At 46.2% G+C, this 59,705-nt stretch overlaps 1 long non-coding RNA gene across 1 annotated transcript; it reads right to left on the bottom strand.

Moving 5' to 3' along the window:
* Positions 1-24,181: 24,181 nt before the first annotated feature.
* Positions 24,182-27,370, bottom strand: LOC123157114 (uncharacterized). The gene is made up of 4 exons (XR_006478704.1): positions 27,059-27,370; positions 26,889-26,964; positions 25,272-26,808; positions 24,182-24,603 (listed from the first exon to the last, which is right to left on the bottom strand). It is a non-coding gene; the product is annotated as an uncharacterized lncRNA (long non-coding RNA).
* Positions 27,371-59,705: the final 32,335 nt, after the last annotated feature.

Below are 59,705 nucleotides of genomic sequence, written 5' to 3'. Positions count from 1 at the left end.
ACCTTGTGAACTTATGCATAGGGGTTGGCACACGTTTTTGTCTTGACTCTCTGATAGAAACTTTGGGGAACTCTTTGAAATTCTTTGTGTCGGTTTGAATAGATGAATCTGAGATTGTGTGATACATATCGTATAATCATACCCGCGGATACTTGAGGTGACATTGGAGTATCTAAGTGACATTAGGGTTTTGGTTGATGTGTGTCTTAAGGTGTTATTTTTACTATGAACTCTAGAGCTGTTTGTGACACTTATAGGAATAGCCCAATGAATTGATCGGAAAGAATAACTTTGAGGTGGTTTCATACCCTACAATAATTTCTTTGTTTGTTCTCCGCTATTAGTGAATTTGGAGTGACTCTTTGTTACACGTTGAGGGATTATTATATGATCTAATTATGTTATCCTTGTTGAAAGAACTTGTACTAGTGAAAATATGAACCCTAGGCCTTGTTTCGAAGCATTGCAGTACTGTTTTCGCTCACTTTTGTTATTTGCTACCTTGCTGTTTTATAATTTCAGATTACAAAAACTTCTATCTACCATCCATATTGCACTTGTATTGGGTGTGTCGGGGACACAAGAGACTCTTTGTTATTTGGTTGCAGGGTTGTTTGAGAGAGACCATCTTCATCCTACGCCTCCCATGGATTGATAAACCTTAGGTCATCCACTTGAGGGAAATTTGCTACTGTACTACAAACCTCTACACTTGGAGGCCCAACAACGTCTACAAGAAGAAGGTTGCATAGTAGACATCAAGCTCGTTTCTGGCGCCGTTACCGGGGAGGTGAGTGCTTGAAGGTATATCTTTAGATCTTGCAATTGAATCTTTTTGTTTCTTGTTTTATCACTAGTTTAGTCTATAAAAGAAAACTAAAAATGGAATTGAGGGTGCCTCACATGCTTCATATTTTTAATATCTTTCGTGAAAACGATGAAAAGGAAAATTGTGCTCAAGTGTTAGAAGAGGAATGCAATAAAATGTTTGGCACTAGACCTTTGAATGATGAGCATGATTGCAATGTTGTTAGTATGAATTCCTTGAATATCCATGATGCTAATGATATGCAAAGCTACAAGCTTGGGGATGCTATGTTTGATGAATATGATATTTTTAGTCCCCCAAGTTTTGATGAGCAAATTTATTATGATGAAAGCATGCCTCCTATATATGATGATTATATTTATGAAAGTGGATTTGGAGAGGTCATGACTTTATTTAGTGATGAATCCACTATTTCGGAAGAGGTTCCAATTGATTATGAGAACAAAGTTGCTATCTATGATGATTATTGTGATGACATGTATGCTACAAAGAATAATGATAACCATGAAACTTTTCATCTTGATTTTAATTTTCAATTGGATTATGCCTCACATGATAGTTATTTCATTGAATTTGCTCCCACTACTATTCATGAGAAGAAATTTGCTTATGTGGAGAATAATAAAATTTATATGCTTGTAGATCATGAAAAGGGTGGTTTATGTGATAGTTATATTGTTGAATTAATTCATGATGCTACTGAAAACTATTATGAGGGAGGAATATATGCTTGTAGGAATTACAATAATATCAAGTTTCCTCTCTTTGTGTTGAAAATCTTGAAGTTGTGCTTGTTTTGCTTTCCTATGCTAGTTGATTATTGTTCCCATAAGTTGTTTGATAACAAAATCCCTATGCATAGGAAGTGGTTTAGGCTTAAATGTGTTAGTCTTATTCTTCATGATGCGTTCATTATGTGTCAATTCTTATCTTTTATGTGAGCATCATTGAAATCATCATGCCTAACTAAAAAAGCATTAAAGAAAAGCGCTTGTTGGGAGACAACCCAATATTTACCACTACTGTTTTTGTGTGTTCACATGATTAAGCTACTGTAGTAATCATGTTTTATAGATTTTGTTTCAATAAAGCGCCAAGTAAGACCTTTAGGATAGCTTACGGTGATAGTTGTGTTGATCCTGCTAAAAATCAAAAACTTTTGCACCCAGTAAATTAGTTTTGGTAATTCACAGAAATGTTATTTTGATCTGATTCTTTTTTATCTGGATTGGTACACAAATTTATCAGGTTTTTCTAATTTGGTAGGATTTTTAGAGTTACAGAAGTATTCGAGAGTTACAGATTACTACAGACTATTCTGTTTTTAACAGATTCTGTTTTCTATGTGTTGTTTTCTTATTTTGATTAATCTATGAGTAGTATCGGAGGGTATGAACCATAGAGAAGTTGGAATACATTATATATTACACCAATATGAATTTATAATGAGTTCACAACAGTACCAAAAGTGGTTATTTATTTTCTTATACTAACGGAGCTTACGAGTTTTCTGTTGAGTTTTGTGTTGTGAAGTTTTCATGTTTTGGGTAAAGATTCGATGGACTATAGAATAAGGAGTGGCAAGAGCCTAAGCTTGGGATGTCCAAGGAACCCCAAGGTAATATTCAATGACAACCAAGATCCTAAGCTTGGGGATGCCCCGGATGGCATCCCCTCTTTCGTCTTTGTTCATCGGTAACTTTACTTGGAGCTATATTTTTATTCATCACATGATATGTGTTTTTGTTGGAGCGTCATTTTCTTTTATTTTGTTTTGCTTTCTGTTTGAATAATATTCCAAGATCTAAAATTCTTAAATGTTAGAGAGTCTTCACATAGTTGCACAATTATTCGACTACTCATTGATCTTTAGTTATATCTTTTGGAGTAGTTTGTCATTTGCTCTAGTGCTTCACTTACATCTTTTAGAGCACGGCGGTGGTTTTATTTTGAAGAAATAGAGGAACTCTCATGCTTCACTTATATTATTTTGAGAGTCTTTGGAACAGCATGGTAATTTTCTTGGGTTATAAATTTAGTCCAAATATGATAGGCATCCAAGAGGGATATAATAAAAAAACTTTCATATAAAGTGCATTCAATACTATGAGAAGTTTGATTCTTTATGATTGTTTCGAGATATGAAGCTGGTGATATTAGAGTCATTCTAGTGGTGTAATTGTGAATTTAAGAAATACTTGTGTTGAGGTTTGTGAGTCCCGTAGCATGCACGTATGGTAAACATTGTGTAACAAATTTGAAGCATGAGGTATCTCTTTGATTGTCCTCCTTATGTGTGGAGGTCGGGATGGCGCGATGGTTAACTCCTATCAACCCTTTCCCTAGAAGAATGCGCGTAGTGCTTGGTTTTGACGCCTTGTAGATTTTTGCAATAAGTATGTGAGTTCTTTATGACTAATGTTGAGTCCATGGATTATACGCGCTCTCACCCTTCCACCATTGCTAGCCTCTCTTGTGTCGCGCAACTTTCACCGGTACCATACACCCACCATTTACCTTCCTCAAAACAGCCACCATACCTACCTATTATGGCATTTCCATAGCCATTCCTAGATATATTGCCATGAAATTTTCCATCGCTCCATTTATTATGACACGCTTCATCATTGTCATATTGCTTTGCATGATCATGTAGTTGACATCGTATTTGTGGCAAAGCCACCGTTCATAATATTCATACATGTCACCCTTGATTCATTGCACATCCTGGTACACCGCCGAAGGCATTCATATAGAGTCATTTTTTGTTCTAAGTATTGAGTTATAATTCTTAAGTTGTAAGTAAATAGAAGTGTGATGATCATCATCATTAGAGCATTGTCCCGTGTGAGGAAATAAAAAAGGCCAAAGAAGCCAATAAGAAAAGAGAGGCCAAAGATGCCAATCAAAAAAAAGAAACAAAAAAAGAGAGAAGGGACAATGCTACTATCCTTTTTCCACACTTGTGCTTCGAAATAGCACCATGATCTTCATGATAGAGAGTCTCTTGTTTTGTCACTTTCATATACTAGTGGGAATTCTTCATTATGAAACTTGGCTTATATATTACAACGATGGGCTTCCTTAAATGTCCTAGGTCTTCATGAGCAAGCAAGTTGGATGCACAGGATGCACACCCACTTAGTTACTTTTTGAGCTTTCATACATTTATAGCTCTAGTGCATCCATTGCATGGCAATCCCTAGTCACTCACATTGATATCTATTGATGGGCATCTCCATAGCCCATTGATATGCCTAGTTGATGTGAGACTATCTCCTTCTTTTTGTTTTCTCCACAACCACCATTCTATTCCACCTATAGTTCTATGTCCATGGCTCACGCTCATGTATTGCGTGAAAGTTTAAAAAGTTTGAGAATACTAAAGTATGAAATAATTACTTGGCTGGAACTGGGGTTGTGCATGAATTAAATATTTTGTGTGACGAAGATGGAGCATAGCCAAACTATATGATTTTGTAGGGATAAGTTTTCTTTGGCCAAGTTATTTTGAGAAGACATGATTGCTTTATTAGTATGCTTGAAGTATTATTGTTTTCATGTCAATATTAAACTTTTGTTTTGAATCTTATGGATCTGAATATTCTTGCCACAATAGAGAAGATTACATTGATAAATATGTTGGGTAACATTCCACATCAAAAAATTTATTTTTATCATTTACCTACTCGAGGACGAGCAGGAATTAGGTTTGGGGATGCTTGATACGTCTCCAACCTATCTATAATTTTTGATGTATTCATGCCATGTTTACAATATTTTTACAAGATTTTGGTATGATTTGATTAGAATTAATCTGGACTGACGTTATTTCAGCAGAACTACCGTGGTGTTATTTTTGTGCAGAAATAAAAGTTCTCAGAATGCGCTGAAAATCAACGGAGAATTTTTCTGGAAAATATAAAAAATACTGGAACAAAGAGTTACCGGAGGGGAGTCCTGTGGGCCCCTGTTGACACCGATTTCGTCCAAAGTGAAACCATTGTTCGTAGATATTATTAAAATAAAATCATTTACATAAAATGGAAAAATAATACTGAGCTGCCGAATACGCGGATAAAAATAGCATGATGAATTTCCACCGCGCCACTCAATAGAAAACTACAGACCCAAAAATAAAAGGAAAGGAGCAATATCAACGCATAAATTAGAGGAAATATGACTTTCATACACATACCCATCATCAGCGGCGAAATTCTGATGTTGACATAAATTCAAAGTTTCATATACGACGCTTTATTGCCAAAATATTATATCATATTTACGAGCATTATGTTGTCACTGCTAAAAAAATATTAGCAGAATAATGTTTGCGTAAAATAATATAACGCACGACGATGCATAAAGAAAATATCAAGCCATCATATAATTATCAGTGACAAAATGCTTTCCCGCGGCACTAGAATAAATCTGACCAAGTGCACTTATACGAAATGGATACGTGCACATTGGATGCATGTACGAGCTACGTGCATGTATGTAATTATATTATACGGCAAGGTTAAGAACCAACGAAGTAATTAGCTAGCCCATGGCCCAAATGCATAGGGCCCTCATACATTAGCTGATGATGATTAGCAGGCCAATCCAACAAACAAACAGAACTCTTGAAGCCCATTAGAGAGATCAGAGAGGAAGCTGCTCGCATAAAAGATAAGCTCAGTCGAATGGATTCCAACACGATTGAAAGAACGTGGGCAAAGCTCCCACGATCCCACGATCACAGGACGTGAGCACGCCCAGCTGTAGGCCTCCCGCTGTTGTCCCCGCCCCTATATATACCAGTCCGGTCAATGTAGTTTGGTTGCTCGCTCATCATTCACCAAGCCATCGCTCACTCAATCACCTGCCCATCACTCACACATATACATATGCTGCAACGTCGCTAGCTTCATCGCCGCCGGACGTCCGCTCGCCGTCGTTGTTGCCGCCGGCCGTCCGTCTCGTTGTTGTCGTCATCGTGCCGCTCCTCGTCGGCCACACACGTCGTCGACCGCTCGTCGTCCGCGCCACTAATCGTCGACGTTGCCGGCTGCACATCATCTGCACCGCTACACGCCGGCGTTGCTCATCCACATCACCACTTCATGCGTACGGGAGGAAAGCCAAGGCAAGGTTAGAATTCATGGCTACCTCCTTGCTTCCTTGTTGACGCGTTCCTGTTGCATCATATGTCTCAAACAATAGTGGTGTTATACGTTGCTCTACACGGGCGGTTGCTCATCCACATCACCACTTCACGCGTACGGGAGGAAAGCCAAGGCAAGGTTAGAATTCATGGCTACCTCCTTGCTTCCTTGTTGACGTGTTCCTGTTGCATCATATGTCTCAAATAATAGTGGTGTTATACGTTGCTCTACACGGGCGGCTGCTCATCTACATCACCATATCACACGCACGTGACCACATCCATCGATCGCTCATTCAGTCCATCGCTGCTCGCTTATCATTCATCAATCCATCCATCACTCACGCACATACAATGCTGCTAGCTTTGTTGCTGTCGGCCGTTCGCTCGGCGTCGTCGCCACCGGCCTTCCGCTCGCCGTCGTCGTTACTGCCGACGTCGTTGTCGCCGGCTGCTTGTCGTCATCATCGCCAGTCGCGCCACCCATCACCGACCACTTGACCTTAGTCCGCTCATCGTCGTCGTCGCCGACCATTCATCTCATCGCCGTCGGCTTCTCTTCGTCGACGTCGCCGCCGCTCTTCCGCATCACTTCCTCACACATACAGGAGGAAAAACTAAGTCAAGATGAGAATACATGGCTGCCATTTCCCACCATTATTGATCGATGATGTTTTAGTTTCACCATACACCTCATATATGTTTGGTGCTTCTCAATTGATTTTTCTTGGTTCGGTCTCATGGTGACCTCGATCCCATGTTGATACAAATCAAGAGTAAAAATAAATGCTTAGTATGGTCACATACTTATCTTCAATCCCACACTGATGCGAGCTAAGTGCGCGTGTGCAATCAAAAATATGTTCCTTCTTGTTTTTGTCTCATGGTGATCTTGCATCCCATGTTGATACAGTTCAAGATTAAAATATATCCATCGATGATGCTTTATTTCACCACATATCTCATATATATTCGGTTCTACCCACAAAATTCTTCCTATTTTGGTCTCATGGTGATCTTGCATCCCATGTTGATACAATTCAAGGATAAAATACATCCATCGATGAAGCTATCATTTCACCGTACATATCATATATGTTCGGTGCTGCCCAATTAATTATCTCTTGGTTCGGTCTCATGGTGATCTTGATCCCATGTTGATACAAATCAAGATGATAAATGGAGTGTTGGGTCTAGTCATATATTGATCTTCAATACTATACTGATGCGAACTAAAGTGCACATGTGCAAGCAAAGTTCTTCTTGCTTTGGTCTGATAGTGATCTTGCATCTCCATGTCGATACAACGCAAGAACAAATTATATCCATCTTGTCTTGCATCCTATGTTGATATGAACCAAGGATAGCAATAGAAAATAAACCTTATATTGATTTGGTTTCATAAAGCCCTATGTTGTTGGAAATTCAAACATATTTCTTCCATATAAGTTATAGCCTATCCAGATCCCTAAATGCAGTCATTGTTGATCATGAAGCAAAGACCCAAAAAATGACAATATTTGCATACCATCTGCCTAGTTAACTTCATCATGTCCATGTGAAACATAAATCGATATATACTTCTGTTTGGTTACACTACGAGCATACAGTTTGTGTTATGTTGGTGATAATACAAGCAAGAAGAAATCAACATACTTCACTTGGTTATGCTACACATGGGCACAATGTTGCTACATGATGTTAGTACTAATACAAGTGAAGTGAAACTTCATAAAAATATTCTCATGCACCGCAATCCGAAGTCATATAAACATTTGACTAGATTCACTTAGTCACATAAGATAATCTCTCGGACATATTAAAATCAAACCATGCATTCCTTTCATATAGGCGCATGCATCTACAAAATTTAACTAGGGTCATAGCCTATGGTTATTGCACTAAACATGGTATGGTGCGATTGAATATGTGATCACCAAATTTCATATAGCCCTCGCATATGATGGCTCGGTGCAACGCTATACACGTTGCTATAAAAAATCAAATATTCCGCCGTTTCAGGCATGCACATAGAAATCACATGCGTGTCAAAATTAACTCTTGAAAAGAGTTATGCCCTATATTGCACATACGCACGTTAGTGTGACGCCCGGATAATCAGGCTACAGTAATCCCACGTTAACGATGCCATTCACCCCGATTACTGTTGCTAATCTCGCGTTGATTCGAAACCGATTCAAATTCAAATTTAAAACAAAGGCTAACAACAAAAGTTTTCAAATATTAAAACTAAATTGTCCGGGTTGTGCCAAATAATGCATAGGTACTTATGATGGTGAAACCACATTTTTATAAAAGATTTAAATGCACTTAAGTAATTAAAACAATAGGTAAAACAAATAAATAAATGCCTTCTTAATTTTATAAAATACTAAACTATTTTGTTCAGGGGTAAAACTTTCTGTGTCAGTAATTGGAATTGTAACTCTATTTTAGTTGGGGTTTTCTTTTGGTAAAACTATAACTATTAAGAAATAAAAGAAAATAGAAAAGAACAAGTAAAAAAGAAAACATAATAAATAAAAGGCCAAAAGGCCCCCTCCCATCGGGCCTCGACCCAGCCATATGCCAGGCCGGCCCATCCCCACTCCCTTAACCCCTGGTGCCGAAACCCTAGGCACCGACACCCCCACTCCCCCCACTCCCACTCGCACCCCCATTCTCCCTCTCCCCCGATCCAATCGGGATCGGGCTTGAACACCGCCGAGGCCATGGAGCACCTTGCAGCCATGGCCAACCTCGACCCCACGTCGACTTAGCACGTCCAGAAGAACCTCTGCTGCTCGCTGCTTCGTCTACAAGGACCAGATCGAGCCCATCCTCGTCGCATGTTGGATCGCCGTCATCATCATCCTCGGGCACTACAACGCTCGTCTACGATTCGCCTGGCCGGAGCCTCCCCGAGCCCACCTTGTTCATCTATAGGCTCAAAGTGAGCTCCTCCTCCATCCCCAACTTGCCCCCTTCGAATTTGTAGTCGTATGTCGTTGTTCCACCATGCTCCCGGAGCTCTGCCCCGCTTGCGCTCGCGCGCCCCTGATCTCTGCCCCGTACGTGCGCCAGCACCGCGCTCACCGCACCCCGACCTCCTCTCCCTCCTGCGATGCATCCGGTCCATGCCCCGCTACCGCCGCCCGCGCCTGGCAGGCTCGCCGCTGCCGTCGCCCCGCAGCCATGCCCGCTGATGCTCCTATGTGCCACCGCACGCATCGCCGCTCCCGGCCGAAGCCTCTCTGCCTTTCCCTGCCATCCACTATGGACGCGAGCTCGACCCGTGGCCGCGTCGACCTCCCCCGCGCCCTCTTCCCCTAGCCACCTCCCCTCCGGCCCACCACCCTGATCCGGCCAGCGCCCGCGCGGCCCCTAGCTGCCAGCGCTCATGCCCGGCTTTCGTCGCCCCCGCTCGGGCGGGCAGGCGCCCGCCCACCCGGGGCTCCGCCCCGTTTCGCCAGTGCCTGATCCACTAAGGCCCCTGGGGCCTATGACAGATGGGCCCCACACCCAGAATGTTTTCATTAAAAAAGAAAAAAAATAATAAAAATACAAATAACAATTAATTAATTATAAGTTAATTAATCTAATTAATTAAACCTAATTAACCTGCTAATAAATCTAACTACTATCAATTAGATAACAACTTATGACATGCGGGACCCACCCATTAGTTGACTGGTCAACGGTCAACTTTGACCACTTGCATCACGCTGATGTCATGATGATGTCATAAATGCCTTTTCATTTAATTAATTCTGTTAATCCGAAAAATGATTTAAATCTTTTAAAATCAATATAAAATAAACCGTAGCTCGGATGGAAAAACTTTGTACATGAAAGTTGCTCAGAACAACGAGACAAATCCAGATACGCAGCCCTTTCGTCCGCCACGCATCCCTAGCATAGTGAACCTGTAACATTTCACCTCCGGTTCATCTGTCCGAAAACCCGAAACACCGGGTATACTTTCCCGGATGTTTCCCCCTTCATCGGTATCACCTACTACCGCGTTAGGGCACATCGAACACCGCATATTGCCTTGTTACGCTTTGTGATGCTTTGATTGCTCTGTTATTTATTGTGTTCCCTTTCCGTTACTTCTTTCCGATAGACCCTGAGACTGTCGGCGACCCCCAGTTCGACTACGGTGTTGACGACTTGTCCTTCTTGCCAGAGCAACCAGGCAAGCCCCCCCCCCCTTGATCACCAGATATCGCCTATTCTCCTCTATTCTGCTTGCATTAGAGTAGTGTAGCATGCTACTGCTTTCTGTTAACCCTATTCTGATGCATAGCCTGTCATTGTTACTACAGTCGTTGATACCTTACCCGCAATCCTAAATTCTTAGTATAGGATGCTAGGTTATCATCATTGGCCCTACATTCTTGTCAGTCTGCCTTGCTATACTATCGGGCCATGATCACTCGGGAGGTGATCACGGGTATATACTTTACATATGTACATACTATACAGATGGTGACTAAAGTCGGGTTGGCTCGTTGAGTACCCGCAAGTGATTCGGATAAGGGGGGTGAAAGGACAGGTGGCTCCATCTTGATAGAGGTGGACCTGGATTCCCGACGGCCCCCGACTGTTACTATGTGGCGGAGCGACAGAGTAGGTTGAGACCAACTAGGAGAGAGGTGGGCCTGGCCCTGGTCGGCGTCCGTGGTTACTTCAAAATAACACGCTTAACGAGATCTTGGTATTTGATCTGAGTCTGGCCACTGGCATATACGCACTAACCAACCATGCGGGAAAGATATGGGCACTCGACATTGTGGTATCAGCCGAAGCCTTCGTGACGTCAGCGACTGAGCGGCGCGCGCCGGGTTGGACCGCATAACGCAACTTCCTTTGTAATGGAGATTGCTAGGCCTGCTCACCGGCCGCGTTCGCAACATGTAGGTGTGCAATGGGTGATGGGCCCAGACCCCTGCGTGCATAGGATTTAGACCGGCGTGCTGACCTCTCTGTTGTGCCTAGGTGGGGCTGCGACGTGTTGATCTTCCGAGGTCGGGCATGACCCAGTAAAGTGTGTCCGACCAGATGGGATCGAGTGTGTTGGGTTATGTGGTGCACCCCTGCAGGGAAGTTGATCTATTCGAATAGCCGTGTCCCTCGGTAAAAGGACGACCCGGAGTTGTACCTTGACCTTATGACAACTAGAACCGGATACTTAATAAAACACACCCAGACAAGTTCCACAGACAACCCGGTGATCGCTTTTCCACAGGGCGACGAGGGGAGGATCGCTGGGTAGGATTATACTATGCGATGCTACTTGGAGGACTTCAATCTACTCTCTTCTACATGCTGCAAGACGGAGGCTGCCAGAAGCGTAGTCTTCGATAGGACTAGCTATCCCCCTCTTATTCTGGCATTCTGCAGTTCAATCCACTGATATTGCCTCCTTACACATATACCCATGCATAAGTAGTGTAGCTCCTTGCTTGCGAGTACTTTGGATGACTACTCACGGTTGCTTTGCTCCCTCTTTTTCCCGTTTTTCTCTTCTTCTCGGATGCCGCAACCAGACGTTGGAGCCCAGGATCCAGACGCCACCATCGATGAAGACTACTACACTGGAGGAGCCTACTACTACGTGCAGGCCGCTGACGACGACCAGGAGTAGTTAGGAGGATCCCAGGCAGGAGGCTTACGCCTCTTTCGATCTGTATCCCAGTTTGTGCTAGCCTTCTTAAGGCAAACTTGTTTAACTTATGTATGTACTCAGATATTGTTGCTTCCGCTGACTCGTCTATGATCGAGCACTTGGATTCGAGCCCTCGAGGCCCCTGGCTTGTTTTATGATGCTTGTATGACTTATTTTATTTTAAAGTTGTGTTGTGATATCTTCCCGTGACTCCCTGATCTCGATCGTACACGTTTGCGTGTATGATTAGTGTACGATTGAATCAGGGGCATCACAAGTTGGTATCAGAGCCGACTGCCTGTAGGAATCCCCCTTCCACACTTCTTGGCCGAAGTCAAGTCTAGTCATTACAAAACCTTTACTAACATGGTTGTGAGTCTTACGGGCCCACGTCGCCATTTGGGTGGTATTAGGATCTTTTACTCCTCGACCTTTACTCTGGGACTCTGATCTCTCCTCTATTCGGGTTAAATGATTTTACTAACGCCGACTCTAGGTTCTCGTTACTACTTCCCCCCGGAGAGCCCTCACTCTAGATGATTGCTTAGTGCACCAGAAGATTTCGAAGATACTCTATGATGTTCTCCCAAGACACTTGTGGCCACCGCCCTTACTAACTCCTTACCACTGTTATATCCTTATGGACAATTGTATACACGTGCCATTCTTACATTCATCCCCAATTGCTCTTGTTATTACAAGATTCCCTAAAACACTCCAATATCCCGAGAATCCATCATGCCTGCTGCCTTGCAGCTCCATTTTCTCTTTAATACATCTACGAATAATTCCTCACACTCATCGAGGATTTGTTCATTCCTACTTGATTATGTGATACACAAGATACTTTGAAATACTATCCGGTCTTCCGATAATCCATTGCCAACTATTGCTCTGCAAATACTTGTCTGCTTGCATTATGGTTACTTTCCATATGTCTAGCAATATTCATGAGCATCCTTTGTCACTGTCATTTTGAGTCTTCGATTCAATATGTTTGTGAATGCTCGCAATCATCAATCCAACACAGAATTCATCCTTCCAGCTCAGACATCATTTTAAACATGAGCTGGTTCTCGACCAATTGGATTGCCATCGGTTGTACCCCTAAGTCTACGCAACTTATCCATCATTAATCAGAGCATTTGCTTCTGATCCCTTGATCGGAAATCATAATTCTATTGCATTTGAGCTTTGAGTTAGTTAGTTGATTCTATAGTCTGGTCTCCTTGCATTGTTTCTTCCTTTGGTTGAGTACTGATGCTCACATCAGATCCCTTGAGGACCATCGGATCCTTTGTTGGATTTTATCCGATAGCATCCTTCATATTCAATCACTTTGGAAGTTCTTTCTCTATCCTCTGATTGACCAACCATGCTCTGCTTTTGAGCTTGTGTTATTTACTCCTGAAGTTTGTGGTATATGTTCCTAAGAGACCCTGATGGGTTGAACCTATGCCTTTTCCTAATCTATGTGATCCCGAAAGATTTCACGGGTCATACTCATCTGGTATTTCACCCGGTAAAACTTTCAACACTAATGCCATTATCGAAACGAGAAGTGAATGTAAGGTTATGCTTTGGAGAAGTGGGAGTCGACCTTGAACTTTGTGTTCATGCCCATGCACACGGTGTAGATCTTATCATGGAAGCTTCTCTTAAATTAATTACTCCCTGGGTATAAGTTCATCTTATATCTGGGATCTGGCCTTTGCAAGCGTGGGTACGACCATGTTCTCCTTTAAATACCTTTTCTCGTGCAAGTTTAAGTGCTTGTCTCCTGCAAATCATTTCATGTGTCCACCATCTACTCTGCTCCACCATCGAGTATTACACTCTGGTATCTCGAGAATATCATGGAACTGCATAACTTCTTATGGGTTCTTCATCAACTATTCTGATTCCAATTCTCCTGGGTTCTGGGTTGTCGTCAACCGAGAACACCGATTTGTGAATCAAATCAACACTGTGATTCAGTACTTCTAGTACTTTGTTGTTGAGAAGCTTAATACTCCATCGCGCCATTCCTAGACTGATTGACTATGTCATTATTGTGCTAATTTTTAACTGTGCTACCTGGTCCTTCCCGGAGCACAATTTCTGACGATGAGCTAAGCTTACACCGAGCTTCCTCGTCTTACCATTTCGCCTTGAACAACAAGCTTGATTTCGAGTTTGCGTTGTACCCATGGTTCCGTTAACCTTCTGCTTCGACATCCATTTCCTTGATGTCGTTGCTGATCGATCATCGATTACATCTTCATGGAATCTCTCGACAACGTGATCATCATCAACATTCTGAGCTCTTCTAGGATATTAATCAAATTCTTGATGAGAAATACCATCCTTGCCCCTCGATGATTTGTATTATCATCACCGGCATCATTGCCTTCCCTCCGACACAAACTTGATCATGTTATGGAGCTCCTTGCTATCCAGCTTATGTTATGTTCCACCTTGGATTATTATCATCTTTAATATCAAGGATGTTGTGAGAATTGCTCCACCTCTTAAGAATTCTTGATATAGTAGTACGTCTCGCCATCTCCGTTCATTCCTTGGTCCCCGTGTTATTTCTAACCGGAAAACCGACAATCGAACTATGATGTGCGACTCCTAAACTTCTAGCAACCCTATTGCTTTGAAGTTAATGGTCGATATTTCATTCTTAGACCATTGGTTATCGAACCACCATTCTAACATTGATCATGCTACTTAAGCCCATATTTTGGGTGCACCTTTCAACCAATGTTTAACTTTGTATGTTTTCCTCAAACATACATCATTATATCATTTGATCCGACAATTGTTATCTCCTTGTTCACATAATTGTGGAAATCCATCTTGTTGGAAATCTTGATGAATTGTCGTTGAGTCCATCAGCCACCTCCTCATCCCCTCCTTGTTTTAGTGATGAACCATTGTTTCCGGAACCCTCCCCTAGTTCATTTCCCGAGAATCTTGCAATGTCATTTCGTCGATTTGTGTTGCACCTTTTCTTCTCAGACATCCGGAGTCTGAGGTATCATGACACCAATCGGATCTGAATCTTGGTCAGGTATGATGGTTGGGACAACTATCCACGAGATATGATGTTGGTCCTTTGATGACCCGGTAATATGATGTCATGCCTAGCACCCCCTGGCTGGAGGACCTATCATTATAATTTATTTTGCAAGGATAACCATTCTTCCTAGAGGAAATTGTAGGACTTATTTTATAAGTTGCTCCTGATGGATAATCTGTGTATCCAAAGTCTGGCCCTTGATTGAAACACCATATCATTGCTACCTCAAAGCATGACTATGATACCCCGTTCTTCAACAAGAACTTTGGAGGCGCGATGCTAAATGTTTCTTGGTCAGTTATCCAAACATCGTTGTATGGGTAACATCTTGATTAATCCTTGCCTCTTATCTGTATGGTTGGGTACTTGCTCTCCTACCCTGTATGCCATGTCCTGCTTGTACATGGGAAGGATATACTTCTAATAATTGTGTGTAATCACAATTTTCCTTTCCATTGTTCTATTTAATCTGATAATCATGTTTTCCTTTCCATTCTCGTATGTGATTCACGAGCTAAATTCTATACCATTATTCATCCTGGAATCAAACACCATGTTATTCTCGTTGTTCAAACCCCCATTCCAGCTTCTGTCTAGTCATCGAATGACTACCTACCTGTTTGAAACTTTGGTACCATCGTATATTGCACTCAACGAATTCACTGAAATACAACTCGTGGGGTACCTCGTGTATTTCCCATTGAGTTCACCGTCAGATGCCCAGCTTTGCGGAAATGCGTTCTTCCAGAATTTTTTCCCCTTGGTCGCGTTCGTAGGATAATCAGGCTACAGTAATCCCACGTTAACGATGCCATGTCACCCCGATTACTGTTGCTAATCTCGCGTTGATTCGAAACCGATTCAAATTCAAATTTAAAACAAAGGCTAACAACAAAAGTTTTCAAATATTAAAACTAAATTGTTCGGGTTCTGCCAAATAATGCATAGTTACTTATGATGGAGAAACCACATTTTTATAAAAGATTTAAATGCACTTGAGTAATTAAAACAATAGGTAAAACAAATAAATAAATGCCTTCTTAATTTTATAAAATACTAAACTATTTTGTTCAGGGGTAAAACTTTTTGTGTCAGTAGTTGGAATTGTAACTCTATTTTAGTTGGGGTTTTCTTTTGGTAAAACTATAACTATTAAGAAATAAAAGAAAATAGAAAAGAACAAGTAAAAAAAGAAAACATATAAAATAAAAGGCCAAAAGGCCCCCTCTCCCACCGGGCCTCGACCCAGCCATATGCCAGGCCGACCCATCCCCACTCCCTTAACCCCTGGTGCCGAAACCCTAGGCACCGACACCCCCACTCCCCCCCCCCACTCGTGCCCCCATTCTCTCTCCCCCCCAATCCAATCGGGATCGGGCTTGAACGCCGCCGAGGCCATGGAGCACCTTGCAGCCATGGCCAACCTCGACCCCACGTCGACTTAGCACGTCCAGAAGAACCTCCGCTGCTTGCTGCTTCGTCTACAAGGACTAGATCGAGCCCATCCTCGTCGCACGTTGGATCGTCGTCGTCATCATCCTCGGGCACTACAACGCTCGTCTACGATTCGCCTGGCCGGAGCCTCCCCGAGCCCACCTTGTTCATCTACAGGCTCAAAGTGAGCTCCTCCTCCATCCCCCAGCTTGCCCCCTTCGAATTCGTGGCCGTACATCGTTGTTCCACCATGCGCCCGGAGCTCTGCTCCCGCTTGCGCTCGTGCGCCCCTGATCTCTGCCCCGTACGTGCGCCAGCACCGTGCTCACCGCACCCCAACCTCCTCTCCCTCCTGCGACGCGTCCGGGCCGCGCCCCGCTACCGCCGCCCGTGCCTGGCAGGCTCGCCGCTGCCGTCGCCCCGCAGCCATGCCCGCTGATCCTTCTATGCGCCACCGCATGCATCGCTGCTCCCAGCCGAAGCCTCTCTGCCTTTCCCCGCCATCCACCATGGACGCGAGCTCGGCCCGTGGCCGCGTTGACCTCCCCCATGCCCTCTTCCCCTGGCCACCTCCCCTCCGGCCCACCACCCTGATCCGGCCGGCGCTCGCGCGGCCCCTGGCTGCTGGCGCTCGTGCCCGGCTTCCGTCGCCCCCGCTCGGGCGGGCAGGCGCCCGCCCACCCGGGGCTCCGCCCCGTTTCGTCAGCGCCTGATCCACTAAGGCCTGTGGGGCCTATGACAGTAGGGCCCCACGCCCAGAATGTTTTCATTAAAAAAAGAAAAAAATAATAGAAATAAAAATAAAAATAACAATTAATTAATTAATTAATTAACATAATTAATCTAATTAATTAAACCTAATTAAAATGCTAATAAATCTAACTACTATCAATTTTTTTTTTCCACGAACTTGGGGAACTTTATTGCATAACTATCATATGATTACAATCTGCCCGCAGGCCACTAAGGAGAAAAGGAGGACAGCTCTCTAGCCAACGGTCTGAAACCAATAAGGAACAGGCCCATTTAGCACAAGAGTCTGCCAAAAGGTTTGCCTCCCTTGGGACATATCTAACTGAGAACGGTAAGAAAGATGAACATTTCTCCCCAATGTCAAGTAGAATAGGCGCAACAATTGACCTCGAACTCTCACGCGATAACCAAAGGTTGACAACCTCTAAACAATCAACTTCCATCAGCACATGTGAGAAACCACGCAGCTGAGCGAAGATGACACCTTCCCGTGGAGCCAAGGCCTCCACAACGAGAGGATCAGTCACCCCTGGGAAGGGTTTGCTCCATGCTCCCATGAACGAGAGGTGAGATCGAGCTATGCCGCCCCCTCCCGCACACCGAGCTTCATTGTTGATTGTGTTGTCCGTGTTGATCTTGATCCAACCCACATCCGGCATGCGCTACTGTGTTCCCACCACACCACGCCCAGGTTTTGTAATATCAAGCATTAAGAGATCGTCACGAACTGTCTTAACTGCCTGGACTGGGTCATAGCCGACCTTGTCATGAGTCCATCGGTTCCGATCAGACCATATCGCATGCATGACCATTATGATTTTGCATCTATCTTGGTCTTGTATGATCTCGTCCATCAACACATCCCTTGCCCAGGTGGCAGGGTGTAACCTGGGTAACTTCAAACCCAAGAAATCTCAGGCTGTTGCCCATAAAAGTTTGGCATGCGAACAGTTTATCAGTGCATGTCGCAGATCCTCCACTGAAGCCTTGCATAAATCACACACTGCCATCGTCCGGATATGCCGATGCTGAAGGGTAGCATAGTCCGGTAGAATTCCACGCAAGACCCTCCACCAAAAAACACGTACTCTAGGAATAACCTTTAGTTTCCACAAGGCAGTCCACATGGGTCTATCTGACATTGAAGACTCCGCTATCGTTCCTTCATCTAGAGCTGAGCGCTCTTTTCGAGTCACAAGAGCACGATAAGCCGTTTTAACAGAATAGACACCGGACCTTTCCAAGTCCCATGCGAGATAATCCTCACCACCAGGCACTCTCAGCGGTATATTCAGAATTACGTCCGCGTCTGGTGCAAGAAAATTCGTTCGTATTAAGTCCATATCCCACGTACCACTCTCCTGATCAAATAACTCAGAGACATGATTAATAGGATCGTTCCCAATGCGGCCCATTGGCTTGAGAGTAGCCGTGTTTGGGATCCATCGATCCGTCCAGATGGAGATAGATTCACCATCCCCAACTCTCTTGATCAATCCTTGTTCCAATGCAACTCGACCTGCGATAATAGCTTTCCACGTAGCAGACGCCGAGCGAGGTGCAGTAGCGTCCATGAAGCTGCAATTATGAAAATACTTGCCTTTCAGAACTCGAGCACACAAGGAGTCAGGGTGTGTCATTAGCCGCCACCCGTGCTTACCGAGCAGGGCTAGATTAAAAAGTTCAAAGTCCCGAAAACCTATGCCTCCTTCTGGCTTCGAAACAGAGAGATTCTTCCACGAGAGCCAATGAAGAGATCTCCTGTCGATGTCACTGCTCCTCCAATATTTAGCCATGGAAGAAGTTAGTTGTGAGCAGACTCCCTTGGTCAATTGGAAGCAAGACATGATGAACGTAGGGATGGCTTGGACCACAGATTTGAGCAGAACTTCCCTCCCTGCACATGCCAAAATCTTCTCTGACCAACCTTGCATCTTAGTCCGGCTTCTCTCACCAATGTGAGCAAAACTTCCACTAGTGATCCTGCTGACCGCTGTTGGTAAACCCAAGTAGCGTTCCATGAAGGCTTCAACATGAATCCCTAGTGCCTGCTTAATCTCAGCCCTTAAAGGTGGTAATGCATTAGGGCTGAAATAAACGGCACTCTTCTCCCGGTTTACTGACTGCCCAGAGCACGCAGCATAAATCCTGAGAATATCGTTCAAGCGATCTGCACTTTGCACCTTTGCATTCATGAAGATTAAATTGTCATCCGCAAAAAGCAAATGATTCACCCAGGGCGAGTGGACACTCACCCTAATGCCTCGATCAATATATGCACCACCATAGTAATTCATTAAGGATGTGAGGCCCTCTGCACAAATAAGAAATAGAAAGGGAGATGTTGGATCCCCTTGTCGCAACCCTCGGGAGGGTGTGAAAAACGGCAACAAAGATCCGTTTACCTTAACTGTGAATCTGACGGAGGTGACACACTTCATGATGAGACGCACGAATTTGTCACAGAACCCTAGTCTGACTAGCATCGCCTCTAGGTAATGCCACTTGACCCGATCATAGGCTTTCAACATGTCGAGTTTAACTGCACATGAGGCTTGTTTGCATCGCTTATTTTTCTTCATTGCATGCACACTTTCGTAAGCAACCAAGACATTGTCAGTGATCAACCGTCCTGGCACAAAAGCACTTTGTTCCTCCCCAATAATCTCATCCATCAGCCCGCGCAACCTATTAGTGATTGCTTTGGCTGCAATTTTATATAGGACCGGGCAAAGAGAAATTGGTCGGTACTGAGATACTTTCTGTGGATTTCTTACCTTGGGGATGAGGGTGATGGCAGTGTCATTGAGGCCCAACGGCAACTCTCCCCCGTTCAGAAAATCTAACACAGCCACCGTAACATCACTACCAAGAATCTCCCAATGACGCTGGAAGAACCCAGCGGTGAACCCATCCACTCCTGGCACCTTCGACGGTGCCATCTGGAAAAGAGCATTGCGCACCTCCTCCGTCGTGAACTCCTTTTCTAGTAAATCATTCATAGCAGCACTAACACGTTGCGGAACAAATTGCAATAGTTCAGATATGTCATTGTATCCCTGAGACTGATAGAGGTTCTGATAGAAATCCATCACCTCGGTCTCCACCTCATCAGGATCATCACAAATCGAGCCATCCGCTCTCTGCAAGGAGACAATTTTGTTACTTCGACTGCGCTGCGCTGCCTGAGACTGATAATATTTTGTGTTTCGGTCTCCTTTGCGTAGCTAGTTAACTCTTGACCTTTGCTTCATCCAAACCTCCTCTTGCCGTAAAAGTTCACGCAGTTGATCCGCTACCCTTAGTTCTTCAGTGTTCTGCCCCCTCCCAATGGAGGCTGCTCGTAGTCGTTCCAACTGTTTCTGAAGTTTTTTCACCTTCTTTGCAATGTTTCCAAACTCGCGATCACCCCAGGACCCGAGTCCACTCTGGACTGTTGTCAGTGCATGCACTACACCTTCCAGACCTGTACGGCCAGACTCTGATTGCCATATTTCTTGCACAAGAGCATCGTAATCACTATGAGTCTGCCACACATTTTCATAACGAAATTGTCGCGGACCACGCCGCCCCCCTCTCGCCTGTACTGTCCTCAACTCAGCAAGAACATAACAATGATCAGATGCTGTTGAACTAATATGCTTGACAGACGTGTATGCATACAAGGATAAAAAGTCTCCATTACCAAGAACACGATCAAGTCTAGCTTTTACATTTGCACGCCCATGCTGCTTATTATCCCATGTAAAGGGAACACCTCTCCATCCAAGATCTTGGAAGGAGCAAAAATCTACTGCTTCACGAAAGGAGCGCATCTGCCACTGCGGCCTCGCATGCTCGCTAAAATGTTCCGTTCCATACATCGTCTCGTTGAAGTCGCCCATGCATAGCCACCCGTGATGCGGAACTCCCTGCAACGTACGCATAAACTCCGAGCCGTGATGTCTATTCTCAACTCGGGGTTCACCGTAAAAACCTGTGAAACGCCAAGGTTCGGTCTGATCATTCCCCTTGACTACCACATCTATGTGAGCCTTACTGTAATTCTTTAATTCGATTTGCACGCTATCATTCCAGTACAGCCCAATGCCTCCACTAAGGCCATTGCTATCCACAGCAAAACAACCAGAAAAACCAAATAAGCTCTTAAGACTTTCAACACATTTCCCTTGAATCTTTGTTTCCATAACGAACAGAAGGGAGGAACCTTCTTGCTTCACCACCTTGCGAAGCTCCCGAACTGTCTCAGGGTTCCCAAGCCCTCGACAGTTCCAACTTAGACAATTCATTGGGACAGGCAGGGCTGCATAGCAGCCTCTGCCGAATTTTCAGGCGTTGGTTTCTTCTTCTTTGGAATGCGATCATATTCCCCTACGATCCCAATCTCCTCACCTCCCTCTTGTTCCTCAGGCCGCCCCGGCTCCGGATGCTGCGTACCATCTCTAGAAGCAGTAAGCAGAAGGGGGGTGCACTGTCGACACGGCGATAAACCTGTCTTGGTGCCTCCTTTCTCTTGTTCAGGTTGGAGTTTTTCTTCCGTGGAGAGTTCACCTCCGTACCGCCTGCCGGTACGTTGCTGGAGTTCTTTGACTCTCTCTGGCTGCCCGGATCAGCATGATGTTCCTTTCCGGCTGAATCACCGGATGCAGCCTTCTTACGCTCCTCAGCCCTCAAGCTCGAACCAAACGGGAGCTCGCCTTTAGCATCTCGTTGGCCGGGAGTAGGGCAGAACGGATCAGCATGACCCAATCGGCCGCAAGAGAAGCAAAAATGAGGAACGTTCTCGTACTGAATATCGTATGCATCTTGTTGCTTCCTTTTCGCCGAATCTATCACAATCCACCTCCTATGAGGCTTGTTTACATCAATGGCAACTCTGGCGCGCAGAAAACCACCCATGTGGTCGAACTACGCCGAGGACGCCTGTGGATCAATCTGCTTAGCGATCATCCTACCCCATGAGTCATCTCGGAGGTTGTAGGGCAGGTTCAAAACCCTAGCCCACAGATGGAGCTTGTCGAAACGAACCTCGTCCAGTCTCATGCAATCCCTAAACTCCGATAGAATCACAGCATTCTTGTTGATATGCCATGGGGATCCTGCCCACACGCGATCACGATCTCTCTGAGACTCAAAACCAGCCACAAACATGTTCTCCCCCATAGATCTGAATTGGAGCCCCCGGGGATTCCCCCACGCCGGACGGAGTGCATTAGCAATGGTGTTGATATGCAGCAGATTACAATAGAGCACCTTCCCTGCCAATAGCCACTTCTCCGGAGCATCCTCCTCTCGATCATCGATGACCAATGGAATTGCTTCTTCCTCGGTTATTCCCAGCTTTCCCAGGGCCTCCTCCAGCCGAGCCCTGGCCGTGCGCGGCGATTCTTGACCGCACGCACTCTTGCCCCGATCAGATGAGGCCATCTTCCCCGGGAAAATGCTGCGCACCGCCGATCAGACGTCAACGAGCGCCTCTTTTTCCCCCGAACCCTAGTCGCCACCGCCAGGGAGGTTTTTAGGGTTTCATGGAAAACTTGCCAGCGTGTGCGGGACCCACCCATTAGTTGACTGGTCAACGGTCAACTTTGACCGCTTGCATCATGTTGATGTCATGATGACGTCATAAATGCCTTTTGATTTAATTAATTCTGTTAATCCTAAAAAGATTTAAATCTTTTAAAATTAATATAAAATAAACCATAGCTCGGATGGAAAAACTTTGTACATGAAAGTTGCTCAGGAAGGCGAGACGAATCCAGATACGCAGCCCGTTCATCCGCCACGCGTCCCTAGCATAGTGCACATGTAACATTTCACCTCCGGTTCATCTGTCTGAAAACCCGAAACACCAGGTATACTTTCCCGGATGTTTCCCCCCTTCGTCGGTATCACCTACTACCGCGTTTGGGCACATCGAACACCGCGTATTGCCTTGTTACGCTTTGTGATGCTTTGATTGCTCTGTTATTTATTGTGTTCCCTTTCCGTTACTTCTTTCCGGTAGACCCCGAGACTGTCGGCGACCCCCAGTTTGACTACGGTGTTGACGACTCGTCCTTCTTGCTAGAGCAACCAGGCAAGCCCCCCCCTTGATCACCAGATATTGCCTATTCTCCTCTATACTGCTTGCATTAGAGTAGTGTAGCATGTTACTGCTTTCCGTTAATCCTATTCTGATGCATAGTCTGTCATTATTCTAAAGTCGTTGATACCTTACCCGCAATCCTAAGGGCCAGTTCTTTTGGGCGATTCTACCAGAATCGCTCCCCTCCCCAGCTTCTCCCAGAATCGCCACTTCATATGTTTTTTACAATCCTAGCTAATTAGACCTTAACTAGATAGGATTGTTAAAAAATATGAAGTGGCGATTCTGGGAGAAGCTGGGGAGGAGGGCGATTCTGGGAGAATCACCGAAAAGAACTGGCCCTAAATGCTTAGTATAGGATGCTAAGTTATCATCATTGGCCCTACATTCTTGTCAGTCTGCCTTGCTATACTATCGGGTCGCGATCACTCAGGAGGTGATCATGGGTATATACTTTACATATGTACATACTATACAGATGGTGACTAAAGTCGGGTTGGCTCATTGAGTACCCGCAAGTGATTCGGATAAGGGGGCTGAAAGGACAGGTGGCTCCATCCAGGTAGAGGTGGGCCTGGATTCCCGACGGCCCCCGACTGTTACTATGTGGCGGAGCGACGGGGTAGGTTGAGACCACCTAGGAGAGAGGTGGGCCTGGCCCTGGTCGGCGTCTGCGGTTACTTCAAAATAACACGCTTAACGAGATCTTGGTGTTTGATCTGAGTCTGGCCACTGGCCTATACGCACTAACCAACTACACGGGAAAGATATGGGCACTCGACGTCGTGATATTAGCCGAAGCCTTCGTGACGTCAGCGACTGAGCGGCGCGCACCGGATTGGACCGCGTAACGCAACTTCCTTTGTAACACTACTAGAGAAAAGGCTAGCAGCAGCGTGGGTTTTAGGTGTATCAGCAGCGCGGGGACCGGCGCTACTAATAAGGCGCTACAGCTAACAGTTAGTAGTAGCGTGGGAGAAACCCACGCTACTACTAACAAAGTTAGTAGTAGCGTGCGCCACCCACGCTACTGCTATTACAGACTCGCGCTACTACTAATCAAGTAGCAGTAGCATGCCTACAATACCAACGCTACTAGTATCCTAAATACTAGTAGGGCACTTTTTTCCCAACGCTACTAGTAGCAAATTAGGAATTAAAAAAATAAAAATAGATGCAGTATTCATGAATGGAGATCAGACACGTCCAGTGCAAAATAAATTTCAAAGAACCATCTTAACACTTGTAGTGTTCATGGATGCAACATTCAACATCTCAATTCGAAGAGATCACGAGGACACACACAACCATCATCAAAAGGTTGGTACCTTCCCTAGCATTTCACCACCAACCTAACCAGACCACTTCTCTAGATGTACGTACAAAGAATCGAGGTCCTCCACCTTGAGGAACTCCGGACGGTGGTGTCGTCCAACACCTCGGTGACCTCCGGACGGTGGCGTCGAGGTCCTCCACCCCGGGGACCTCCTGCGTCACAATCACCTGGACGATAATCTCTATGACACGGTCGCGGGGCTTCACGGTGAAGTCTGCCTCCGAGTAGTTGAAGAGCACGACTCCCATCGGGCCACAGTAGACCTCGTCGATCACCCTGCACCCAGTCGAGAAAGTGAAAACTTGTTAGTTCGCGCCCTCCTGCAGATCTAGTAGGGTATTTTCTTCAATTATCTGTCTCTTTTAGTCTATTATGAATCTTCAAAACGAAAAAACACCTACTAAATGCATACCCTAGTTGTACGTGTTCATGCTATCTTCTTGTTTTGGTGCATTCAAGAAATACTAGTGTATTTGAGCTATATATGCTTGAAATATTTGACCGTTAACATCTGTTCAAAATTTATCATTTCATGGATAGGGAAATCGCCAACAAAGGACATCAGAAAATTGATTCCCACTACTCTTCAAAACAATGCTGGGGTCAATGTTGACTCTCCACAGAGCACCATTTTAAATCGGGCAGAAAAATGTACACAGGGAGTGATCTAAACGCTCTTATATTAGTTTACAGAGGGAGTAGTATATAAGGATGCCCATCATCTTATGGAAAAATGTACTAGCTACCAATAATGAACTATTCATGTTGAACAATTTAAATTCAAACAATTGTGAATAATGATTCAGCTTACACATCCTATAAACAAAATGGTCAACTCCATGATGTATCCATCAACTACCTAAATTTTAACATGGAAACCTTCCATAATATATAGACGGGAAAGAGATAGCAAAATGGATCATGCTTGAGATAGAGATTCTTACTGCAAATCTTAACAGAAGACATGACCTGCCAACACCTGAGTCTCCAATAAGCAATAGCTTGAAGAGGTAATCACTACATGGTCAAATAAGAGAATGTTAGTCTCCAGCAAACACGGTGCATAGAGAATAAAACAAGTTGTGGTGACATTTTCAAGATGATAATGAGATACAATAACTATGTCCAGGCTTGGAAGATTGAAAATAAATTAAAAGAGAAATGTATTCAAGATAATAACACACAACAATTAGATGGAATAATATTGTAAGGCTTAGACAAGTAAGCAGCGACAGATGAAGGGACATTTTGTTGTTTAATACTCATCCAAAATGCCAGTTTTGCTAAGCTAATAGATCCCTATGTACTAGTGTGTGATTACTGTGATAGAATGTAAAAATAGTTCCCCTTGCAGCATTAAGACTAGTACTATAACAACAACCAGCACCCATTGATTCCTGCGATGAGAACCGTCTTTGAACAAAAGATCGCGCATTTGATGATCTGATACGAGCAAGTACTACAGTACTAAAGATCACGCATCTCAGAAGTTTATAATGATATTACGCTTATGGTGCCTAAATTATTCTCCATATGTCGTAGCAGTAGCAGCAAACATGATTAAGTCAGTGCTGTAAAACAATTACACATGGTGCTAAGTAAGATACCCCAGCTCCAAACATCTAAAATAGTCATTTCTTCTGTTTGGCACCTAGCAACATAGCTAATGGCTACATTTAGTTTCTCTTCCGCATGTTTCCACACGCATCCATATTTTCTCAAGCCAAGTATGCATGTATGTTGGTTAATTAATTGTGTTGTTGTAGTAAACAAGTACTAGCACCTTTGCTTGTCAATTGTACATACAAAAATCGACCTAAGCCTGGCAACCTCGCACAGAATAGCAGATGTTGCGTCCATTTCCAAGCGATTAGCGGGGCAGGGTGGGTTGTACTGCCCCCATTCAAGCCTGAAACAGAGGCCAAACAACTATACGGAGTTGGCGATACACGACCACCCCAGCCTGCGACGAGGACTACAAAAGCATCAAACAGATCTACTTTTCTTTTATCCAATCATGAACCATTCTAACTTTCTAGCCTAGTACACAAGCATTATATATATACAGGAGCAAATTTGATGACGAATTGGAACCAAAGTTGAACTAGCCTGGTATGTAGAGTTCAGCTAAGCTAGGCAAATTACTCCCTCCTCCAATGGAATCAATCAAGCAGAGTAAACAAACACCTCACTTGACAACCAAGCAAGCAGTAAACCAATCAATTGTATGGTATGGATGGGGAACGCCTAATGATTTGATTAACATAACAACCACCATATATAGCTCCAACTAGTGAATCCGCTCGTGCTCAAGTCTGAATCGGAAAGGGAGAAAGCAAAAAACGTTTTTTTAAATCAGGCTAGAACCAGAACCGAGCAAGCAGAGAGATGGAGGAGAAGGAGGCTGCTCTCCTCTGCCAGAGCTTCCTTTGGCATCGGTGTCGTCCCGTTCCTTGGCGCTGTTCATCCTACATCAGTCACCTACAGAGAAGAGACGAGAGGAGAGATGGGGGTCAGAGAGAGACGGAGAAGTAGAAGAGAAGGGGAGGAGGGATTCGTACCATAGCACCGTCGTCGAGGTCTTGGAGGGTCACCATGGCCGGGCTTCGTGCCGTCGCTGGTCGCCGTTCCTCCTACCTAAAGATGCAGAGACATAGACTGAGATGTGGGTGAGAGAGAGAGAGAGATTGATGGAGAAGAAGAGGAGGAGGAGGAGGGATTCATGCCATACCATACCACCGTGGAGGAGGTCTTGGAGTGCTGCAATGGGTCGCCATGGACGGGCGGCTAGGGTTTCCGGCAAGGAGGTAGGTAGGGAGGGAGGGCGGTCAGATCTGACCGCGGGGTGAGCTGCTCCGCGAGTGGATCTGCGGCCAGGGAGGGGTCACCGGTGGTGGAGTGGCGGCCGGGATTGGGGGAGGTCGGCGGTGTCGGCGGCTGGGTTGGAGGGGATCGAGAGAGGAGGAAGAAGGAGCGGCGGGTGAGGTTGGAGAGAGAGTTTGGTGGGGTGGGAGTGGAATTTTTTTCTTTAGGATCAGGGTGGGAGTGGTGCGGCAAGGGAGGGATACCCTCAGTAGTAGCATGGGTATCTTACCTGCGCTATAGCTATTTACTTAGTAGTAGTGCGGGTTTATACCCCTCGCTACTACTATGGCATGTTCCGGGGAGGCACGGTAGAGACCGCTTAGTAGTAGCGAGGGTTAAAAACCCGCGCTACTAGTAAGTAGCAATAGCGAGGGGTATAAACCTGCGCTGCTAGTAAGCGTCTGTGTATAAGCTTTTCCCTAGTAGTGCAATGGAGGTTGCTAGGTCTGCTCACCGGCCGCGTTCGCAACGTGCAGGTGTGCAATGGGCGATGGGCCCAGACCCCTACGTGCATAGGATTTAGACCGGCGTGCTGGCTTCTCTGTTGTGCCTAGGTGGGGCTGCGACGTGTTGATCTTCCGAGGCCAAGAATGACCCAGGAAAGTGTGTCCGGCCAGATGGGATCGAGCGTGTTGGGTTATGTGGTGCACCCCTGCAGGGAAGTTGATCTATTCGAATAGCCGTGTCCCTCGGTAAAAGGATGACCCGGAGTTGTACCTTGACCTTATGACAACTAGAACCGGATACTTAATAAAACACACCCAGACAAGTTTCATAGACAACCCGATGATCGCTTTTCCACAGGGCGACGAGGGGAGGATCGCCGGGTAGGATTTATGCTATGTGATGCTACTTGGAGGACTTCAATCTACTCTCTTCTACATGCTGCAAGACGGAGGCTGTCAGAAGCGTAGTCTTCAATAGGACTAGCTATCCCCCTCTTATTCTGGCATTCTGCAGTTCAATCCACTGATATTGCCTCCTTACACATATACCCATGCATAAGTAGTGTAGCTCCTTGCTTGCGAGTACTTTGGATGAGTACTCACGGTTGCTTTGCTCCCTCTTTTCCACATTTTTCTCTTCTTCTCGGATGCCGCAACCAGGCGTTGGAGCCCAGGATCCAGACGCCACCGTTGACGACGACTACTACACTGGAGGAGCCTACTACTATGTGCAGGCCGCTGACGACGACCAGGAGTAGTTAGGAGGATCCCAGGGAGGAGGAATCGCCTCTTTAGATCTTTATCCGAGATTGTGCTAGCCTTCTTAAGGCAAACTTGTTTAACTTATGTCTGTACTCAGATATTGTTGCTTCCGCTGACTCGTCTATGATCGAGCACTTGTATTCGAGCCCTCGAGGCCCCTGCCTTCTTTCATGATGCTTGTATGACTTATTTTATTTTAGAGTTGTGTTGTGAAATCTTCCCGTTAGTCCCTTATCTCGATCGTACACGTTTGCGTGTATGATTAGTGTACGATTTAATCGGGGGCGTCACAGTTAGCCTGGCTAGTTAACCATTAAATAGATCTTCATATGACTAAAAAGACAACCACTACATATTTGCGATGGCTAATGAGCTATGTATGAACGTGCTATATGAATGAACATTGTCAAATCATGAATGTTATGCAACGCATATGTTAGCATAGACGAAGTTCAAGGCTCCCCGAGTAAACCGACGTTGAAGACAGCGAGGAGGACTTTTATTTCTACATTTTGTAGTCTTCTTTTGTTTATACATATTGTAGTACTCATGTGTTGCAATTATATGTAATAGGATAGTTGGAATTCTTAATTAGGGGTTTTCTCTACGGAGATGTAATTAACATACCTTTCATGTAAATGTAAGAGTTCTGGAAATAAAGTACCTGCAATGTTTGATCTCTATTTTATTTATGCATTTATGCACTTAAATTTATTTACTCTGTATCAATGACGTGGACGCGTATCTTCACGCCTGCCATTTTCTCGCCATCAGATTCTGGCACGCCCAGTGAGACATATTTCTCCCCTCATGTTCAAATTCCAACATAGGATTGCAACATATGAATTTCTAAAGTACATGAAGTATATAAACATCGAGTATGATAAATATACTCAAAGAAAACTGATATAAAGTTTTCTTTATTCGAAGGTATGGATGGTCAAGTGCCATAGCCGGTCACCCTCCGCCTTGGAGACATTTGGCTTGATGTGCCAGTTGGTCCATGTGTGGCTTCAACAAATCAGCATTTGGATAATACGACTGCATCACCAACTGAACATGACCAAGGAATGGAAGTCTTCTCTCCACTCAAGTTTGGGGGAAGTATGAGGGTAGACAAAGAAGGAAAAAGGAAGACAAGGGACAAACTCCACTATGAGCAACCTATCAATGGGGGCAATACCATGATTATATTTCCCTCCTCATCGTTTCTGCATGGAAGGACGTCAAAGGTTCAGAATAAAGTTCAAATTGATGCTTCAGAGCCTATTCTTCTGCTGGCTGATAGATCCATTGGAGAATGCTCTGAGACGGTTCTCAAGTTTCCCCTTCAATGCAAGAGAAAGCACCCCAATTCCCATGGCTATGAAACATGTAATGTGAATCCAACATCAACATTGTCAAGTCCCTTGTCGTCATCAACACCCGTTGCATATGATTCATCTCTGACTTCTTTTGAGTCGATGTGCCCTCAACCTCAGCAAAGAAATGTTCGCCATGTCAACCTTCACAATATTAAGGTCGGCAAAGTCTAGGTCCAATTCCCCAAGAGTGTGGACAACAATCATCCAGACCGCCTTTTTCATATCAGCAAGGGTGGTATAAGAATTCATACTACGGTGACTACAAACCCTTCAACAGTTGTTGCCTTCATCAGGTTCATCTGGAAAAAGTATCTTAATCATGCCAAGTGCCGTGTTGTCGGCCTTGACTGTGAATACACTAGATATGTCCACAGCAAAGAGCGTAAGAAGCTTCCACTTGAGCAACAAGTTGCTCTCTCTAATCAAGAGCCACAACGCGCTGCTATCTTGCAGCTTTGTGTGGGAAAGAATTGCCTGATTTACAGGCTATACCAGGCTCAGGCTAGGAGTTTTATCCCACCACTTCTCCGCGGCTTCCTTGACAATGACACAGTTGAATTTGCGGGTGCCGCCATTGGCAATGACATCGCAAAACTCAAGTTCTATAACTTGGGTATCAGAAAACCAGTCGATGTGCAGGGACTGGGTATCAAGGTTCATAATCAAAAAGTTGGCAACTTGGCTTCATTGGAGAAGCTAGCAAAGAAGGTTGCAAACATAAGTCTTAAGAAGGACAAAAGCATCACTGTCAGTTAGTGAAAGAAGTCCAACCTGGACCATGACCAAATCAAGTATGCATGCTTGGATGCATATGCAAGCTTCGAGGTTTATAGGCGACATTCCAACATAACCGGTTATCTTAGTACCCACTGAAATGTTTGTTTTTGGGTGAAATATGTAACTGGTTATCTTAGAGCATGCTGAAATGTTTCTTCCCAAGTAAAGTATGTAATAAAATGTTGTTGAGTCTTGATCAAGGAAAATATGTACACGACCATTGTTTCTTGATATTATGGTTATGCCTATTTTTCTAGGTGCATTTTTAATATGACGATGCAGGGATGCAAATGTTCTTGTATCATCATAATTTTGTTCTCATAGAAGACAAGTGAATCTGAATAGAAGTGACTTATATTTTGCATTAATGCTCACAATACAAATGTTGCAACATTATGTGCACTTAATATAAAGAAAATTGTGACATACGGAAAATACACTCCATACCCTCACGAGTCTAAAATGGGGCACCCAAAAAATATATACACTCCATACCTTCACGAGTCTAAACTGGGGCACCCAAAAAATATATAAACTCCATACCCTCACGAGTCTAAACTGGGGCACCCAAAAAATATATACACTCCATACCCTCACAAGTCTAAACTGGGGCACCCAAAAAATATATACACTCCATACCCTCACGAGTCTAAACTGGGGCACCCAAAGAATATGTACACTGCATACCCTCACGAGTCTAAACTGGGGCACCCAAAAAATATATACACTCCATACCCTCATGAGTCTAACTGGTGCACAAAAATTTAATTACTCCAATGACTTACAAGTATAAACTGTGAGGCAAAAAAATCATCAAAAACACTCCATACCCTCACGAGTCTAAACTAGGGCACATAGGAAAAAAATATACTCCAATACCTCACGAGTATAAACTGTGGCATAAAAACAAATAAACTGCAATGACTTACGAGTATAAACTGTGATGCAAAGAAAAGAAATCATCAAGCGTACTCCATACCCTCATGAATATAAACTGGGGCACAATAAAAAAATTACTCCAAGAACTTATGAGTATAAATTGTGATGCAAAGAAAATCAACAAACATACTCCACACTCTCATGAGTATAAACTGGGGCACACAGAAAATTACTCCAAGAACTTACGAGTATAAACTATGATGCAAAAAAAATCATCAAACATACTCCATACCCTCATGAGTATAAACTGGGGCACAATAAAAAATTACTCCAAGAACTTACGAGCATAAACTATGATGCAAAAAAAACTATCATCAAACTTACCCTCATGAGTATAAACTGAGACTCAAAAAAATGTCGCTCCAATAAACTTACAAGTCTAAATTGTGGCATAAACAAAATCACTCCAATAAACTTACGAGTCTAAATTGTGGCACTTGTAATCATCTCCGCAGTTGTACGACGGACCAAGCTGACATACAGACTTACCGGAACGCCAACTGGGAAGAAATCATATTGTAAACATATATGTTGTACTTACTCATCTCAACGGGTGTACGACGGACTAAGCCCGCATGCTTCCCGGAACGCCAACCGAAAAGAAATCATATTTTTGACATATATGCTACACTTACTAATCTCAACGGTTGTACGACAAACCAAGCCCATATAAGAACTTGCCGAACAAAATTCGTGAGAAAATTATTGGCATAGGTTACATAAAAGAAAATTGATCAAAGATGAAAGGAATATATACTACACACATGAGTCTTCATAGCTGTATGATGGATCAAGTTCATACAGACTTGTCGGCACGCCAACAGTGAAACCAAGATGTCGCTTGATCACACATACATTCAGAAAAGACACCATCCTCATATATAAACGAAAAATTGCATGTTGTAGTGTTGTGCGTTGCGTGCATGACTACGGTATATATCCTACTTTCAAACGACAGGAAGGAGACGTGCCTCGAAGTTATGGAACCTGGCCGGAGAGGAAACATCCGATCGATTCTACCAAATCATAATCAGCTCACCTAAAAAAATGGGAAGAGATTGGGGTTAGGATAGGGTACATGAATCACGTACTCCTAAGGAAAGCAATCACGCACTCATCGGCATTTGAGGCAGGAATTAATCTGCATTTTCGCGGGGGTTGCTAGCTTTTGTGCCTAACAAAAGATAAGTTGGAGATCAGTTTCATGACGGAGACTCAAGACCACATGCAATCGTTGATTTAATCACGATACATATCGGAAGTCTCCGAAGAGCAGAGCTAGATTAAGATCGCCAAGGCCCCGTAGTAGCACACAAACTGAAGCTGAAGGATTTTTTTTTCTAGAATACACACTAGCGTGTGTATCATGCATTAAAGAAAGGAGAGGGGGGAAAGAGCCCCATCCAGCAGAGTTTTAACAAGTTTTACATACTGTTACACGCGGGTAAACAGCCCAAGCCCTACCAAGCCCCACCCCAGCCGCCCTGATCTGACTATTCGCGGCATCCCACCTAGACAACACATACAGGAAAGGGGCCATGTCATTCTTGAACATGCCGGCTCGCGACCAAATGCCGCCCTCTGCCTCAATGCACGCAATCACCACAGCCGTCGAAGGGGAGGCGCCCTCAAACACGATCTTGTTTCTATGTTTCCACAATTCCCAAGGCATAGCGAGAGCACGGTGATGACATCCCTCCTGTGGGTTCTCGGAGGCGAGCACACCGTGAACCAATCAACAATCGAGTCCTCCTGGCTGGGTGCCCAATCCGGCCCGCCGAGCGCCATGAGCACCGCAACCCACACCGCGCGCGCGAAAATGCAGGATAGCATGATGTGATTGATTGTCTCTTCCCTCTGATCACAGAAGGGGCAGGCTGCCTGATGAGGTAACCCTCGCCGCGCCAGCCTATCAGACGTCCAGCAACGATTCCGGGCCACCAACCAGTTGAAGAAATGACATTGGAGGGGAGCCTTGGATTTCCAAGCCATAGTGGCATAAGGCGCCCTCTCCCTGCCCCAAAATCTTGCCGCGTATGCCAACCTAGCCATGAAATGGCCTGAGTCCTCCCAAGCCCATCTGACAGAGTTGCACATGCCAGGCGTGAGCTGGATCACAGCCGTCGCCGACCACAAAGCCAAGTATTCCCGAAGGGTGGCCTCCTCCATGTCCGGCCCGATGCAAGTAGCCCAGGTACCATCCTCTAACGCTTGAGCAACCGTCATAGCCTTCTTAATCCTTTGAGGAACGCGCTTCCACAGCCCCGGTGCGATCTCTTGGGCCCTGAGGCCCACGATCCACCTATCTTGCTAGAATAATGCCCGCTGACCGCCCCAATCTTAGTGTGCGCTGCATCCTGAAACAGCTTCATGGCTTCATCAGAAACCCTAATAGCCATCCCTCTCCATGGTCGTTGCTCGTCGAGCTTCTGCAGCCATGGCCATCTCGCTTGTAGGGTAACATTCAACCATTGTAAATCTGGGACACCTAGCCCACCCGCCCACTTTGGGGCACAAACAGATTTCCAAGCTACCTTACATTGGCCACCATTAGCTTCCTTTGCTCCCGCCCACAGAAAGCCACGACAGATCTTATTAATCGCCCTGATAGTCTTTGGCGGTATCTGTAAAGCAAGCATGGCATGCAGCGAGATGGCACACAGGGCCGCCTTCACCAGCACTAGCCTGCTGCTCATCGGTAGCAACGCTCCCCTCCAAGGAGGCAATTTTCTCGCTACCTGGGCGACCAAATCATCAAGTTGCATCGCCGTCAGCTTCCTCAGACTTAGCGTCAAGCCCAGGTAACGGCATGGGAAGGTCCCCACCGGACAGCCAAGCATGCCAGCAATACGGTCCACCTACTCCTTAGTGCACCTGATGGGTATAGCACATGTCTTCGCTCTGTTCACCCGCAGCCCCGAGGCACCCGCAAACGAGGCCAGAATGGCATTGCACAGATCAAGATCATGGGCCTCCGGCTTCAGGAAAAGTATCACGTCATCAGCGAAGATCGATACCCTCTAGTTTGGAGCCCCCACCAAAGGTGAGAGCACGCCCTGACTATCCGCCATGGAAAACAGCCGCTATAGTGGTTCCATCATTAAGATGAACATCATCGGGGATAATGGGTCGCCCTGCCTAAACCCCTTCTTATTCTGGATTGGGGCCCCAGGCACTCCATTGACGAGGATCCGGGTTGAAGCAGTGTAGAGTAATCCAGCAATCCACGATACCCACCGCACGCCAAAGCCGAGCGCACGCAGCACTTCCAGCGCAAATGGCCACAACACCGAATCAAAAGCTTTCGATATATCCAATTTGATCATCACAGCCGGCTACTTGAGGGAGTGCAGCTTCCTGGCCATACCCTACACCATCATAAAATTAGCGTGGATGGCCCTTCCTCTGACGAAGGCACTCTGGTGCAAACCAACAAGTTTTGGGAGATCGTCTGTGACTCTTAAAGACAGAACTTTGTCAAAGATCTTCACAGCCTCATGGACTAGGCTAACCGGTCGAAAATCCTTCAGCTCTTCTGCCCCATCCACCTTAGGGAGCAAAGTGACAAGGGCCTTGTTGATCGCATGCATTCCTCGCATGTCACCCCAATAGAACCGCTCCATAGCTCGCATGAGGTCTGCTTTGATTATACCCCAGCAACAGGCGTAAAAGCGCGTGGTGAAACCGTCCGGGCCCGGGGCCTTATCCATCGGCCTCGATCTGATGGCGGTGAGGATCTCCTCCTCCAAGAAAGGTGCTTCCAAATGCTCAAGATGGAGACGGGGGAGCTGGAGGGCGTCCCAATTTAGGCTAAACTACCTGACTGGTGCAGCACCCAAAATCTGCTCGTAGTAGCAGTCCACCGCGGCCGCAATCTCCTCCTGGCCTGTCAACACCTCGCCATCCACCTGCAGCCCCATGATCAGATTCTTCCACCTCCGATGGTTGGCATGCTGGAAGAAGAAACCAGAGGTGGCGTCCCCTTCGTGAAGCCACAGCATCGTCGAGCGTTGGCGCGCAATAGATCTTTCTAAAGAGCATAGGCCAAGCAATTTCCTCTTAAGCATCCGCCGAAGACCAATTTCTGCTGGCGAGAGATCCCTTCCTTCCATGGCCACATCAAGCTGCTTGATGATCTCCAGTGCAAGAGAGATCTGCGTCTTTACATTCCCTATCCACCGATCGCTCCAGCTTTGCAGTTTCCTCGCCGTTGCTCGCAGCTTCCTATCCAAAACCACGAATGGGTTCCCTTCGGACGACACGGACTCCCAGGCCTCGGCCACGACATCGTAAAACTCCTCAGCCTTCGTCCAGAAGGACTCAAAACGGAAGCGTTTGCCCACGTGAAAATCCGCATGCAGGTCAAGCAACAGGGGGCAATGATCTGACACAGATGTCCCCAGAGCAGGTAGGAGGCAGGTAGGGTATAGCGCCTCCCAGTCCGTGGTGAAAAAAATGTGATCAATCCTCTCCAACGTTGCAAGGCTGCGCTCGTTCGACCAAGTGTACCGCCTTCCATTCAGGTATAACTCCTTAAGCTCTAACAGGTTAAGCTTGGAGCGAAAGCGAGACATCATCCGCCTATCAATGGCGCTGTTGCTCTTATCCTCCGGGTTGGCAATTAAATTAAATTCACCAACCACTTCCCACAGCCCCGCATGCAACTCCCTGATGTCAAGTAGCTCCTGGAGGAACTCCACCTTATCCGCATCCGATTGCGGTCCATAAACCCCCGTGATCCACCACTGCCCTGTCGCGCCGACCGGCTTGACAAGCGTCGTCACCGTGTTATTAGTGAAGTGCGGATTGGAGAGCTGCACTACCACTGGGTCCCAGGCCAACAACACACCACCCCGCGTCCCAATCACGGGCAAGAAATAAAACTTCTCAAATTTACTCCCCAAACATTGGGATACAATATCAACTATGATGTGCTCGAGCTTGGTCTCTTGAAGACACACCACACTAGGACTAGCCGCCAACACTACTTGATACACCGCATGCCTCCGCGCCGGCGTGTTTAAGCCACGCACATTCCACACCATCGTCTTGATAGGTTGAGTCACCATAAAGCAATCCCACCGCTAGCAGCCTGACCCAGAGCTCACAGAGCCCCGGCCACCTCCTGTGGCACATCCACCAACGGCAACGCTGAAGCCTCCCAACCAAACAGAGCAAGCAAATCCCTAATGTGCTCGTCCGAGAGCGGCGACTTGAAAAGCTGCACGTACATCTGCAACGCCTCATCCCCAATCGTGTCCCCCTCGTGAGCCAAGCAGAGCTTGCGGATAATGATCTGCTGTTGCTTGGAGGCTGAAGATGGCCGCCTACACTTGGCGATCCTGACGCTCCTTCTTGGCGAGCCAGCTGCCTGATATTTCCTCCTCGGTCGATGCGTCCCTGGCGCCCCATCCACCATCTGCAGCGCCGGCAACAGTGGAGACACAGCACATTGGATGCCATTGCAAAAAGCCACCGCATTCGCTGAGGGATTGGCGTGCCCAGCCTCGACGTCTGCATGGGTTCCCGACAGCTGCATGGGAGAGCCAGCCGCATGTGAATCAACATCAAGATGGGGGGGAAAGGCTGGCCCCCCACATCCCCCTCGCCTGACAGGCTGATTTGCAGCCAATCAGCGCTGCCCGCCTGATCCTGCTGAGAACCACAGGCCTGGCCCGGACCCACAGGCATGGCCGGTCAAGACAGGTCACTATCAACATCATCATGGGCCCCATCGCTCAGGTCCAGCGCCCCAGCCATGGCCCGCTGTTCATCCACTCCCACAGGAGGGAAAGTCTCCATCTTCCCAATGAGAACCGAGCCCGACTCCTATTCCCCGAGCGCGCCAACCCCAGCACACTCCACCATGCTCATCCGCCCATCCATCGGCTGCCACCTGTTGAGGCAGACCGACGCAGGAGACCGGTCCAACCCCTGACTTGCCGGAGCCAGCAAAGTGCCCTGCGCTGAGCCACAAGACGACACCTGCGCCATGCATGCCACCTACGGCCGGACGCTGCTTTCCGCAGGAGTGGGGGCGCTCTCCTGCTGCACCACCACCACGTGTCAGCCCGCCACCGGATCGACATGCCTTTCTAGAATGGTCCTATGCACAGAGCGGACCCCACCCTGCACCGGATCAGCCCACGCCAGGGCCGCTGATGAAGGCAGTGATGCACCCAGTTCTGCAGTTTAGACCCGCACCTGCCTCACCGAAGGCGCCGAGGCCGTCGATGAGCCCGCCGAGCCCGCCGGCGAGCAGCCAGAGCGACGGCGGCCACCACCCGAGCCTGGCCAGGGTCTACCTAACCCATCAGGACCATCCTCCTCCTCCTCCTGAGGAGGCGACGGTGGCGAGGGGGCGGCAGCGGCCCAGCATCCGGCGGCTCACCGACGTCCACCAGAGGTGCTCCCAGAATGGAGATCGTGACTGGGTAGCTGAGCACTTGCGACATGCGCGGGGTCGGCATACCATCCGGCACCTCGCCCGCCCAGAGCGTGCAGCTGGGTTCTTCCACGAACAGCAATCTGCGCCTCGGAATCCGCCGGAGATCATCCGTGCACAGCTAGACTCGAAAATCCGACATATCATACCGCCTGGTCGTCTGTTCATCCACCCCGAAAACGAAGCCCGCCCCCTTGAGAACGACGCTCGCCGCCCGCTGGCTCCATGCATTGCCAGTGACACACCGAAGCGAGAGAGGCACAAGCAGTGGCAGTCTCATCGCGGTAGCCTGCGCTTGGCGGAGCCAAGGGCGCAGAGACAGCTCAAAGGTCGACGACGAGCCCGCCCGGCCAGCCCGCACCATCCGCTCCTTGAGCTCCACATCCTGGCATAGAACCAGGAAATCCTGCGGATGAAAAGGGCGAATGGACACGTCCTCAGGTCCCATGCCGAACTCCGCGTGTAGCGCCGCCGCCGCCGAGGCCAAGTCCACCGGCGGGCGCGCACCAGTGACCATGACCAGCACCGCACGCGCCACCTCCATCTCGGCGCTCCAAAGATCTGGCGCGGCCTCCAAGAAACATGCCTCACTGATCCCATCGGAGAGCAGCGACAGGTCCACCTCAGCCTGCTGAACCACCGGCGCCGAAAAGGAAGGCCCAACCCCGCTAGCAGCCAATGACGGCGCACGCACCACATGGCTCCACAGACGAACAGCACCAGGGGGTGGGGGGCCAGGAAGGGGTGGCGGCAGCCCGCGAGACCAGGCGGGGGGGGGGGGGGGGGGGAGGGGCCGGGAGCTCCGGCTCAGAGACCCTGCGACGGACGGCGGGAGGGGGACGAAGCTGATCCACCGGTGATGGGCTGCGGGGGCGCGTGCACCCACACGACGAGTGCCCCTCTCCACGGCACCGAACACAGAAGGTCGGGTTAGAGCACTCAGCCGAGATGTGGCCCTCCCGGCCGCAATTGTAGCAGCAACCAAAAAGCTCCACCGGCAGCCTCGAGTTCAGCGGCGGGCGAGCCGCGGGGAGGACGCGCGAACGCCTAGAGACGCGAGCCCGGCGGGGGGTGTTGGAAATATGCCCTAGAGGCAATAATAAATTAGTTATTATTATTATATTTCTTGTTCATGATAATCGTTTATTGTCCATGCTATAATTGTATTGATAGGAAACTCAGATACATGTGTGGGCACATAGACAACACCATGTCCCTAGTAAGCCTCTAGTTGACTAGCTCGTTGATCAATAGATGGTTACGGTTTCCTGACCATGGACATTGGATGTCGTTGATAACGGGATCACATCATTAGGAGAATGATGTGATGGACAAGACCCAATCCTAAGCCTAGCACAAAGATTGTGTAGTTCGTATGCTAAAGCTTTTCTAATGTCAAGTATCATTTCCTTAGACCATGAGATTGTGCAACTCCCGGATACCGTAGGAATGCTTTGGGTGTACCAAACGTCACAACATAACTGGGTGGCTATAAAGGTGCACTACGGGTATCTCCGAAAGTGTCTGTTGGGTTGTCACGAATCGAGACTGGAATTTGTCACTCCGTGTGACGGAGAGGTATCTCTGGGCCCACTCGGTAGGACATCATCATAATGTGCACAATGTGACCAAGGGGTTGATCACGGGATGATGTGCACAATGTGAACAAGGTATCGGGATACCGACGATCGAATCTCGGGCAAGTACAATACCGCTAGACAAAGGGAATTGAATACGAGATTGATTAAATCCCCGACATCGTGGTTCATCCGATGAGATCATCGTGGAATATGTGGGAGCCAACATGGGTATCCAGATCCTGCTGTTGGTTATTGGCCGGAGAGTTGTCTCGGTCATGTTTGCATGGTTCCCGAACCCGTAGGGTCTACACACTTAAGGTTCGATGACGCTAGGGTTATAGGGAATAGATATACGTGGTTACTGAATGTTGTTCGGAGTCCCGGATGAGATCTCGGACGTCACTAGGAGTTCCGGAATGGTCTGGAGGTAAATATTTATATATGGGAAGTCCTGTTTTGGTCACTGGAAAAGCTTCGGGTGCTATCGGTAATGTACCGGGACCACCGGGAGGGTCCTGGGGGTTCACCAAGTGGGGCCACCGGCCCCAGAGGGCAGCATGGGCCAAGTGTGGGAGGGCACCAGCCCCAGGTGGGCTGGTGCGCCCCCACCAGGGCCCAAGGCGCCTAGGGTTTGGGGAGGGGATGCCTCCACCTTGCTTGGGGGGCAAGTTTCCCCCTCTCCCCCCCTTGGCCGCCACCCTAGATAGGTTTTGGGGCTGCCGCACCCTGTGGGGTGGGAACCCTAGAGGGGGCGCATCCCCCTCCCTCTCCCCTATATATAGTTGAGGTCTTTAGGGCTGCAAACACAAGAGTTTCCACCTCTCCCTGGCGCAACCCTACCTCTCTCCCTCCTCATCTCTCGCGGTGCTTGGCGAAGCCCTGCTAGAGTGCCACGCCCCTCCACCACCACCACGCCGTTGTGCTGCTGCTGGACGGAGTCTTCCCCAACCTCTCCCTCTCTTCTTGCTGGATCAAGGTGTGGGAGACGTCACCGGGCTGCACGTGTGTTGAACGCGGAGGTGCCGTCCGTTCGGCACTAGGATCTCCGGTGATTTGGATCACGACGAGTACGACTCCTTCAACCCCGTTCACTTGAATGCTTCCGCTTAGCGATCTACAAGGGTATGTAGATGCACTCCTCTCTCTCTCGTTGCTAGTCTCTCCATAGATAGATCTTGGTGACTCGTAGGAAAATTTTGAATTTCTGCTATGTTCCCCAATAGGGGGCAGGGGCCCGAGCGGGAGGAGCCCTACCCCCACGGCCCCGCCTAACCTGCCAAGGCGCCTCCACCGCCGGGGCCGGACGGGAGGGACCGGCGCCGCCCTGGACCAAGGGGCCGAAGGCCGTGCCCAGGACGCCCGGGACGACGAGAGATTTGAGCTGCGGGCGCGGCAGAGGGAGGGGAGGGGGAGGCGGCGCCCCCGACGAGGGCGGTGCAGGGGAGCGCAGAGCAGGGGAGAAGCCCTTTGACAAAGACGACCCGACAGCGAAACCCGCGAAGCCATGGCACCAGAGAGAGTGGCCGCCGGCTCCGGAGCGGAGGGCGGCGCGATGGAAGGGTGGGCGCCGGGGCCAGAGTGGCCGTCGGCGAGAGGAGGGAGGAGGGAGCTCACACACCGAGAGGAGAGTAGTCCTACTGCTTACGTTTTAAGCTTATAGGAAGAAGAAAATACGCTTGTTCAGTTACTAAACCAACGACGAGAAAAGTGTTGCTCAACTCGCTACTGGGAGCTCAGCAATAGCACTAGCAGTTAAAACCATTAGGGCATGTACAATGATCGATAAGGAAGTGTTATCTTAAATCTTGCATGTAATTTAGAGATGACAAAAAAACATGTCTACAATGGGTTATCTCTTAGCCTTATCTTCAATAACTAGTTATTCCTAAAAACATGGTGAGACATATTGTGCTAAGAGATCATCTCTTGCCTTTTCTTAATTAAGAGAAGACAAGCCTTCTCTTATGATTTCTCTCTCCTCCACCTCATCATTTATCCTACGTGACATTGCTAAGATAGAACCATTGTACATGTCCTATCCTTTGGAGTGTCAACTAATTTTCAAACTAACAACTGGGTAACGACCCTTCAAGATGGAGGTCTTATCCAATTAAGGGATTCTAACAAACTTCCAAAATAATATACATACATCACGCGCCTGGTACAACGGCAAGCCGGCCAAAGTACGCGTACACTGTCAGGATTAAGCCAAATCTTGAAGGCACGGTAGAAAAAGACATACATATATTTTCAAGCTCTGAATTCAAATTAAAAAAATCGCATTCAGACCTCGAGGGCATCTGTTGACACCGATTTCGACCAAAGTGAAACCATGGTGCTTAGATATTATTAAAATAAAATCATTTACATAAAATGGACAAAAAATACTAAGTTGCCGAATACGCGGATAAAAATAGCATGATGAATTTCCACCGCGCCGCTCAATATAAAACAACAGACCCATAAATAAAAGGAAAGGAGCAATATCATCGCATAAATTAGAGGAAATATGACTTTCATACACATACGCCATCATTAGCAGCGAAATTCCGATGTTGACATAAATTCAAAGTTTCATATACGACGCTTTATTGCCAAAATATTATATCATATTTACAAGCATTATGCTGTCACTGCTAAAAAAGTATTAGCACAATAATGTTCGCGTAAAATAATATAACGTACCACGATGCATAAAGAAAATATCAAGCCATCATATAATTATCAGTGACAAAATGCTTTCCCACAACATTAGAATAAATCTGAGCAAGTGCACTTATACGAAATGGATACGTGCACATTGGATGCATGTACGAGCTACGTGCATGTATGGAATTATATTAGACGGCAAGGTTAAGAACTAATAAAGTAATTAGCTAGCCCATGGCCCAAATGCATAGCGCCCTCATACATTAGCTCATGATGATTAGCCGGCCAATCCAACAAACAAACAAAACTCTTGAAGCCCATTAGCGAGATCAGAGAGGAAGCTGATCGCATAAAAGATAAGCTCAGTCAAATGGGTTCCCACATGATTGAAAGAACGTGGGCAAAGCTCCCACGATCCCATGATCACACGACGTGAGATCATCTCCAGCCGTTGGCACCCCAGGAACACCACCCGAATCAAAAAAGTTGGTGTTTCGGGGGTCATCCGACAAAATCCGGCGAAATAAAGAGGGCATCTTCCCAGCACACCCCATCCCAAACAAAAGTTTGTGAGGAGAATGATTAAGTGGGCCAAGAAAAAGGACATATGTGGTGAGACACGATTGGCCGAAACTTGTGCCGACGTCCCCAAGAGACCCCAGCGCGCCGGGTTTCGCCTTGGTTTGCCGGCGCTTTTTTTACGTCCTGGGGGGCGTTGGGGGCGTGGCTGGGCCGTTTTTCGGCAAAAAGTGCCGTCCGAGCCTAAAAAGGCGTCCTGGGGAGGCTAGTGGAGATGCTCTGAGCACGCCCAGCTGTGGGCCTCCCGCTGTTATCCCCGCCCCTATATATACCAGTCCGGTCAATGTAGTTTGGTTGCTCGCTCATCATTCACCAAGCCATCGCTCACTCAATCACCTGCCCATCACTCACACATATACATATGCTGCAACGCCGCTAGCTTCATCGCCGCCGGACGTCCGCTCGCCGTCGTTGTTGCCGCCGGCCGTCCGTCTCATTGTTGTCGTCATCGTGCCGCTCCTCGTCGGCCACACACGTCGTCGACCGCTCCTCGTCCGCGCCAGTAATCGTCGACGTTGCCGGCTGCACATCATCTGCACCGCCCACAAGCTGCTACACGGTGGCGTTGCTCATCCACATCACTACTTCATGCGTATAGGAGGAAAGCCAAGGCAAGGTTAGAATTCATGGCTACCTCCTTGCTTCCTTGTTGACGCGTTCGTGTTGCATCATATGTCTCAAACAATACTGATGTTATACGTTGCTCTACAAGGGCGGTTGCTCATCCACATCACCACTTCACGCGTACGGGAGGAAAGCCAAGGCAAGGTTAGAATTCATGGCTACCTCCTTGCTTCCTTGTTGACGCGTTCTTGTTGCATCATATGTCTCAAACAATAGTGGTGTTATACGTTGCTCTACACGGGCGGCTGCTCATCTACATCACCATATCACACGCACATGACCACATCCATCGATCGCTCATTCAGTCCATCGCTGCTCGCTCATCATTCATCAATCCATCCATCACTCACGCACATACAACGCTGCTAGCGTTGTTGTCGTCGGCCGTCCGCTCGCCGCCGTCGCCACCGGCCTTCCGCTCGCCGTCGTCGTCACCGTCGCCGTCGTTATCGCCGGCTGCTCGTCGTCATCATCGCCAGTCGTGCCGCTCGTCACCGACCACTTGACCGTCGTCCGCTCGCCGTCGTCGTTGCCGGCCATTCATCTCATCGCCGTAGGCTGCTTGTCGTCGACGTCGCCGTCGCTCATTCGCATCACTTCCTCACACATACAGGAGGAAAAACTAAGTCAAGGTGAGAATACATGGCTGCCATTTCCCACCATTATTGATCGATGATGTTTTAGTTTCACCATACACCTCATATATGTTTGGTGCTTCTCAATTGATTTTTCTTGGTTCGGTCTCATGGTGACCTCGATCCCACGTTGATACAAATCAAGAGTAAAAATAAATGCTTAGTCTGGTCACATACTTATCTTCAATCCCACACTGATGCGAGCTAAGTGCGCGTGTGCAATCAAAAATATGTTCCTTCTTGTTTTGGTCTCATGATGATCTTGCATCCCATGTTGATACAGTTTAAGATTAAAATATATCCATCGATGATGCTTTATTTTCACCACATATCTCATATATATTCGGTTCTACCCATAAAATTCTTCCTATTTTGGTCTCATGGTGATCTTGCATCCCATGTTGATACAATTTAAGGATAAAATGCATCCATCGATGATGCTATCATTTCACTGTACATATCATATATGTTCGGTGCTGCCCAATTAATTCTCTCTTGGTTCGGTCTCATGGTGATCTTTATCCCATGTTGATACAAATCAAGATGATAAATGGAGTGCTGTTTCTAGTCATATATTGATCTTCAATCCTATACTGATGCGAACTAAAGTGCACATGTGCAAGCAAAGTTCTTCTTGCTTTGGTCCCATGGTGATCTTGCATCTCCATGTCGATACAACGCAAGAACAAATTATATCCATCTTGTCTTGCATCCTATGTTGATACGAACCAAGGATAGAAATAGAAAATAAACCTCATATTGCTTTGGTTTCAGAAAGCCCTATGTTGTTGGAAATTCAAGCATATTTCTTCCATATAAGTTATAGCCTATCCAGATCCCTAAATGCATTCATTGTTGCATCATGTGGTGCTAGTTATGTAATCATAAAGCAAAGACCAAAAAAATGACAATATTTGCATACCATCTACCTAGTTAACTTCATCATGTCCATGCGAAACATAAATCGATATATACTTCTGTTTGGTCACACTACGAGCATACAGTTTGTGCTACATTGGTGATAATACAAGCAAGAAGAAATCAACATACTTCACTTGGTTATGCTACACATGGGCACAATGTTGCTACATGATGTTAGTACTAATACAAGTGAAGTGAAACTTCATAAAAATATTCTCATGCACCGCAATCCGAAGTCATATAAACATTTGACTAGATTCACTTAGTCGCATAAGATAATCTCTCAGACATATTAAAATCAAACCATGCATTCCTTTCATATAGGTGCATGCATCTACAAAATTTAACTAGGGTCATAGCCTATGGTTATTGCACTAAACATGGCATGCTGCGATTGAATATGTGATCACCAAATTTCATATAGCCCTCGCATATGATGGCTCAGTGCAACGCTATAGACGTTGCTATAAAATAAATTAAATATTCCGCCATTTCAGGCATGCACATAGAAATCACATGCGTGTCAAAATTAACTCATGAAAAGAGTTATGCCCTATATTGCACATACGCACATTAGCCTGGCTAGTTAACCATTAAACAGATCTTCATATGACTAAAAAGACAACCACTACATATTTGCGATGGTTAATAAGCTAGGTATGAACGTGCTATATGAATGAACATTGTCAAATCATGAATATTATGCAACGCATATGTTAGCATAGACGAAGTTCAAGGCTCCCCGAGTAAACCAACGTTGAAGACAGCGAGGAGGACTTTTATTTCTACATTTTGTAGTCTTCTTTTGTTTCTACATGTTGTAGTACTCATGTGTTGCAATTCTATGTAATAGGATAGTTGGAATTCTTAATTAGGGATTTTCTCTACGGAGATGTAATTAACAGACCTTTTATGTAAATGTAAGAGTTCTGGAAATAAAGTACCTGCAATGTTTGATCTCTATTTTATTTATGCATTTATGCACTTAAATTTATTTACTCTGTATCAATGACGTGGACGCGTATCTTCACGCCTACCATTTTCCCGTCATCAGCCCCACGAGGGTGGAGGGCCCCCTGACTTGTTCTCAATGCCAACCTCTCCTATAAATCCCCAAACCTCCAAAACATAACCTAGATCGTGAAATCCGCCGCCGCAAGACTCTGTAGCCACCAAAAACCAATCGGGACCCTGTTCCAGCACCCTGCCAAAGGGGAGATTCATCACCGGTGGCCATCTTCATCATCCCAGTGCTCTCCATGACGAGGAGGGAGTAGTTCACCCTCGGGGATGAGGATATGTACGAGTAGCTATGTGTTTGATCTCTCTCTCTCTCGTGTTCTTGATGTGGCACGATCTTGATGTACCGCGAGCTTTGCTACTATAGTTGGATCTTATGATCTTTCTCCCCCTCTACTCTCTTGTAATGGATTGAGTTTTCCCTTTGAAGTTATCTTATCGGATTGAGTCTTTATGGATTTGAGAACACTTGATGTATGTCTTGCATGTGCTTATCTGTGGTGACAATGAGATATTCACGTGATCTACTTGATGTATGTTTTGGTGATCAACTTGCGGATTCAGTGACCTTGTGAACTTATGCATAGGGGTTGGCACATGTTTTCGTCTTGACTCTCCAGTAGAAACTTTGGGGCACTCTTTGAAATTCTTTGTGTCAGTTTGAATAGATGAATCTGAGATTGTGTGATACATATCGTATGATCATACCCGCGGATACTTGAGGTGACATTGGAGTATCTAGGTGACATTAGGGTTTTGTTTGATGTGTGTCTTAAGGTGTTATTTTACTATGAACTCTAGAGCTGTTTCTGACACTTATAGGAATAGCCCAATGGATTGATTGGAAAGAATAACTTTGAGGTGGTTTCGTACCCTACAATAATTTCTTCATTTGTTCTCCGCTATTAGTGACTTTGGAGTGACTCTTTTTTGCATGCTGAGGGATTGTTATATGATCTAATTATGTTATCCTCGGTGAGAGAACTTGCACTAATGAAAGTATGAACCCTAGGCCTTGTTTTGAAGCATTGCAATACTGTTTTCACTCACTTTTGTTACTTGCTACCTTGCTGTTTTTATAATTTCAGATTACAAAACCTTCTATCTACCATCCATATTGCACTTGTATCACCATCTCTTCGCCGAACTAGTGCACCTATACAATTTACCATTGTATTGGGTGTGTTGGGGACACAAGAGACTCTTTGTTATTTGGTTGCAGGGTTGTTTGAGAGAGACCATCTTCATCCTATGCCTCCCATGGATTGATAAACCTTAGGTCATCCACTTGATGGAAATTTGCTACTGTCCTACAAACCTCTGCAGTTCGAGGCCCAACAACGTCTACAAGAAGAAGGTTGTGTAGTAGACATCAATAAGCGGATAAAATGAAGGTTCCTAGTCTCGCCACTAGGACTAGATCAAGTGTTGTTGATGATCATGTTTTTCGGATCTTAGGATATCGTTAAGTGTAACGATGATCCTAAAACAGCATTGAGATTATGACGTTGGAAGAACGATCATATTGAATCGACCCAAACTTATTTATTATGAATTGAGTTAATAGCATCTGTATTCAACTAATAATATGGAGTATTAGCATGTGTTTTAGTTCCTCAGACCATGAGAGTGTCTCGGCCACTTCCTACCAGACGGTGGGCTTTGGGGTTGCTCAAATGTCATCTGTAACAAGGTCATGATAACGATAACTTTCAGGTTCACCGAAAAGTTTGACAAATGGCCAGATATCTCAAGAGTGGGATTTACTCCTCCGACGATGGAGAGATATTCTTAGGGCCCTCTTGGTGTGATGACATCCATCATCGTCTGGCCAGACACAGGTGACTACGTCACGGGGATGCTAGAACACGTTGAGGAAAAGAAGAACAAAATCGGTAAACGGGAGCAATGGTATAGTGAGCATGGTGATGACTCAAGAGGATACCAATGCACACCGGGTTTTGTAAAGTATCGCGAAGCAAAGGGAACATCGCATGATAACCAAAGGTTCACTCTAATATCATTCGTGTAATCATAGGGACCGATATGGATGTCCACGGTTCTGCTATCGGTCATTGAACGAAGGGGTTTCATTCATGTCTATGCTTTACCAAACCTACGGGGACACAAGCTTAAGGTAATCACGATCTACTAAGTGTTAGCGGAACGGGAGTGATGAGAATATATTTATGAAATAGTTTCATTAATATCTAAAATTGTTTCAAGAGGTTCCGGAAGCGTTTCAGAGTCACCGGAAGGGTTTCGGTGAATATCGGGTAATACCGAGTCTTACATATTAATTATATATAGGTGGAAAATATTTCCGGGGATGTTAAATTATGTATTATATATATATATAGGACAAATGTTTCCTACAAGCAGTGGTAGTTACCACCACTTGCGTTTTGTATGTTGTATGTAGTATTTGTCGAAATCAAGAGTATGTGCGTATAGTATGTAGTATATAATAATGATTAGGTAGTATATATACTAATTTTTAGATAGTATATACCATGTTTTGAGTATGCTCTTTTTTACGTACAAATATATACGTATTTCAAAACATAACAAAAACTATGGACTCATATGCAATTTTTTCATGTAACTTGTTTTGAAATATCTTATATATATTATACGAATATATTTAAAATAATAAAATAGTATATATAGTACCACATGGTAGTATATGAGACATATGGGGTAACTACCACCAGGAGGTAGGATGGATTTTCCCTATATATATATATATATATATATATATATATAATGCTCTAAAAATGTTTAGAATAATTATATATTTAATTTAATATCAACGGGCCTAATTAGGCCAAGTGGAAGATCACTTGGCTGCAAAGGCCCAATAGGGGTGGCGCCCCTTCTCCCCATGGAAAGGGGAGATGGAGGCCGAATTGGAGAGGGATTCCCCTCCCCTTGGCCGGCCACAAGGGGGAGACTTTCACCCCTTGTGTGGCGTCCCCTCCTCCCCTCCCAACCTAGATATACTAGAGGATTTCCACCCTTTTGAAATACAAGTTTTGGGTGTCTCCTCTAGTTGATCTAGTTCTAGTTCTAGTTGGTCCTAGACTAATTAGAGCTATCCCTAACGACATCTAATCTTCATAATTAGAAGTTCAATGTGGTTCTAATCTCCTTCCTCTAATTCTCCGGCGACGATTAACTCTGTGCGGCGAAGCGCTGCCGGATCGTGAAGACCGTACGCTTGCAACCAAGTAGAGAGGTCGTGCTTTCGGTCTTCGATTCGAGGGATCGTTCGAGGGCGGTTCACGGGATCGTCATCAATGTTTGAGGGACTTCAAGCACGATCTACACCGACTCTTCATCTTCCGCTGCACTCCAGAATTGGTAACGATCGTTGATCCCAACCCGTTATGCATCTTCATATTGATCTTGGTGATCGTAGGTGCGGTTTTTTTGTTTTCTACTACATTTCCCAACAGCATGCTCACCGACGATCTATTTTAAGGTGGCAGATTCGTCGGCGATTTATCTATAAGGGGTCGGGGGGTGCAGTTTTACAAGAAAAAATTGCTCATTGTCTGGGTTAGAGGGATGGTTGGGGGTGGCAGCAACAAGCGCTTAGGCCGGTGGTGGCTCGGCAGTTCGAGGTAGAAGACGGCTGGAGTTTGAAGAAGGCATCTGGCTGTTTATTTTTCCATGGGATGGTTGGAAAACAATCGACTGACCCAAATTAAATTTTCAATCGACTGATCTCTAGCCAGTCCCATAAATATAAGCCCTAGCTATTAATTTCCCACCCCATTTAAGGGTTCCCCACATTGGGAGATTCACATTCTCTGTCTGATCCTTCTAAGCATCGTCTTGATCCGGATAGTTTAGTATTAGCTACCATGGCCAGCACATACCAATCTGGAGGGAGGCTAGTTATTGAAGTAAAACCTTCATAACTAAATTTTTGCATTTCAACTAAATACGCAGTAGTGTCAAAAACGCTTTTATATTATGAGACAGAGTATAGAGTCAAAAACGAAGTAGGGCGTTTCGGCGCCCAGACTCATCTGCACCCAGTTAGAAAACAATTCTTAAAAAAATAAAAATAAAAATAAAATGTTTCAAGTTTTTTTGTGTGGTAGACAATTTGATGCGTGAGGTCCGCTTCAAATTTCAAGTCATTTGGGCATTTGAGTAGCTTTCGGGAAAGAAGACAAATCGAGCCTAAATAGTATATGAACAGTAAACATTTTTACAGACCCTCAATTTATCTTTTTTGCTGAGATCTCCTCAGATGTCCAAATGAATTGAAAATTCAAGCGGGCCTTACGCATCAAATTTTCTATCTCACAAAAAAATTAGATTTTTTTGAATTTTTCTAGTATTTGTTTTGATTTTTTTTCGTATGCTTAATTTCTAGCTTTTGTCTTAAGTGTACTTCTAGCTTTTGTCTTAAGTCAAAACTTTAAAACTTTGACCAACTTTATAGGGAAAAGTAGCAGCATTTATGACACTAAATTAGTATCACTAGATCCATTTTGAAATGTACTTTCATAATATATCAATTTGATGCCATATACTCCCTCCATCTAGGTGAGTAAGTCATCTTATGATGTGCACCGTGACCAAGGAGGAGGGGAAACCGAGAGACATTATTGTTTATTTGCTAATTAATAGTGTTGCATGCAATGAACTGACCACTGCATGTCGTCTTTGATAGTCTCAAGTCATTAAAAGCATGCACATCCCTCATCTCTTATTGGTTGATATGTCAAGAAACAAGAAACGAGGTAGAAGTTAATGCACCGTGCCTAAGTGTTTTGGGATTATTTGGTTTTCGTAAGATGACTTACACACCTAGACGGAGGGAGTATGTTTCTACTCTTTTGTATATAGTTGGTCAAACTTTTATAACTTTGACTTAGGACAAAAGGTAGAAATATACTTATTCGTGAACGGAGGGAGTACGTTTCAGACACACACACGGTTTGATCCTCACAAATTCCTGCTTGACTTCGATTTCTATGCAAGCGATGGATCTGTTTCTTCTCCCGACGGAGTGCATATGGAGCGCAGTTTTCCTTGGAAGGTGTTAAGTGGGTAACATTATGCTTAATATTTTATGCAATTACCTAATCATGCGCGTCCTCGTTGGCTAAACCGAGCGGCCGCCCTCACAGGCATGCATGGAAAAAAAATTGTCTGCTAACGCATGCATGATGTGCCATTAAATGCGTTTGTACTAGTCACACAAACTTAGAGAAAACTGATTTACACACATTTATTTCGGGTTTCTGAATTTTTAAAAAGCCATATCTTTCAAACCGTGCATCCGAATTTAGATCCGTTTTCATCGTTGGAATCTCCGTGACGAGATCTTTGAAAAGAGACCCCGCGTGAGTATGTTTTGACGAATTTTTTTGCATGCCAACTTTATTGCTATATGGTGCAATTCTGTTACTACATGGTGCAACTTTAGTATTACATGGTGCAATTTTTTATAAAAACCATTTTTTGGAGTTGCATGATCCAATTTTTTATGTGGTTGCAACCTAGCAACCATGGCAACCAATTTTTTGAGTTGTGCAACTAGTCTATTATCCTAGCCCACTACCTGTAGTCGATGTGCAATCCTCCTTCCTACTCGTGGATGTATACTATTTCACTATCTGCACATCCTGCCCCCACCCTACCCTACCAGCGATATGTGCAACTTAGTCCGTTGTTGCAGCCAACTGCCTAATAGTCAATGTGCAACTTTTTCCCCTTCCTACTTGTGAATGTGTAGTTTCAGTTGGCAGTGGAACAGACAAAGTTCCACATAGTCTGCAAGATAGTTAACCGGGACAATAGGCGAAGTTGCACATCTCACTAGCAGGGATTGTTGGATGGTAAAGAACTACACATCCATGAGAGAAGAGAAAAGTTGCCTATAAGCGGGCCATAAAGTTGGACATCTCACTAACGAGGGGTGGTTGGGACAGGATGCTAGCAGTGAAAACTACACATCTATGAGGTACGGGAGAAAATTGCACGTCGACTGTTGGGCAGTTGGTCGTGGTAGCATCCGAAGTTGCATATCCACTACTAGGCTATTGGCCGAGGCAACAACTGTGAAAACTATACATTCACATGCATGGGGAAAGTTGCACATCAACTACTAGCCAGTTGGACGGGGTAGTAGATGAAGTTGCACATCTCAATGGTAGAGGATAGTTTAGGGTGGAGGTGGCATCAGTGAAAACTGCATGTCCACATGGTAGAGGTAAAGTTTGCACATGGAGTGTTAGTTTTTGCACATCAACTACTAGGCACTTGAATCTAACGGGGACTAAATTGCACACATAAAAGTTCGTCGAAACATATTCATACGAGATCTAGTTTCGAAGAGCACGTCATGACGATTCCTATGATGAAAGCGGATCTTAATTTTGATGTTCGTTTCAAAACTTATGACTTTTTTTAGAAAAATGAAAAATCGAAATAAAGGTGTTCACACATGTTTGCATCAGTGAAAAATGCACGTTCACAAGTAGGGGAAAGTTGCACATCGACCGTTAGGTAGTTGCACGTCGACTACTAGACAGTTGCACCAAATGGAGAATAAATTACACACACAAAAGTTCGTCGAAATATACCCATGCAGGATCTAGTTTTGAAGAGCACGTCACGGAGATTTCAACTGTTAAAACATATTGTAATTTCGATGCATGAATTGAAAGATGTGCCTTTTTAAATTTTTGAAACCACAAATTAAATGCACAGCTGGACAAAAGTGCATACACCGAAATATATGGATGTGCTGCTATTTAATATGTCGCGAGAAAATGGATTAGATAAGAAAGATATCCTGATTAGGTAAGGGGACAACAAATTTTTTTAAATAACCGGTCGCTCGCTAACCTTACTAGGCGGCTAGGCGCTGGCTAAACGCGTCCAATATTTTAATGTGATGAATGTTGTGCTCCTCTCCAAATGGGTTTGAAGAATATTTCAGAGTCCTCGCCTTTGGTTAGATTTGTCCAAGCAAAGTACCAGCTCAAGTACCAGGGTCCAGTGCCGGTGCCAGGGCAGGATTCCAATCTATGGCGTACTACGGCATTTAGAGCATGTACAGTCGGGTGTCCCAAACCCATCTCATACATTTGTACGGGCTGCCCGGTCATTGATCGGTCATGAAATTTTGATCCAGACGGATTCCTCAAATGAATTTCAAACGCCTAGGCTGCCAGCATCCCTCGTATCCAGTCCAAATATGGGACGGATATTGGGCGCCCAGGTGCGTCCGCCACGTCAGACCCAGCCCACTGGATCCAACATATATTCCTCTCCATCCGCTCGCCGGACCAAACGCTGGTCACTTTACTCCACTCCTCTTCATTTCCCTTCGCTACCCAAGCCCACCTCCGGCCATCTCCGCCATGACGGGCAATGGATCCGAGTCCTTCACATCCAGATCCGTCGATCCCGAGCTCACCCCACGCAACCCCAAGGAGGAGATGGTTGTCCGGCCTGCGCTCCGTCGCTCCCAGGAGGAGGCCCATGCCCGGCAGCGCTCAATCCATTGCGTTGCTGGGCATAGATCTGGCACTAGGTGTACCATCGTTGCCTCGCTGGAGGCGGTGCGGTCTGTCTGGCGTACGAACATGGTGACGAACGCGCAACCCCTCCGTTGGCACGCCGAGCATCGAGACACACCATGGGCCTCGTTCAACGAGAACATGGCACGACGTGCCCGCCGTGCGAGGCAGCGGGCGCGGGAGGCGGTGGCAGCCCTCACGGTGGTGGACGTCGACGAGGCGATGTCGCATTCTCCAGCGTCCCGAATGGTGCAGTAGTCCGGGTGCCGCAACGCGTTGTGGTGGACGTCGCCAGCTTGTCCTAGGACGGATCCATCATCAATCTAACATCTATTGGCATCGTTCGGGTTCCGGGCTCCGACGAGAAAGAGTAGGGCATGGGAAACGACGGCGCATTGAGTCCCATGAGTCGGCTCGTGTCTCATTCCCTACCCTAACTTGCCAGCAACCGAACCAACACTTTAAGGGGCACAGCCGGCCACCAGACATGGCACGACGGAGCCGGACGAGCTCGACTAAAAGATCGCTGCGTTGCATGTAATAATATAGATTTGAGATTCCTAATTTGAGGTATCCGGATGTGAAATGCATTATTTGAGGCATGACCGGTAATTGTTCGCGGACACGTCAACTGGTGTTTGAGAGGTCCGATTTGCGAATCCGACTGTAGATGCTCTTATAGTGAGCAAACATGTGGCGGAGCCAGGGCGGAATTTCTATTTACCGCGTACTGCGGCATTTACATGAGCACACCCGTTTTGTGGCTTTTGTTGTGTGTGCTCTCCATCGGTTTTCGAAAGGTCCTAGAACCTTCTCTAAACCAGCTACTTCCTTTTTCTGTTAGTCTTCTTCTATTTCTTTTTCATTTTTCATTTTGTTTACTTTTTTATTTCTTATTTTTTAAAATCCATGGTTATATATAAAATTTGTGCACTTTTCAAGAAATCGAAAACAAATCTCAAACTGAAGAAACTTTTTTAAATTTTGTGAAAAATTTCCAAATTCATGAAAATTTCCCAAACTCGGAAACATTTTTTTAATTCATGTATACTTTTTAAAATTCGAGAACATTTTTAAATCTATACGATCATTTTTCAAATTCATAAGATTCACAAATATATTTAAATTTTCTTGTGATTTTTTAATATTTTGTAAAAGTATAGAAAAATGTAAAATAATAAAACCAAAAATAATGGGATGAAAAAAAAGGAGCCCTGCACCGCCACTTTGGGCTGGCCCAAACAGCACGGAAGCTGCGCATTTGTCGGCCCCACACCACCCAGGGGCGCTATTTCTCTCTTATAGCAAGATGTAGAGCTTCCTGGCCTCGGCGAGCGCGAGACTGGGCCGGCCTTAGTGCGTGGTAGGCCACAGGCTATAGCTTCGTTTTTTTTCACATGTTTGTGTTCGTTTCTTAAATTTAGTTATACTTCAAATATTCTATATATTACCAAAAACACTTTTACACTAAGCATTTAAAAAAAAGCTTAATCTAGCATTTAAGTGGTAAATATGTATATAAAAAATCTTTCTCATGTCTACAAAAAATATACAATGTGTATGAAAATAGCTGATCATGTACATAAAAAATGTTAATCAAGCATTTGAAATGTGTTAATCAATGATTTGAAAAATGTTAAATGTGTATAGAAGAAATATTTCTCATGCATACAAATATATACACAAAAAATGGACGACATGCATTATAATTGTTAATGAAGTATTTCAAAAAAAATCAAGTATTTGAAATGTATTAAATGTGTATAGAAAAAATATTTCTCAAGTATACGAAACATGTATACAATTTGTATGAAAAAAGTTTATCATGTATGCAAAAAATGCAATCAAGCATTTGAAAAATGTAAAAGTGTATAGAAAAAATGTTTTCTCGTGTATGTGAAAAATAGGGATCTAGCTAGATTGATCTACTCCTACCTTGTTAAGGAGATCAGACACATGATGTGTCTTCGTGATTCTTGTATTACTCTTGTAAATTATGCTCAACATAAGCTTAGCGATAGCTTACTAAATTTGCTAGAGTTGAGAGCAGAACTATGACTTGGGTTGGTTCTAGCCCATTAGTTTCTTTAGAGCTATCGTTGTTAATTGCAGGGACATTGTGAGTTTAGTAATACAATGAGTGCACCTACAAAAAACCAATGAAAATCAAGAAAGAAACAAAAAGGCTAAAAGTAGAAGAAAAAAAGGAAAGAACAAACCCTGTAAAACCGAGAAAGAAACAAGAAATACGATGAAAAAACAATGGAACAAAAACCAATGAAAATCAAGAAAGAAATGACGAAAACCGGTGAGATAACAAAGAACTAAAAAACCAGAGAAAATCAAGGAAGAAACAGAAAAAAAATCAAATAAAAAATCTAGTAGATGAAACCAGCGAACTCGGTCGAAACCAAAAAACTAAAAAAGAAGATGAAAATGGATCATCCCAGTAGCGGGGGAAAGCCTTCAGTGAGTCATATGCTAGTCTCGCTATAAGCGAGATATGACATTTTCCGCACCACCCGATGCGCCAATTAAGAGCACCCGAGCTAGGGGACCCGAGTCGCAAGTATAGAACGGGCTAGGAGCATGTCATGGAGTTAATGACGAGCAGTCTACCCGTTTTCCGGTTGGACAAATGGGTTAGAAGGGCTACTCTCCCGGTTAGGTACAAGTGTAATTCTACCCCTGGCCAAGACCACCAGCACATTTCCTTAAGCTCAATATAGACACCTCCTTTGATCATGACACTTTACATGAGCATCCGGCTACCGCGGCGTCCGCCTGCGGCCCAACGGCAGCTACACCGCGGAGATACGCTCCGGCGAACTCCGGCTCGCCCTTGGCACGTACGGGACGGCGCGACAGGCCGCCCGCACGTACGACGCGGCGGCGTGGCGCCTAGGCCGGCCGCGCGGCCAGATGAACTTCCAAGATGTGTACACGCTCGAGCAAGCGTTCAACCTCGCCCCTCTGCCTCGTCTGAACACGGCGGAAGACCGTGCGGAGCACGCCGAGCGGCACCGCCGCCTCCTCGTCGCCCAGGAGGACGAGAGGGTCATGGCGGACTGGCGCCAGCGCCACCCGGAGGACGTCGCCTACGAGCAAGCCTACTGGGCAAGGCGCCGCGAGGAGGACACGCAAAGGCGCCGCGCGTCGCGGTTGGACAGGCGTCGGCTGAAGGCGTTGGCGAATGCGCAGTCCGACCTCGTTGCAGCAGGTGGGCGGTCGTTCTTCACGCCGAACGATGAGCGGTGGCTGGACATCTGGCTATCTACCTCCGACGACACCGCCGAGGATGATAGTGGTGATGATGATAGCGACTTAGAGTAGTTTTGTTTTGTTAATGCAATCTATGTTTATCGTTTGTCGTTTTTATTTTATGCAATCTATGTTTCGGATGTAAAATACCTTTGTATCGTTTAATCTATGCAATCTATCTAGTTTTTTTTAAAATTTCAACTTTTAAAAAATGCATACATTTTTAGTCACGCGCGCTGCATTTTAGCGCGCTGCTGGAGCGACGCGAGCGCGCTGCATTTCAGCGCGGCTGCTGGAGCCAGCGCAGGCGGGCGCGCAAAACCAGCCGCAGCGCACGCGCTAACAGGTTTTTTGCGCGCGGCGCTTTAGCGCGGCTGTTGGAGATGCTCTTAGTTATAAACTCGTACAATAGTGAACTGATCAAGTCAATGCAAGATGGTGGACAATTTGCAGGCCCGGCGGTTGCCATTATTGATGATTGTTATCATATGTCGGCTGATCTTGCTAGGGTCCGATTTGAGCATTGCCATAGAAAGGCAAACAATGTTGCTCATGAGTAAGCTAGAGTGGCTAGGTTTTCTCCCTCTAGTTCATGGTTCAATATGCCCCTAGTGCCATCTCCCCTTTGCTTGTAAACGATTCCTTATTGGTTTCCACTAAAAATATAAAGGGGTTGGAGAGTTCAAAAATAGAGGGAGCATAAATGTTGGTTTCCACTATAACCCATCCGTATTGGTTTCCACTAAAAATATTGGTTTCCACTAAAAATAGTAAGCTGGTCGTAATGGGTTATGTACGGATATTTTTGAACTCTCCAATCCCTTTATCATAATAAATGCTACGCTGGTTTGTGTCATTGTTGAAACATGGTATCTCTGTATTTATTATCGACTGATTCTCCTATTATCTCTAGCCTTGTATAGCTGATTCCTAGAGATATTGTAGGGTTAGTTGGCTTGTCACGCAAGACAACACCTGTATATATTGTAACAGACTCCGATGAATACAATTGAGTTGCACCCTATAGTCTTCTACATGGTATCAATTTTCTACCGATCTCCATCACTTCTGCCCTAGGCCGCTGCCGGGTCTCACGCCGCCGCCGCCTCCTCTCTTCCTGCCGCCACCGCCGCTTGCTCCCCAAGCCGCCGCTGCCGCACCAAACCCTAACCCTCCCACGCCGCCGCCGCCGCTTTCCTCCAAGGCGCCGCCGCCGCACCAAACCTTACCCCTCCCACGCCGCCGTCGTCGCTTCCTTCCAAGCCGCCGCCACCGCCAAACTCTAAGCCTTCCCAACCTCCCGGCTGCCACCGTTTCCATCATCATGGTGGGATTCCACTCCTCCCTCAGCAGCTCCACTACCGTCCTTGCCTTCACCTCTGACCGCCTCAATGAACTCCCCATCAAAGACCATGTTCCCATCATCCTTGAGCTTGACTCCCCCTCCAACAACGCTTGGCGCACCTACTTTGTGCTTCTCTTCTGCTCCTACCGTCTCATTGAGCATGTTGACGGGAGGGTCGACATCCGCGACATGAAATACGATGACGAGTGGTTGGCCGTCGACGCTTGCATCGTCAAGTGGCTGTTCCTCACGATCTCGCGCGGGCTCTTTAACCAGGTGAACTGCCGTGACCCGTCTGCGCATGCCATCTGGATGCGGCTTTGCGACCTCTCCCTCGACAACCAGCTTCAGTGCCGCGTGTTCCTCCAAGGGGAGTTTTTCACCATGCAGCAAAATGATCTCACGATCGACGAGTACCGCACCAAGCTGAAAGTTCTCTCCAATGAGCTTCGCGACGTCAGCATGGTGATCGACGACTCGGTCCTCCTCACCAACCTCCTTCGCAACCTCCACCCCGACCTTGGCCAGTCCGCCGCCAACCTCTCCCTCACCATGCCCTCCTATGCGAAGGACGTCACCTACCTGCGGATGAAGGAGAAGCGTCTGCGTCACGTGGCTCGGCAAGCGCATCTCGCCACGCTCCACACCGGCACCGTCGGGGGTCCTGCTGTCCTCCCGCAGCCTCCTCGCGCCCCGGCTCCACAGCCGCCCGCGACCGCCAGAAGACACGGGGGGGGGGGGGGTCGCGATGGGCGTGGCCGCAATGGGGGCTCCTAGCCCCGCGAGGCGGCCACACCCGCCCCTGTCCCGGCTTCGGCGCCCCCGCCTTGGCTCATGGGGTACAATCCCTGGACCAGGGTGGTGCACGCCTATTCCATGCCGCTGTCGTGGGCGCCTGCTCCAGGCATCCTTGGCCCTCGCCTGGCTCATCACCAGGCCCTCCTGGCCACGCTGGGTGGCTCCAGTCCCGGCGGTTCCTCGGCGTATGGTGGCCCTGCGACCTACGGTGCCGCCATGCCGCCCCCTACGGCGCTGCCCCCACCGGCTACTCCTACGACCTGGCGCTCCTAGCCGTCCTCCATGCCGCCCCTTCCCCAAGGAACTACTCCGGCGGCGGGGACTGGTACATGGACACATGCGTCACCGCTCATATGGCGTCGCACCCCGGTATCCTCTCTCATGCCTCTCCATACCCCTTCTTCTCTCGCATCATTGTGGGTGATGGCTCTACGCTTCCCATCACTCACCACGACGCCTCTTCCCTCGCCTTATCGTCGTCATCTTTACCTCTTAACAATGTTCTTGTGTCTCCATCCTTAATCAAAAATTTATGTTCCGTTCGTTCTCTTAGTCGTGAACATCCTGTTACAGTTGTGTTTGACAAACATGGTTTTTCTGTTAAGGATGTCCACTCCCGGAAGGTTCTGCACCGATGTGATTCTCCCGGCGATCTCTACCGTGCGGCCCAATGACGAGCCATGGTCACGTCGCCCTTCACGCTGACGTCTCCCTCTGGCATGCTCGTCTTGGTCATCCCGGCGACGACGTTCTTCATAAAGTTTTGCGGACTTCTCCGTTTTCATGTAATAAATCAGAGGCACACACTTTTCATGCCT

The sequence above is a fragment of the Triticum aestivum genome, chromosome 7B (genome assembly GCF_018294505.1).
Source record: "Triticum aestivum cultivar Chinese Spring chromosome 7B, IWGSC CS RefSeq v2.1, whole genome shotgun sequence".
NCBI classification, from domain to species: domain Eukaryota; kingdom Viridiplantae; phylum Streptophyta; class Magnoliopsida; order Poales; family Poaceae; genus Triticum; species Triticum aestivum.
This window is presented reverse-complemented; position numbering and strand designations above follow the sequence as displayed.